Raw genomic sequence first — 70747 nt, 5'->3', positions numbered from 1 at the left:
GCCAAGGTGAACTAAAAGAGATGCCAGCTCTGAGGGCTCAGCCCAGGTAGAGTCCCAGGGCCAGGTGATTAGTCACACCACATGTCCCTGGAGCATGGGCAGTGGAAGGGGAGGAGGAGGGGAGAGAGGGAGGAGGGGGAGCGGAAATAGAAGAGGGAGAAGGTGAAGAGGGAGGGGAGGGAGGTGGGGGAAGAGGGAGAGAAGGACAAGAAAAAATGGGAAAGAGAAGGAGGAAGAGAAGAAGGAGGAGGGGAAGGGAGAGGAGGAGTAAAAATAGGAGGGAGAGGAGGAGTAGGGGCAATGAGGGAAGGGGGGGAGGCGGAGGAGAGGAAAGGGGGGGAGGAGGAGGAGAGGAAGGGGGGAGGAGGAGAGGAAACAGGGGGAGGAGAGGAAAGAGGGGAGGAGGAGGAGGAAGAGGGGGAGGAGGAGAGGAAAGAGGGGGAGGAGAGGAAAGGGGAGGAGAGGAAAGGGGAGGAGAAGAGGAAAGAGGGGGGGAGGAGAGGAAAGGGGGGAGGAGAGGAAAGGGGGGGAGGTGGCCTGGTTTCTCCTCCTTACAGTGGAGACTCTGAGAGTAAGGCGTACTACTTGCACAGGGAGAGAGAGCCTGAGGCTCCTTGGTCCTTCCAGACCTCGTAGAAAGAAAGACTGGTGTCCGCCAACACAGAAGTGACGGTAACTGAGACATGTTCCTGGGGGACGACCCTCTCCCAAACCCCATGGACTCAGGTCCAGGCAAGGGATGGCGTCCACCCTGCTACCCGCTTGCAAACCACTGCCTCTCTCTTTCCCAGTCCTGTGCCTTCGAGCGCTGCCCATCACTGCCCCACCTCCATCCTGTCCCGCTGCCCTCCCGGCGGACCTGCGGCCCCTCCCTCTCCCACTGAAGACTTTAGCCCCTGGAATGCCAGCTCCTTCCACCCAGAGGTGTAGCTACAGAAAATAACTCCTGAGGCAAGCACTGAGATTGCACTCGGGCCCCTGCCCAAACATCTGACACCCGTCTTTTCGATAACTGTATCATAACGTCAGCTCAAAAATACAAGTCAAGGTCATTAATCTTTCACTTAACACGTGGCACTACAAGAAAATTACAATTGCACTTTCCTTGCTTTCACTGGTGAATACCGGTCTACGATGTGCTCTAAGTCATTTTTATTTTTTCAGTTTCTTCTCTTTCTACACTCAGCAGAGCAAGATCACACAGTCTGCCTTGACCCATGGAAAACTCCAAAAACCAAACTCATTACTGTTGAGTTGATTCAGACTCATAGCGGTCCCATGGAGGCTCTCAAATACAAAAGTATTAGTTTTAACTTGCTAAATGATCTCTCACAGCTGGTGATGGAAACTGTAGTGGCTAATGGAAACCGCTCAGTGACGCCTCCCCTCCCCTTCAAGTGGCGCCCAGGGCACGTGCCATATCTGCCATGACTTAGATCCACCTCTGCCTCCACCCCAACTGTGTTCGCCACCCTCAGCTCCTTAAAAACTCGGGGGTGACTCATCCCCATAAAGCTGCCCAGTCCAGATTTCCTCCTGCCCCTGACCTTGTCCTCCGCTGAACCTTAGCCGCCACTCCCCAGGCCACACCTGGACCTTATCACCACGGAAGCATCTCCTCCAAATCCTTCGCTCTGCTGAGCGGCTGCTCTTTCACCTACCAGCTGTCCTCACTTCCCGTGTCCAGCTCAGAGTCCAGGGTGCACCATGCAACCTCGACTTGTAAGCACTCCTTGTAGCTTTGCCCCTCTCTCCGCTCAAACCCGCCCAAGGCCAGCCCCACCACTTGCCTTCTTCATGCTGAACTCAAAGCCAAATTTGTCGCCAAGTTGACCCCAACTCATGGCGACCTCACATGCATCAGAGTAGAACTCTGCTGCTCAGGGTTTTCAATGGCTGATTTTTCAGAAGCAGATCACCAGCCTTCCTTCTGAGGTGCCTCTGGGTGGACTCGAACTGCCAATCTTTCGGTTAGCAGTGAGTGTGTTACTCATTTGCACCACCCAAGGGGCTCCTCAGAAAATTAACCAGTTGCCATTGAGTTGATTCTAACTCAAAGAGTACTGGGTAGTAAATGCAAGAAGCCACATTCTCCTTCCCTACGGCCACCCCCTCCAAGCCCCTCCCAGGGCTCCAACCTGTCACTGGTAGGTGGTCCAGGAGCTGAGAATCCTTCAGGGACGTTGAGTTATTGTTCAGAAGAGCTTTTGTTCACCTCTCTTCTCTCGAAAGCCTCTCTGGGGTGCGATCATGCAGTCATCCCTTAAGGAAAGTTCCGGAGGCATCAATGAACACCCAGCCCTATTGTCCACTACCTGCCTAGGCCCACACATCAAGGCATATTGCCAGCCAAGCGGGAGGTTGTGGAAGGGCAGAAGACCACACAGGACCGTGGGGTCTGAGTTACGTAATTCATCAATAAGCATATTGAAACAATCCAAGTCACCTTTGTTCAGCTATGCACTGTTTATTAAAGAAAAACAAAGGAGGGTTAATTCATGGGTTCTGGACACATCCCACAGGCAGAAGGAAAAACCCCCACACCTGCCCTGCCATCCTCGGGGAGCCCCAACAGTGGGACATGGGGCAGAGGACTCCACACAGCACCCCCAGCCAGCCGCTGAGCGCTGGAGAGGGCAGGAGCTAAGCTGGCTGCAGGCGCTGGTCCCAGCTGGCCCCAGGGGGTCTTTGGACAGAGCTGGAAGGGTGAGGGCATGGGGTCTGAGAAACAGTGAGGGCCCCACAGAGCAAATGCTGAACAAGTCTTCTGGTGGGGGGGGGTGCTGCAAGGGGAGAGAAGGGAGAGTGAGTGGGGAGGAGGGCGGAGGGGAAGGGGAGGAGGAGGGGGAGAAAAAAGGGGAGGGGGAAGAATAAAAGGAGAGGGGAAGGAGGGGAGGAGGGAGAGGAAGACAAGGTAGGGAGGAGAAGGAGGGGAGACAGAGGAGGGAGAAAGGGAGGCATCACAGTCCTCTGTCCTCTGTCCTCCTTCCTCCGAGGTAGCAGACCTCTCAGGCGCGCACTATCTAATCTGTGTCTGCCGAAGATTTCCCCTGAAGCCGGGACTGGGCAGATGGTTACACAGGGAACCTGCTGCCTAGGACTGAGGAGTCTGGGCCGAAGAGTGGGGGCGGGCAGGTCAGGGGCTGGGGCCTCTGACAGGTGGGGGTTCACTCTGTGAAGCTGTGTGAGGGTTTTCAGGGAGGGGCAGATGTTTGGGGATGGAGAAGAGGGGGTGAGGTGCTGGAGTCTTCCACAAGAAACGTGAGGCTGGGGAGGGAAGCGGGCGTGGATGGAGGGGCAGCCCAGGGTGTTTGAGGTGAAGGGGCCTGGATGGGAAGGATGAGGTGCAGTTAAGCCTAGGGCCAGGAAGGCCTGCAGAGCAGGCTCACCCTGGGAGGTGCCCCCAGGTCAGGCCACCCTCAGGTCCAGGAGGCTTTTGGGTAGCCACCACGGGGCCAGACACCTGCTCTGCCTGGGGTTCCTGCCCACAGACGCTCAGAGGCCCCTCTTGGAAAAGTACTCAGCCCGTGAAGTCAGCTGAGAAGCAGTTTGGTTCAGTTGATGGTTGATCAAGTGCCATTCACTTAAAAACAGTTTTACAAGTTTCTAAAAATGGCCCAGGAGGAGCTTGGGTGATGACCCCGAGAGTAGGGGTGAGTGCCTTGTGACCTCTGACAACTCACCCTCTCAGTCAGAGCAAGGCTCTGCGGGTCCCTGAGCCACTGGCTTTTCTTCCTGTTAGCGTTGGGTCCCCTGTCGCCTCCTCCATGACTGGGGGAAATCCCGCCTTCCCTTTCAGTTATTTTCTCTCTAACTGACGAGTCTGTCCCTGAGGGTTGAACCAATTCTTAGAAGAAGCTCAGCACATTCACTTTGCTGGCAGTGCAGAGGGGCTTGGAGGTCATCCTATCTGCTTTGTGGGGTGCTGATTTTCTGGGGAGTCCCTGGTGGTGCAAACGGTGACATGCACGGCTGCTAACCGGAAGGTTGGCGGTCCAAGTCCACCCACAGGTGCCTCGGAAGAAAGGCCTACTTCCAAAAAAAGTCTACTTCCAAAAGATCAGCTATTGAAAACCCTATAGAGCACAGTTCTGCTCTGATGCACACGGGGTGGCCGTGAGTCGGAGTCAACTCGACAACAACTGGCTGCTGTTGGAAAATGGGATGCACAGGAAGGAGAGGGATCATTCCAAAACCTGACGGCAGAGTGCCCATTACCAGCCCACACTACACCCGAGAGAAAGCATGGTGGGGTGGCCATGTGCCTCGAGGGGTAAGTGCCTAGACAAAGGTAAGACCTGAAAACGGCTTAGATTCTGTCCCACCACAAAGCCCATCCCACCCTGCCAGGACAAAAAGGCAAAGACATAGCAATTTGCAGTGCGGAAACTAGAAACAGCTAAGAAACATGGAAATGTTTAGCTAGGAATCAAAGAGACGCAAACAGATACCGTAGGATGCCATCTCCTACCTGTTAAATTGGCAAAGATGAAATGATGCCCTGTGCTTCCAAAGGGGCAGTCCCGAAAGCCGGGCTCAGGTTCTATAACCTAAACCCACTTGCACCAAGCTCTGTCCCAGGGAACCAAAGCTAGGGAAAAGACTCTTGAACAAAGGTATTTATTGCAGCGATATTTGTAATAGTTAAAAATTAGAACAATACAACTGTGAAACAATAGGGAAATTGCCAAACCAATTCTAGCACATCCCTGCTGTGGAGTATGAACACCTGTCCCCTTTGAACACTATTTTATGACATGGGAAAATACAGTATGTTAAGTGAAACAAATGTAAAATGAGACCAGTGATGATTGTATATATCATATATGTTACGTTGTTGTTAGGTGCCATCGAGTCGGTTCTGACTCCTAGAGACCCCTTGTACCACAGAACGAAACACTGCCCGATCCTGCGCCATCCTCATGATCGTTGTTAAGCTTGAGCCCATTGTTGCAGTCACTGTATCAATCCGTCTTGTTGAGGGTCTTCCGCTTTTTCACTGACCCTCTACGTTACAAGCATGATGTCCTTCTACAGGCACTGCTCCCTCCTGATAACATGTCCAAAATATGTGAGACGAAGTCTCACCATCCTTGCTTCTAAGGAGGATTCTGGCTGTGCCTTAATTCTTTTTCCAAGACAGATTCGTTCGTTCTTCTGCCAGTCCATGGTATATTCAATATTCTTCACCAACCCCTTAATTCAAAGCCGTCAATTCTTCTGATAATACATAAGATATGCCAGAAGAAGACATTGATGGTTCAGTGGTAAAATCCTCACCTTCCATGCAGGAGACCTGGGTTCAATTCCTGACTAATGCACCTCATGTGCAGCCATTACCCATCTGTCATTGGAGGCTTGCGTGTTGCTATGAGGCTGAAAAGGTTTCAGCAGAGCTTCCAGACTAAGATGGATTAGGAAGAAAGTCCTGGCAATCTACATCCAGAAAATCCAGCCAAGGAAAACCCTATGGATCATAACAGTCTTACCTGCAACTGATCTTGGGGTGGCGCAGGACTGGGCAGCATTTTGCTTTGCTGTGCCTGGGTTGCCAACTTGACCGCAGCTAACTACGACATACATTATCAAAAGGAAAAACATGAAAGAAATGGCTTAAAGCTATCTATGCGTGGTGAACTCATAAATGCTTTTTACACATCCTTTTGTACTGTTTTTTTCTGTACTTTGCAAATACATACCAAAATATGTTGCTTTTATAATCTCAGAAGTTCTAAAATCTAAATTTGCACATAAGTCAGTACTCTATTATTAGTTATCAGAGAAGAACCATCTTACTACACTTTGCCTAATGGAAAGAGGCTGTCCTTGTCCTCTTGTTTCAGCTGTGCCAAAAAAGAGGCAGGGCAAGGGATGAATAGGTGAAACACAGAGCATTTTTAGGGCAGTGAAACTATTCTGTATGATACTGTGAAGGAGCCCTGGTGGCACCACATTTAAGCACTTAGCTGCTAACCAAAAGGTTGGCGGTTCGAACCCACCCAGCGGCTCCATGGGAGAAAGACCTGGCGATCTGCTTCCGTAAAGATGACAGCCTAGGAAACCCCATGGGCAGTTCTACTCTGTTACATGGGGTCACTATGAGTCGGAATCGACTTGATGCCACCCTATAACAACAACCGCGTGATACTGTAATGATGGACACATGGTATTATGGATTTGTGAAAACCGCTAGGACTGTACAACACAGAGTGAAGGCTGATGTAAACTACCGACTCTAGCTAATAATAATATCTCAATATTGGTTTATCCATTGTGACGAATGTACCACACCAAAGCAAGATGTCAGTAACAGCAGACAGTGCATGATGGGGGTGAGGGGGTATGTGAAACTCTGTATTTTCTGCACATTTTTGCTCTAAAAAATAAAATCTACTGGAAAAAAAATGGCAGAGGGGATTCTATGGGAGATAAAATCCTGGGGTCCCGAGCAAAGACCTTCGGGCCCCCTATCCCCAGCCCCTGAGACCTCCTGGTCACATGCTCTGAGGACACTAAGCAAGGTGGGGCATCAGGGTGGGTGGCCTGGATGCATGGGGTGGGGGCGGACCCTGGCCACTCTGTCTGCTCCCCCACCTTCCATTCGCGGGACCCTCAGACACAGCTGCTATCATAACTCAGGGGCAAAATCAAACCGCTCCCGGCCCAGCTTATCTCTGGGTTATTCCTCAAAGACCCACAGTTGGTGCTGACTGGCTCTCCTGACAATGTGGCTGTAAACAAACACACTCAGGAATGCGGCTCCTCGATCCTGGCCTCCCAAGGGGCGGGTGAGAGAGCAGAGTGGACAGCCCAGGACAAATAGGCCCTACAGCTCCAAATTCCAACTCCCAGCAAGCCTTCCATTCAGGAGAATGATGTCTTCTGGGAGTGGGAGGGCTGCCCCTTGGAGTCCCTGGTGCTGGCAGGTACCAACGGTGGGGCCACAGTGGGTCTTGTGGCCTGGCCACCCTCGTCCTCACCTGTGGGAGGACAAAGGCAGAGGAAGTATGAATCAATGACCAGAGACACTGATTCTCAGCTGGGAGGGTCCTAATTCCTGGGGGCTTAACCCTGGACGCAGAAGTAAACAAAGCCAGCTGGGGGAAGCAGGAAGAGTCTCGTGACTTCTGAGCCTCCTGCTCAGTAACCCCGACCTTCTAAACAAGCTGCTTTGTGAAAACAAACCGCCCGTTTCCAGACAAAGGTTAATCGTTCTAATGATCACGAGATCCTCCTCCAAGCCCTCTATTAGCCTGCTGGCATGCTGACCCCTTGTATTAGAGGAATTTAAAGGGCTCTGTGGCTGGGGTGACATGAATCCAATTTATGTCCTTGGTGCCTTCTGGTGGCCAGAGTGGGAGGTGGACTGTTGTCCAGCCCCCACTGCTCTCCCCCTCCAGGCCTAGTAGGGGTGCCTGCAACTGAGGAAGTGGCACTTTGGGGCTTCTTGAGGGATCCCTGCTCTTTCTGCATGGTTCCAAATGCCCGCTGGCCCTCAGGAGGGACACAAGCAGCCAACTTCGTGCAGTCTGGGGGAGGTCTGTGTTCTACCAGAATTATTCCCATAAAGGGCTACTCACAGCTGGCCGTGCCTTAATTCTGCACACTTAGTTTCATGCCCTCTGCCAGGGACACTACAGTTGAGGTTCTTCTGGTGGCAGACGGGAAAGCCAACAGCTGCTCCGTTCACAGGAGTGACTGCGGTAGGTGTACGTCCCACTCAGGTACAGCAGTTTGTCCTCCCATGAGAATAATCCCAGGGTCTTTTGGATGACATCTCAGCTGCTGGGCAGGGAGGTTAACGGAGGGGCTGGATGATTGACAGGGGGTAGTGGGGGAGTCCCTGGGTGGTGCAAATGATTAATGAACTCGGAGGTTCGAGTCCACCAGCAGCTAAGCGGGAGAAAGGTCTAGCAATCTCTTTCTGGAAAAGAAAGAAACTAGTCTACCGGCTGATAGTCTACATGAGCCATGGCCTCATCTACCCTGAGACCAGAAGAACTAGATGGTGCCCAGCTACCACTACCAACCATTCTGATCAGGGCCACAATAGATGGTCCCTGACAGAACGGGAGGAAAGCACAGAACAGAACTCAGATTCTGAAAAAGTCCAGACTTACTGGACCAGCTGGGACTAGCGGACTACCTGAGACTATCATGCTGAGATACTCTTTAAACCTTGAACCAAAACTATCCCTGGAGATCACCTTTTAGTGAAATACAGATTGGCACACCAAATAAATGATACTACCTGTGAGTATGCTACTCCATTAAAAAACCATCTCTATGAGACCAAAAGGTCAACAATTACTCTAATGTGAGGATGAGAAGATCAGGGAGTAGGGAAACTGGAGTATTGGAAATAGAACAACCAGAACGCAATTAAAGAGAACGTTGACATATTGTGAAAAATGTTTAACTAACGTCACTGAACAACTTGTGTGGAAATTGTCAAACGGGGACCTAATTGACTGTGTAAACTTTCACTGAAAACACAATAAAATATTATTTAAACACACACACACACATACGCACACAATAAAGAAGAAAGAAAACCAGAGTTGTACTCTGAGCTGCAGCCTTGGCTGTATGAGGCGAGGATGGGAGCAGGAGACTCCAGATGGTCACACCAGGGTGTCAAGGGTGGTGACAGAGTATGAGGGCCACCCATCTAGAGGAGAGGCTGTCGGCAGCCCCCACCCTCACTGGATGGCCTGTCCCTCAACAGCCTCGGCTCTCATACTGCCCACTGCTCCCCCCGGTGCCCTTGGGAGGACAGGAAAGAACCACAGGCTCAGAGGTAGCAGGGCAGCAGAGTGTGTGGGTATAGGCCAAGAGGCTGAGCCCAGCTTCCTGCTGTATTGGTCTTCTCTGTGAAGATGCCCAGAAGGTTCATCAGCCCTGGGCCCCATCCTTTGTCCTAAGGAGGACACAGCCTGAGTGGGGCCGTAGAGGCCAACACGCTGGCCTCACTGTGCTTGGCCATCTGTTGTCCCTCCTGGTCATTATTGGGTCATCTCACCACTGTTTCTAGTTCTCTTCCTTTCAGGCCACAACAGGATTGCACTTCCTTGCCTCTTAAAGTAACAGGTGGGCGTGTGAGTTGCTTTGGCCCATGGAACGGGAGCAGAAATGGCGTGTGTTGCCGTAAGGCAGAAGTGCTCTGGAGGTGATCCCCAAGTTTCCACCTCTCCCTCCTCAGCCTTAGCATCGTGGACACACAGGCGAATGTGGAGGTGCAGCTCCTCTGGAGGGTCACCCCAACCTGCGGGAACTTTACGTGAGCAAGAAACGAACCCCTGTCATCTTGAACCATGGAAATTTGGGGATGACTGTCACTGCAGCAGGAGCCCTGTAGGCACAGTGGTTAAGAGCTCAGCTGCTAACCAAGAGGTTGGCAGCTTGAATCCACCAGCCGCTCCTTGGAAACCCTATGGGGCAGTTCTACTCTATCCTATAGGGTTGCTATGAGTCGGAATTGACTCGAGGGCAACGGGTTTGGTTTTTGGTTTGGTTACTGCAGCATAACCCAGCTTATCCTAACTAATGTATCACCGTTTGCCGCTGATTTCAAAGGCTACTTCCTATAACACTAATGTGTAAAATATCTAAAACTGACCATGCGGCCCATATAAAAATCTGGCAGGCAAAAACACAAAATTGTTTGATTAAGGATGTAAGTCCCATTCATAAAACCAAAAATCCACTGCTGTCAAGTCGATTCTGACTCATAGCAACCCCATCGGGTTTCCAAGGCTGTAAATCTCTACGGAGCCAGACTGTCACTGGTGGTTTTGAACCGCCGACCTTTCAGTTAGCAGTCGATGGCTTTAATCACTGCAACTAATCCCCTTCATAGGAGGGTTCAATAATAACCTTTCTGGTACAATTTTTAATACCTTTTTTAACTTAACGAATTTAGCAATCTTGACAGCTACTTCACACTACGTATACAAAACAGCTCCAAGTGAATTGTTGATTTCTAAGTCTAAGGTAAAATCATAAGGCTTCTGGAAGAAACCATAAGAGAGATCTTCAGGACCTTGACTAAGCAAAAAAATTTTTTAAAGGACACAAAAAGCAATAACTATAAAGCAAACAATAGATGAACTGGACTACATTAAAATTAGGGGCTTCTGTCCATCAAGAGGCACCATGAAGAGAGTGGAAGCTATTACCTTGAGAGAATCTTTAAATCTTAAGCCAAAAATGTCCCCTGAAGTCTTCTTAACACCAAACAATAGCTTAACTTCACTAGTAAGAAATGTCTGCCTTGAGCATTGTGCTCTTTTAAGAACCATCTATATGGGATTGAATCAACAACAGCAACTCAAAAAATTAGCTAAGAACCTTAGGAGGCAGTGAGTTTACATTAACTGGGGGGAACAATTTGGGAAAGGAGGGTGAGAATGTTTGCACAACTCAAAGAATGTAATCAATGTCACTGAATTGTACATGTCGGCAATGTTGAATTGGTGTGTGCTCTGCGGTGCATATTCTCAACAACAACAACAAAATTAATAAAATTTAAAAGAGAGAGAGAGAGTGGAAAAGCAAGCTATTAAGTAGGAGATGTTTGTCCTTTGACTGCATTTCAGAATTTATTAACATGCCCTACAGATTAAGAAAGGGCATGTACTCACTTCAGTAGCACGTAGACTAAAATTGGAACGATACAGAAAAGATTAGCATGGCCCCTGAGCAAGGATGACACACAAATTCATAAAACTTTCCATATTTTTTCATGAAAAAAAAAAAAAAGCCAGCCATTACAATAGAAAAAGGCATTTAAACAGGCATTTCACCAGAGGAGAGCTGAATGGCTATTGAACATATGGATGGTTCTCATCAGCTTTGGTCATCAGGGAAATACAAACTAAAACAATGATGGGATTCCGCTATGCCCTGGCCACAAAGGCTAACATTTTAAACAGTAGATGACATCAAGTTTGGTGCAATGTAGTTCAACTCTGACAGTAACTACCTGGAGCTGTATTGGCTTTCACAGGTTAAGGGCAGAGTCACCCACAAGACTTCCCTCACCTCAAACACCAGTCACAAGCTTTTGGGTCCCCAGGGCCACCTGACTACAAATTTGGAGGGTCTGACTACTTTCTCAGGACACCAGCTGCAAGCTTGGGAGTCCCCAAGACACCTTCATTTCTGACCAATTAGTTACAAACTTGAGGGGTCCCACTATACCGTAGTATTCGATAATTCGCTAGAAGGATTCACAGAACTCAGGAAGCGCTATACTTATGATTTCAGTTGTATTACGGTGAAAAGGTCATGAAAGAAGAGCTGCACAGGGCGAGGTCTGGGGTGGAGTGCCCAAACACAGACCTTCTGTATCTCTCCCTGTGGAGTCAGGACATGTCATCCTCCAAACACATCGATAAATTGTCCATCAGGAAAGCTCACCTGAGCTTTAGTGTCCAGAGTTTTTATTGGGATTTCATTATGCAAGCATAATTGATTGAATCATTGGCCATGTGATTGACCTCAGTCTCCAGCCACTCCCTTCTCCTTTTCTGGAAGTCGAGTTGATCATATGGTGGGTCTTTCTGGAGTGGCCAGCCACCACCATGGGTCACCTAGCATAAACTATCAGGTATGGCCTGGAGCCCTCCATGGATAACAGACACTTCAATCACTTAGGAAACTCCCAGGATTTAGGGGTTACGTTCCAGAAACCGGGGACAAAGGCCAAATTCTTTGGGTAAAGTTAATTTTTCACCCTACAGTTGGTAAAGGTTTGGAGCAATTGGAACTCTCATACTTTGCTTGGGATGGAGGAGGGGAATAATTGGTTCAACTACTCTTGAAAGATGTTTTCAAGTTCAACATATGCATGCCCTGTTGTTGCTGTTGTTAGGTGCCATCAAGTCGGTTCTGACTCATAGCAACCCTATGTACCACTGAACGAAACACTGCCCAGTCCCGCACCATCCTCACAATTGTTGCTATGCTTGACCGCATTGTTGCAGCCACTGTGTCATTCCATCTCCTTGAGGGTCTTCCTCTTTTTTGTTGACTCCCTACTTTACCAAGCATGATGTCCTTCTCCAAGGACTAGTCCCTCCTGATAACATGTCCAAAGTATGCGAGATGTGGTCTTGCATCCTTGCTTCTAAGGAGCATTCTGGTTGTACATTTTCCAAGACAGATTTGTTCATTCTTTTAGCAGTCCATGGTATTCAATATTCTTCACCAACACAATTCAAATGTGTCAATTCTTCAGTCTTCCTTGTTTGTTGTCCAGCTTTCACTTGCATATAAGGCAAGTCCTAGGATCCAGCAATTCCACTCCTGGGTATGTATGTATCCAGCAGAAACACCGACTGATGTGTGCCAAGAAACAAGTACAGATGTTCGTAACAGCACTGGTTAAATGGCCACCAATTGGATGCTTGTCCTGCAACAGTAGAACAGATGAACAAATGGTGGCACAGCCATACCCCGGAATACTGCACAGTAATGGAAATATATGAACGAATGCTCATAAACCACCATGGTGTATCTTATAAACGTAATATTGAGTAAAGGAAGCTAGAAACAAAAGGTATAGACTGTATGCTTTAACTTTGTTCAAGAGTAGGGAAAACTAAGCTAGGATTTCAGACTTCTAGATAATGGTTTCTTTGGGGTAGGGAGCATAGGGCTTGGGAAAGAGCAGGGGATTCTGTGGTTCTGGAATGTTCTGTCTCATGACCTGGGTTATTGTTACATGGATGTGCTCACTTTGTGAAAATTCACCAAACTGTGAAACAATAACAAAAAGACGCATATTCAAATACGTTTACCACAGCGATATTTATAATGGGGAAAAATCAAAAACAGAAAGGCCAGCATTAGGGAAATTTTCTATAATAAATTATGGTATATCCAGTATGCTGAATACTTTTGCTGATAACATTAAAATGATATTTAAAGAAAATTTTTAATAAAAGAAAAATTCATTAAGTAACAATAATGCGCAGTCGGTATAATTTCAACTGATGAGTGTATATATCAGATAGATAAGCAGATGGATGGATGGATGGACGGATGGATGGATGGATGGATGGATGGATGGGTAGGTAGGTAGATAGGTAGGTGGTAGTTAGGTAAGTAGGTAGATTAGTAGATAGGTAGGTTGATAGGTAAGTAGGCAGGTAGGTAGGTAGCTAGCTACCTTCAAGTCGACTCCAACTCATGGAGACCTTAAGCACAAAAGAATGAAATGTTGCCCAATTCTGCATGATTTTCACAGTCACCAACATGTTCAAATTCATTGTCACAGTTGTTGTGCCAATTCATCTCACTGGGGATCTCCTTTGCCCTCAATGGCCCTTTACTTCACCAAACATGATGTTCTCCTCAGAGACTGATGATACTTCCTGAAGACATGTCCAAAGCAAGTGAGTCAGGCAATATTTGGTTGTGATCCATAAGGCTTTCATTGGCTGATTTTTGGAAGTAGATAACCAGGCCTTTCTTGCTAGTCTCTTAGTCTGGAAGCTCCTCTGAAACCTGTCCACCATGAATGACCCTGCTGGGATTTGAAATACCAGTGGCATAGCTTCCAGCATCAACTCCATTTTGCGTATTCACTATGAACGAATGAAACTTTTCAAAATTTGCCCGCAAGTTACCTCTCTCGCCTCCAGCGAGGCATAGTTGTCCCTGAACTTTGTAGACAGCTCAGCTACATTAAGTCTCAGGGCCCTTGACTCTGGGACAGGGGGATATGGTGGGTTTACCACGTTTTTACTGGCCTTACGCCTTCTCATTATTTTCAAATACAATTCTAGTAAGAACAAATGGCTAATCAAGTTAGTTCTTCTATTTCCCTGACTGTTCCTGCATTTTGGAGGGGAATTTGACATTTGCCAGGAAGATCACAGATGTGGTCCCTGGATAGCTGTCTGCGAAGGAAGGACCACGAGGGTGACTTTCCATTTCCCCCTGTTCCAGGAGGCCTACAATCCACTGCCCAGATGGTTTTCACATCTCAAAACTCAATCACTGGCTCCTTGTGCTGGGCATCTGAAAATCAGAAAACTGAGTGACAGACAGAAGAGGAAGGACATCACCAAGGTCTCGGAGACCTCTTTCAGCCAGCAAACGGAATGCCGTGGACAGCCTACGAGACCATTGATGCCCCAGACACGTGGTCCCGTGCCCCTAGTCCTGGCTCCCACACCTCCAGCCGAGCAAGCTGCATTGGTGAGGGCAGCCCCTCTACAGATTGTCCCGGATCTATGGATGGCATGACAGGTCTGCTAGCTCCTCCACTCATTCAACACCCACAAATATTGACTGAGAGCTTATGAGGCATCAGGCACTGTTCTCAGGGCTCAGATCTTATCAGTAAACAAAGGAACAAAGATGAATGTCCTGGTGGTTCTTACAGCCTAGAAGGGAAGAGAGAATATAAACAACTAAATAAAATGCATAGCCTGTTAGAGGGAAAGAATGGTACGAGAAAAGAAAAGTGGAGAGATGGATGGAGTGAAGAGCAAGGAGTAGAGAAGGGGGCAGGGAGAGCAGGCTGCAGTGTTAAGTGGGAGACCAGGTGATCAGGTAAAGTTTGGGCAAAGGCTGGGAGGCGGGAGGGAGCCAGTCAAGTGGACACTGTGAAAGAGAGCTCCGGGCAGAGGGCTCCAGGCCAAGCAAAGGCCCTAAAACAAGTGTGGGCCTGCAGTGTTCAAGGACTAGGAGGGGCTGGTGGGCTGGAGCAAGGGAGGGGAGGTCAGCCTTCTCCGTGGGTGACACTGGAGCCGAGGAAGGATTCTGAGCTGGAAGCGGGGATGCAAATCCATCACTTTGAGGCTGTGACAGTGTTTGCTCAGCTCCGTGGTCTCATGCTTGGCCTCCGTGCCCAGAGGCAGTCTCTCTCTACTCTGTACAGCGTGCAGCACTGTATCTGTTCCTACATCTGAGAGTCACCAAGGTCCCAGTGGCCTCCTTCAGCTAGCAAAGGGATGCTATGGACATCCCAGGAGATCATGGAAAGCCCAGGTGACCAGATGGCCCAGGAGACCACAGATGTCCCAGAAGAGCATGGACGGCCCAGGAGACCACGGATGGCCCATAACACCACAGATGGTCCATGAGACCATGGTTGCCTTATGAGACCATGGACAACCCAGAAGACCACAGACACCCCAGGAGACCACAGATGCCCCATGAGACCATGGGTGCCCCATGAGACCACGAAAGCCCCGTAAGACCACGGACGACTCAGGAGACCACAGACACCCCAGGAGATGACGGACATCCAAGAGACCACAGGTGGCCCAGGAAACCACGGATGGCCCAGGAGACCACGGACAGCCTAGGAGACTGTGGCCTCATAGAAGCAGTGACAGAATCTCAGAGTTAGTTCATTGTGCCACCAGGCAGTGAGACCAGAACTGACAGGAGATAGAGGACCCCAGCTTCAATCTCACTGTCCTCTGCTCCGTGCCTGGCTGGCAGCCACGCTCAGCTGTAGTTCTGTAGCAGGAAGGAATGGTACTAGCATTTCACCCGAACCCCCTCTCTCAGCAGGCTAGTAAATTGGCAGCCAAGTCCAGGGCGTCCTTGAGTTTTCAACCTACTTGGGGCTGTCACCCACTGATATCACTTCTTCATCCAGCATTTCTGCTAGCTTTTGCACTGAGCCCTTTTTCTAGCTGACGTGAGGGTATTGGTTTGGGTTGGAATTCCTGGGTGGTGCAAACAGTTTACATGCTTGGCTGCTAACTGAAAGACTGGAGGTTTGAATCTACCCAGAGATGCCTCAGAAGAAAGGCCTGGTATCTACTTCTGAAAAATCAGCCGTTGAAAACCTTATGGAACTTGGTTCTGTTCTGAAACACATGGGCTCGGCCTGCCCTTCTCCAAACTTCCCTGTCTCTCCCCTCAGTACCCCCGCTCCCCCACCCCCACGGCTAGCCTCGTCTCTCTTGGGTCTCCTGTCCTTGCCTCATCTTCCCTCCAATCCGACCCAGAGCCGGATAGATGTTCCTTAATGCAAAGCCCACCACGCTTCCTTTCTGCCTCTACCCTTTCCCAGCTCCCCACAGTCCTGGGGCAAAGGTCAGGCTCCTTAACCTCCTTATCCCTGATTTCCCCCCTTCACCTCGATTATTCAAATGAACATCAGTGTGAACCAACCCTGACCTCTGGCTGGACAGCGCTGGGCCCCCGGGGGCTGACAGTCCAGCCTGTGGCCAGTATCCTCCATCCCCACTGCTGCAGACCGCTAATGAGACAGATAAGCCACAGACATCACAAAGCTGATCTATTCTAGGGGGGCCAAGGGCTTGGAAGGGACCCAGTGCAGGAGGGGGCTGGGGGTCGCTCACAAGAGCTGACCCCTGATGGCTGGATGGCGGCCCTAGGGAGAGAGCTCCTGGAGGGGAGACTTCTTGGGAATGGGGGTGCACAGTCCTGCTGGGTGGCCAGCTGATCATGTGGAAGGCGTGGGGGCAGCTGGGACAGATGGCACAGAGGCCAGATAGGGGGGACCCCCATCCCAACCACTGCACCAAAAGCTCAGTGCATGAAAGCCCTCTCTGCTTCTGGTCTGGGGATGGGCCCACTGTCTCTGTCGACCTCTCCCCGGCCCCGTGGTCACCCCCAGAGAGGACGCACTGCTCTCTGACTGTACAGCTGGCTTCCAGTGTGTCTCCCTGGCTGTCCTCTCCACTCAGTGGGGTCAGGACCCCAGTCTCCTATTGTGTGTCCCAGTGCCCAGCTAGGGGCAGCCCCATCAGGGTGCTCCGTCACCCAGGGTCACCCTGAGAGGCAGCAGGTCCCAATGAGTCCTCGGACAGTGTCTAGTGCTCCCGGAAAAGCCAATGGGAACAGTCTGGGCTGGCCATCTGGGTTCCCATGATGAACTAAGGTGCTGTAGGCCCAGCCTGAGGTCCCACTTGGGGTGCTTTCAGGTGGGATCTGAAGTGGCCCTGGGTGTCCCTGGACACTGGCGGGAACCAGGGCTGTCTGAGGAGCTCTTCAGAGCCCAGCACTCAGGCCGGAAGGGGCTAGGCCAAGCCGGTTCCCTGTGAACAGCAGGGCTGCTCACAGGGGTCAGGGCTCCAATCCTTCCCTTGGTCTGGGGACAGGAGTAGGGAGTCTCCCCACCCAGCCCTCCAGGGCAGCCTCTCTCTCTGGGCAGGTGGAGGTGTGGCCGGGACTGCAGGGGAGGCTCCAAGGGGCTGGGGGCGGGTGGAGGAGCCAGCGTCCCGCTGAGCCCAGCAGCCATGCAGACTGCAAACTGGCTTGCCAGAGGGCCAGCAGATATGGTCTGTTTGCCTTGATCTCTCTCCTGCGACTGGAGCGGCCTCCCTGTGGCCTAAATGGTGGGGGGATGGGGGGCTGCACACCTGTGAGTGCATCCAGACAGGGAGGGGCTGCCCTTCCTGCTAGTGGCCTTTCATGACAGCTGGTGGCTCCTTGGCCCCGTGGGTGGGCGTGGGCACCTTGCAGATAAGGCATAAACAGTCCTGCAGACTTGCCCCTGCAGATCTGCTGACGCTTTCTTTCGGCCCAGGTGCTGGGGTGAGGTGCCAAAGGTTGTCTATAAAGGACCAGGGAGCCGGGCAGCAGACATTTGCCCCTGCTCATTGCTGCCCTGCCTGCACTGTGAGCCAGCCAGAGACCACCATGGTGAGGCTCGTGCTGCCCAACCCCGGCCTGGAGGACCGCATCCCGTCCCTGGCTGAGCTGGAGACCATCGAGGCGCAGGATGCCTCTTCCCGGCCCAAGTGGGACAATAAGGCGCAGTACATGCTCACCTGCGTGGGCTTCTGCGTGGGGCTCGGCAATGTGTGGCGCTTCCCCTACCTCTGCCAGAGCCACGGAGGAGGTAGGGCCGGGGCCACGGGGCGAGGGGGGCAGGCCCACCGGAGGGCAGACCCCAGGATCCACAGGGCAAGGGGGGCAGGCCCACTGGAAGGCAGACCCGGGGTCCATGGGCCTTGGGGGGCAGGCCCACTGGAGGGCAGACCGGGGGTCCATGGAGAGGAGACATGTCCACAGCAGGGTAAGGGACGGTAGACCCCAGGGTCCACTGGGCAAGCGGGGCAGGCCCACAGCAGGGCGGGGGAGGGCAGACCCCAGAGTCCATGGGGCAAGGGGGGCAGGCCCAAGGCAGGGTGGGGGAGGGCAGGCTGGGGTGCTCCAGTACCCCTGGGTATAAACAACAGAGTCACACCCAGGTCCCAAGTGGGCACTCCCCACTGGGCTCCCACCCCATTCACAGCAGTAGAGGAGACATCTGGGGGGCAGGGGCTGGTGAAGGCCACCCAGCAGGCGGCCGTGGGCAGGACAGGCACACGCTGCACAGGGCACCGCCGCCAGCTTCTCCTTGACCCCCTGTGGGAGAGAGTGGGGGCGCAGATGGTGCAGGGGCCTGGCCGGAGGGTGGGGATGGCCAACGGCCACACACACTCCTGGGGTCCTGGTGGTTGGAGTGAGAGGCTCAGGCTCTGCCTCGTCTGACCAGCTCCAGAGAGGCACCTACCGTCCAAGACTCAGGCGTCCTGTCCCTGTGCTGGGAGTCTCCCCAAGGATGAAACTGACTGGGGGCAGGGCAGAGCAGACAGTCCTCCTCAAGGTGGAGCTCCCTTCTCTGAGTGTGAGAAGGCGCTGGGAAAAGTACCAGCCAGCCCTCCCTGCGTCCATCTCGACCTGGTCCCACTGAACCCTCCGAGGGTGATGGCGTCCATCCTACAGAGTGGGAGCTGCCGGGCCGGGGCGGGTGACCACAGACCCCTCTGCTGGACCAGTGTGCAGCCCAGCCCCCAAAGGCCACCTCCAGAGGCCTCCGAACGCCCTGGCCTGGGAGCCCAAGGATGTAGGCTATGGCTGGGCCTGAGGCCTGGGGCCATGGAAGGGAACTCAAAGTGCGTGTCCGAAGTCAACCTGAGGTTGCGTTGGTCAGTGAGCTGCTGGCTTAGGGCTCGCTCGCTGCTGGCTTAGGGCTCACTCGCTGCTCGGTACATTTGTGGCGGAAGGGCTTGTGGCTTTTAATCATCTCTTTTTGAGTGACACGTGCTCTCCAGCCACGTGATTTAGTAGAAGTCACTGATTTTTCTAACTTGGAAGAACACCGGCTTTGTGATATAAAAGAGTCCTAAAGAAGAGCTGACAGGGCTGTTCCTGGGTGACCACACCTCCACCCTCCTGGGCTACCAAGAAGGTGAGATTTGGAGCGTCTGGGATGCATACTTTATAAATGCCTGGTCCAGACAGGCGGAGCGACAGTGGCCACCTGGGCTTCATCTCCACGTGGCTCGGTGGTACCAGGAAGACGTGCACAGGTGCTTCCAGCCACAGCCCCCAGAGCGTACATGGTTATGAAACTGTGTGGACCCTCAGGGACCCACTGGTCAGTCCAGAGCCGCAGATCCAGCTGGAAGCCTCCACGTCTGACCTCACGGCTCACCTTAGTGAAGCCTTTATACCTTACTGCCTCCCTTTGCAGTAGCCAGCCCCTGCCCGCTCCTTCTTACTGGAATTTTCTGTGACTGCAAACCCAGCCCTATGGGGGGTCCCAGACTGCCCTGCACACAGCATCCACATAGTTCTAATTAGAAGCTGAGCAGAGGGAACAGTCCAGGGAATTCCTCCCCCAGTGGGTGGAGGAGGGCCAGGTAGGGTCCCACTGCACCTCAGGGACTCTAGAAGGCTGCAGAGGCCCTGGGAGACAGCGACGGGCCTCATGCTGGAAGAGGAGGGCCTGCTTTGTGGATGGAGGCAAATGCTTGTTCTCCCTGCTTCCCCACCCAAGAGAGAAGGGCTGATGCCCAGAAACGAATGTCATTTAAATTCTTCTGACTTCAAGACGACTAAAGAAAACAATCCCCAAGAATAGGGCCCCAGGGACCTGCGAGATGGCTCTGCACCTTGCATTGGGAAGAATTCGCCCATGGGAGATGGAGGGCTTTTGGGGTGCTAATAATGTACCTCCTGGGTGGCAGCATCAAAATGTTGCCTTCGGACATCTCAGAGGAGACCATCCTTGCCCTCACTCCATGCAAAAGGGGTGTTGAGGCCGGGCTCACCCAGGATTCTCACTGCCCACCACAGAGCATTGCCAACGCCCAGTCACGGTCACCCCTGCCCATTGCTGCTGGCACAGATGCAGGCTTCTGGGCTTCTTCCACAGGCCTCAGGCCACCAACACCGACGGCCCCCAATGCAGCCATGTCTCCTCTCATAGGCGCACACCAGATGTCAGCTCCATGGGGCACTTGGGAAGAAACTGTAGTCAGAGAGGGTGTCAGAGAGTCTGAGAAGCCCCAGTGGGTAGGAGTAGTCCTCAGAGTGACTCCACAGTGGGCATGACCCACCTCCCTCTGCACCCTGAGCTCAGAGATGCATTCGGCCCTTCCAAGGGTCCCCACAAGTTGCAGGAATGTGGCCAGAGCACCTCACAGCCCCACAGGGCTGGGGGTGCCCGGTAACCCTCCCTGGGGTATGGGCCAGGCGAGGGTGCAGATTCAAGGCCCCCAGTGGGCCACTTGTGGGATCCTTGACGATCTCCTTCTGGGGACCCGGCTTTTCCTTCCTGGGTCCCAGGCCTGCCCCAGCCAGGCAGAGCCTCTGGCAGCTTCTAGCACCTGGAGAGATGGTGCTTCCTACCTCTGTCCCAGGTCACCCACACTGGGCTGAGATCACCCAGATGCCCAGCAGACCCTAGTTCTACACGTAGCCACATCTGCTCAGACTTGGTCTGGACCTCCAGGCTTAGCTCCGTCAGCCTGCCTCAGGGCCCCCTCCGTCAGCCTGGCTCAGAGCCCCCATTTCATCAGCATAGCTCAGGGTCCCCATTTCATCAACCCAGCTCAGGGTCCCCATTTTGTCAGCCCATCTCAGGGTCCCCATTTCATCAGCCCAGCTTGGGGGTCCTCATTTCCTCACTCTTGCTCAGGGTCTTCATTCCATCTGTCTGGCTCATGGAGTCCCATGTGTTCCAGCCCCAGATGCCCTGTCCTTGGCGAGGCTGCCTCCCTTCTATTCTCTCCACTGTCTCTACCCTCGAGAGCTTGTCTTCTGCTCATGTCAAGCAGACGCCCTGCACACTCCTGTTGCCTGAGGCTAGGAGCTCCCTTCACTGAAAATGAGGGGACTCTGTGAGCACCCCCGCTGCCTCTTTCCCCTGCTCTCCCCCCACCAGGACCTGCCATCGTCCGTCTTCTTGGGGACATGTTCCTGGGTCAGAGGTGGCTATCTAGTCCTGGCAAGCCCAGGAGACTCCTTCTAAGGACATGATGTGGACGGCTGGGTTTACCGCCCTCAGGAGAGCACCTTTGGGTGGGGCAGTGCTGGGCTGGCGGGAACTTCAGGCTGTCTCCACTCTGCCAGTCAGCAACATCCACAGTGCCCTCTTCTGCCCCTGCAGCCACTCCCCAACAGACATCACCCTGTAGCCCCATCTATAGAAAAAACTGCAGTGGTCCTTACAGGGAGGAGTGTGGTTTTGCAGCCTGAAGAGAAAGTAACAGATTGGAGGATCCTTAAGGATGTCCAACCCTGACTACTGATCCTCGTTTGGTAAAAACTTAATTTGCCTCCAATTATCTCCAGGGTAATTTGGGGGTCATTCAAAAAATAAAGCAAATGATCATTTATTTTATCTTTAACTTTATATTATGAAAAAATTTAAAATACAGGAAAGTAGAAGGTAGATTGCAATGAAGACTCTCACGCCACTTAGATGAAACAGTTTTTGAAATTTTGCCGTATTTACCATTAGTGTACAGATGTACACACATAACTACGCACGCGCACACATGAATGGCTGACCCATTTCAAACTAAATTACAGCCATCGTGTACCAAAGGCTTTGGTCTCTTTCTACAGAAAATAAGCACAATACCATTTTTGTAAGAATGGTTTGATAAAATTTACAATAAATTCCTAATAGCATAGAAAAGCCAATTATTAAAATATCTTTACAGGTGATTTTTTAAATAACTAGAATCAAATTAAGGCTCCATATTACACTTGTCTGAGTTTCTTGTAGGCTAGAAAAGGACCTTCTCCCTTTTCGGTTGCATGATATTAATTTTTTTAAGAGATCTTGTTGTCACGTAGAACGTTCCATGTTCGGGGTTTGTTTGATGGATTCCTTGGGGCATCCTTTAATTGTCCTCTGTACTTCTGAGATCAGGAAGTGGGCGTAGGTAAACACCCGTGAGCGTGGGCGCACTTCCCAGGGGAGGCCGTGCCCTGCACCCAGCATCAGCTCAGGTGAAACATGATTCTGCTTGTTCCAGATTAGTGATGCTTCCGTTAACTTGCGTGGGTTTGCCTTCAGCAAACTACAAACGGCTGATTACTGAGTGAGCAGTGTGCGCTTGGAGCCTGTTCATTCTTATCACCATACTACAAAATAATTGATGCAACAAATTACCCTAACCCAGGGGAAGCCTTGGTGGCGCAGTAGTTAATAGCTTGGCTGCTAACGAAAAGCTACGCAGTTCGAATCCACCAGCCGCTCCTTGGAAAGCCTATGAGGCAGTTCTACTCTGTCCTACAGGGCCGCTATGAGTGGGAATCGACTCGATGGCAATGGGTTTGGTTTGGTTTTCTTCTAACCCAGAGCAAGCACATATAACAACCACTCCCTAGAGGTGGAAGTTCCACTGTAGCAGTAATATTGAAGTACTGCTAGTTTTTTCATTCACTTGGGTTTTAAAAATCGATGCATAGTATTGTGCTTCTTCTGGGGGGCATGGGTGGAGGCAGAGGGATTGCAATTGCAAACAAGAGAAGCAACACCTGGAGTTAGCAGGGCCACTGCCTTGGGGTAAGAATTCCTTCCCTGTGTCTTCACTATCCTTCACTTCTCCAAACTCTGCCCCCTGCCCCTGTCTTTCCCATAGCGGATCACCCATAAATGCCCCTCCTCTCGCTCCCCAGTCACCCCCTCCTTGTGCCCACTCCTAGGGCTGTGCTTGACTTCAAAGAGTTGCTTCTGTTTCTCAATCAAACAGCACACCATCCCCCAGCCCTCAGGAATTGTGATTCAACTCTCCGCCATCCCATTTATTTCTGTCTCCCGCGTGCTTCCCAACACGACCTTGTCCCTCCTGCAGTCCCTCCTGAAATAAGCAGTTAATTTCAGTCTTGCCACAAGAGTCCTGACATCCAGTCTTTGGTGGAAATCTGATGTGAGAGATCCAAGCATCTGGACGGTCTCTGCCCAGGACACAGTGAAGCTCGGAGCCTGGGAACTGGAGTGTTCAATTCACACGGCAGCCGCTGCTGACCTCCGGGATCTGCGGATGTCACCTGGTTGAAGGCATCGCCGCTGCAGGCTTTGCACAGGACCACTTTCCTGTGGCCCCTGCGGCAGAGAGCAGGAAGACGAGCCCGTTTAGATGGCAGTCTTTGGACGCTTCCTGAGACAGTTTGCCAGAAGCCACATCCCACCTGAAGGGCCTTGAATGAGTGACTCCCAGGGCGGCACCTACCCACGCCTCTGCCCCCCTGGCCACGCCTCTAGAGAGGAGTTAGGCTGTCTCTTAAGTAGGCCCCTTGGAGGCTCAGGAAAGAGGCTTGAACTTGAAACTGGAAGTGGAGGTTCTAATCCCAGCTCCGCCACTGGCCAGCCCGAGAAGAACAACCAGGTGCTTCCTGGGGCTGGTTCCCACGATCGAGGAAAATGAGAGGAGCCTTCCCACCCTGCAGGCTGTGAGCAAGCTGCAAAACGCAAACGCTCAGATAAAAACAATGGTTTCCATGGAGTTGACTCTGACTCCTGGCAGCTCCACGCACATCAGAGTAGAACTGTGCTCCATAGGGTTTTCAATGGCTGATTTTTTGGAAGTAAATTGCCAGGCTTTTCTTCCAAGGTGCCTCTGGGTGGACTTAAACCTCCAACCTTTTACTTAGCAACTGCGCCATTAACCATTTGTGCCACCCAGGGACTCCAGATGTGTTATTGTTGTTAGGTGCCATCAAGTCGGTTCTGACTCCTAGTGACCCTATCTATGTGCCATCAAGTTGGTTCTGACTCCTAGTGACCCTATCTATGTACAACAGAAGGAAACACTGCCCAGGCCTGTGCCGTCCTCACAATTGTTACGCTTGAGCCCATTTTGCAGCCACTGTGTCAACCCATCTCGTTGAGGGTCTTCCTCTTTTTTGCTGACCCTCTACTTTACCAAGCACGGTGTCCTCCTCTAGGGATTGATCCCTCTTGATAAGCTGTCCAAAGTATGTGAGACAAAGTCTCGCCACCCTCGCTTCTAAGGAGCATTCTGGCTGTACTTTTTCCAAAACAGATTTGTTCATTCTTCTGGAAGTCCGTGGTATATTCCATATTCTTCAGCAACACCATAATTCAAGTGCATAGATAAACCAAACCCAAGACAAAACCAAACAAACCCACTGCCGTCAAGTCAATTCCTACTCATGACAACCCCACTTGTTACAGAGAGAACTGCTCCATGGGGGTTCCTTGGCTGTAATCTTTACAGAAGTATATTACCAGGTCCCACCAGTTGGGTTTGAACCACCAACCTTGAGGTTAGTAGTCAAGTTCAAACCATTTGCACCACCCAGGGGCCATGAGGCACAGACAGGTTGTTTTAAAATAGCGTGTCTGGCTCCTCTTATGCGCCAGGCGTGAACAGGCCTTATCTCAGACGGAGTGCTCTTCCGTCCACCCACATTGAGCTCCGTTTTTATCTCAGTTATCCTGATGCCATGCGAGAGAATGCTGAGGACCCCCTACATAGGCAAGTCCGTCACTGTCGTGACCCGGGCACCACCCTCGTCACACAGTGGGGTGGCCCCATCTGCTCTTCCTCTCCAGTCCCCTGGGCCTTTTTTAGGTTCAAATTCAGGAGCTGTGGCTCTTTGGTGCCCCACCCTGAGAGAGGGTGCAAACAGGCCACCTGCCATAGAAGCTACAGATCAAGCCAGCCAACTCTGCAATGTATGCTTGATCCTCGATTTCCACAAAGACCCCTCCACGATCTGGGGGAACACGCCTGGCCACAGCCCTCTCCTTCTCTGACCTTGGCCTCCTGGCTCCATCTGCCTTGTGAGAGGATGTACATACCTGTGCATACCTCGCATCCAAGCTCTGTACGGCCCGCCCACCGCACACCTAACCCTCAGGCCATTGCACATTGGAGTTTGGTCCAAGACCTGTCCTTGCCCCGCATGACTCACCTGGGCCACCTCAATCTCGTCACTGCATGTGCTGGGCTTCAGTGTTCTCACCTGTGAAAAGGATGTGATGGTGGAGCCCTGTCTCAAGGGGCCTGGCTCCAAAGGGGCAGTGTTCGAGCCCTGCCAACTGAGACAAGGCCAGCGTGCCTGTGTGGAAGAGCGGAGACAGAAAATCCTGAGACTCCGGTCAGGGTTACGATTTGCCTCCACGCTGCTCACCCCAGCCGGGAACCCCCAAGCCTGCTCTGTGGGCCACACCTCACGTCCACACAACTGGACTGTCACAGTTGAGACCTTCCTGAAGACAGAGCACCTAACGCCCAGGAAAGCCACGCACAGGTCAAAATTACGTTCACAACCACGTTTGTCTGAAACTGCGATTCTCCAAGCGTGTTGTCCTGTAACTGCCCCCATTCCTCCTGTCACTAAAAAACCCACCGCCCCACGATCTGTCCACAAGTGCCCAATGACCCCGTGTCCTCCCACTTCATAGCAGCCGTTTGCATAGGAGGGAGAGTGTGCAGGAGCCTGAGGAAGGCTGGGTCACCTCCTTTCCCGGAGCATGGTGGTCCCTTCCCTCCACACGGCTGGAGGGCCGCAACCGCCTCCAGACCCTCTCCAAACCCGCCAGCAAGCCCCGGGGTGCACAGCGCTCGGGTCTAGTGGCTTCACTGCTTATTCAGCAAATATTCCCCAAGCATTTGCTCTGTGCCAGGCACACCCTGGGCTGGAGGAGAAAAAGGGGAAGGCTCAGCCCCTGTGCTCAGAAGCTGCACCTCCCTCCCCTCCCTCTCCTCCTCCCCCCTCTTCTTCTTCTGTCCTCATCCTCTTCCTCCTCCTCCTCCTCCTCCTTCGCTCCTTTCCCCTCCTCCTCCTTCTCTTTCTCCTCCTCCTCCTCCTCCACCCCTTCCTCCTCCTCCTCCTTCTCTTCCTCCTCCTCCCCCTCCTCCTCCTTCTATCTTAATTTCTCAAAGAAAACAAAGAGCTCCATTTCTGTGCCATGCATGTCTCTTTCCTGTGGGGGACTTTCCATTTCGTCACATACCTACCTCATGTTTATCTGGGCCATTTGCTCCCATCTGTGCTAAAAAGCAAATTCTAAACACTGCGTCTACTCAGGGAAATGTATGTCTCCCTGGACCTTTGGAACCGTGACCAGTCACCCAGCAAGGCCCCATCTGGCCAGAGGCACATGGCTTTCTCTGCCGCTTACACTCCGCAGCCCTCTCCTTTCTTTCTCTCCCTCCTCCCCGTCTCCACCCCACTTCAGAAGTAGCCAGGGTTAAAAAAGAAAAGCTAATATTCCCAGAGGCTTACTTTTTAGAGTATTGGTATTCCTTGAAATCCTTGAGAGAAAGACTCTGAGGAGTTAAGAACCTGCTCGTTCCTTGAAAGAACAAGGTGCTTCAGTGTCTGCCCCATACTGGGTGCTGCCCTGAGTTAGGATGACAAGTGGGTGAGTGGGTCCTGCCTCCAGGGGTGCTCCTGTAGGACAGGCTGCAACATGGGGAGCACAGACCAGGCCCACCCTCCTGTCCTCTCCATTCACTGGCCGAGCACCTGCTGAGCACCTGAGGGTCTGAATGCCTGCATACCTGAGTACTTGAGTGCCTGCTGAGCACCTGAATGCCTGAACACCTGAGCACCTGCTGGACACCTGGGTGCCTGACCACCTGAGCACCTGCTGAACACCTGAGTGCCTGAGCACCTGCTGAGCACCTGAGCACCTGCTGAACACCTGAGCACCTGAGTGCCTGAGCACTTGCTGAACACCTGAGTACCTGAGCTCCTGCTAAACACCCGAGTGCCTGTGCACCTGCTGAACCCTGAGCACCTGAGCACCTGAGTGCCTGAGTGTCTGAGCACCTGAGCGCCTGCTGAGCAGCTGAGCACCAGAACCCCTGCTAAGCACACCTACTCCATACAAAGACCCACACCTGCTGCACAACAGGGGTTCACGGGCCTCTTGCCCTGGAGAAGCTCGAAGGAGGAGTGCCAGGTGTACGGATATCAGTGGAGGGTGCACCCACACTGGACCAACAATGGAGGCTGCAGAAGAGGGAACATCTAGGTGGGCTTTCCAAGGATGAGTAGAAGTTCCCCAGTGGAGATGGAGAGACAGACAGGAGGGTAAAGGCATCATGAATAATGCATGTTGTCGTTCTCATTGTTGTTAGGTGCCATCAAGTCCGTTCTAACTCACAGCAACCCCATGTACAACAGAATGAAACACTGCATGGGCCCGTGCCACCCTCATGATCTTTGTTATGTATTAGCCCATTGTTGCAGCCACTGTGTCAGTCCATCTTGTGGAGGGTCTTCCTCTTTTTCGCTGATCCTCTACTTTACCAAGCATGGTGTCCTTCTCCAGGGAATGATCCTTCCTGAGAACTTGTCCAAAGTACTTGAGACGAAGTCTCGCCATCCTCGCTTCTAATGAGCGTTCTGGCTATACTTCTTCCAAGACAGATTTGTTCGTTCTTCTGGCAGTCCATGGTATAGTCAACATTCTTCGACAACACTATAACTCAAATGCATCAATTCTCATTTGATCTTCCTTATTCATTGCCCAGCTTTCGCATGCATATGAGGCAATTGAAAACATCATGGCTTGGGTCAGGCTCACATTAGTCCTCAAACTGACATCTTTGCTTTCGAACACTTTAAAGAGGTCTTTTGCACAGATTTGCCCAATGCAATGCGTCATTTGATTTCTTGACTGCTGCTTCCGTGAGTGTTGAATGTAGACTGAAGTAAAACAAAGTCCTTGACAACTTCTATCTTTTCTCCGTTTATCATGATGTTGCTTATTGGTCCAGTTTTGAGGATTTTTGTTTTCTTTATGTTGAGGTGTAATCCATACTGAAGGCTGCAGTCCTTGATCTTCATCAGTAAGTGCTTCAAGTCGTCTTTACTTTTAGTAAGCAAGGTTGTCATCTGCACAATGCAGGTTGTTAATGCGTCTTCTTCCAATCCTGATGCCGCGTTCTTCCTCATATAGTCCAGCTTCTCGGGTTGTTTGCTCAGCATACAGACTGAATAAGTATGGTGAAAGGATACAACCCTGAAGCACATGTTTCTTGACTTTAAACCAGGCAATATCTCCTTGTTCTGTTCAAACGACTGCCTCTTGGTCTATGTACAGGTTCCTCATGAGCACAGTTAAGTGTTCTGGAGTTCCCATTCTTTGCAATGTTATCCATAATTTGTTATGATCCACACAGTCGAATGCCTTGGGTGCATGAGGGGTGGCTTAAGGACATTTGGGAACTATCTACTTGTTTTTCTTCTTGGTAATTCTGCCCAAGAGAGTTTCAAATCAAGCCCCTGAAAAACAATCAGAGAGAACAATTTTCTTGTTTTAACTTTACCCTCACTGGTTCCATGACCTAGTGAGTGGACTCTACTGGGGTCAAAGCCATCCTTGGAGGTGAGCCCGAAGCCTGGCTGCCAGGGACCAGCTTGGGGCAGATGGAAGTATGTGCGCTGAGTAGCCTCAGGCTAGGTAGCTCTCAACCTCTCACCCACCAGTGGGGGTCTGGCTCCACCGTCTTCATTCCCTTGGACCTCTGTCCTTGCTCTCTGCTTTTCATTTCACTGGCACACTGAGTTCAACATCCCGCTGACAGTGACCCACATCCTTTACTCTCTGGGGTCCCTGATCTTTTAGCCCTGAGCCTCAGCCCTCACAGCAGCCCCCAGCATTTAAGGGAAGCTGTCCCTGGAGCCCCAGAGGGGCCACAGGGTGAGGCCTGCAGGTTGCTGGCGACTTGGGTCACCCCCTATATGGAGACTGGCCAGCCTATCTGAGAAGGAAGGGGTGCTGCTGGGATCCAGAGCCTTTATTCTTCCAAACAGGCAGGCACTAGGGGGGAGGGAGTGGGGAGAAAGAAAAGGAGGAGCAGAGGCCAAAGGGTTAAACAAGGAGTGATGGGGCGAGAAAGCTGAGAAGTTTTCAGGAGTTTCGATCTCTCTCCCCCCACCCCCACAATTTGATTCTGCTATGGAATTAGAGGAGCCCTGGTAGCTAAGTGGTTAAGAGCTCAGTTGGCTAACCAAAAGGTCAGCAGTTCAAATCCACCAACCACTCCTTGGAAACCATGTGGGGCAGTTCTACTCTGTCCTATAGGGTCACTGTGACTGAGTCAGAATCAACTCCAGAGTACACAGTAACAACAACATGGATTTAGAGTCTGACTCCATTGGGAGGAGGAGACCAGCAGGGGGAGATGGAGGGCAGGGACACACAGGGTGAAGAGGAAGTCAGCAGATAAGGGTAGAGTCCACGGGTGGCCTGAGTCAGCACCATGATAAGTCTAGGGCTCCTGGGTTCCCTGACAGCGTTAGTCAGGGACTGGAAAGTGCTTATAGTGAGAAAGCTGTCCCAGGGCAGTAATTACATCTCCTGGGAAATGCCCAGCTAACAAATTCCCCGTCAGGATTTGTCGTTGTTAGGTGTCATCGACTAGATTCCAACTCATAGCGACCCTATGTACAACAGAACAAAGCACTGCCTGATCCTGCGCCATCCTCACAATCATTGTTATACGTGAGCCCATTGTTGCAGACACTGTGTCAATCCATCTCGTAGAGCGTCTTCCTCTTTTTTGCTGACCCTCTACTCTACCAAGCGTGATGTCCTTCTCCAGAGAATTATCCTTCCTGATGACATGTCCAAAGTACGTGAGATGTAGTCTTGCCATCCTTGCTTCTAAGGGGCATTCTGGCTGTATTTCTTGCAAGACAGATTTGTTGGTTCTTTTGCAGTCCGTGGTATATTCAATATTCTTTGCCAACACCATGATTTAAATGCATTAATTCTTCTTCAGTGTTCCTTATTCATTGCCCAGCTTTCACACGCATATGAGGCAATTGAAAACATCATGGCTTGGGTCAGGCATACCTTAGTCTTCAAGGTGACATCTTTACTTTTCAATACTTTAAAGAGGCCTTTTGCAGCAGATTTGCCCAATGCAATGCATCTTTTGATTTCTTGACTGCTGCTTCCATGGGTGTTGACTGTGGATCCAAGTAAAATGAAATCCTTGACAACTTCAGTCTTTTCTCTGTTTATCGTGATGTTGCTTATTGGTCCAGTAGTGAGGATTTTTGTCTTCTTTATGTTGAGGTGGAATCCATACTGAAGACTGTGGTCCTTGATTGTCATCAGTACGTGCTTCAAGTTCTCTTCACTTTCAGCAAGCAAGGTTGTGTCATTTCTATAACGTTGGTTGTTAATGAGTCTTCCTCCAATCCTGATGCCACGTTCTTCTCCATATAGTATAGCTTCTCAGATTATTTGCTCAGCATACAGATTGAACAAGTATGGTGAAAGGATACAACCCTGACGCACACCTTTCCTGATTTTAAACCATCCAGTATCCCCTTGTTCTGTTCCAACGACTGCCTCTTGATCCATGTACAGGTCCCACATGAGCACAGTTAAGTGTTCTGGAATTCCCATTCTTCACAATGTTATCCGTAATTTATTTTGACCCACACAGTCAAATGCCTTTTCATAGTCAATAAAACACAGGTAAACATCTTTCTGGTATTCTCTGCTTTCAGCCAAGATCCATCTGACATCAGCAGTGAAATCCCTGGTTCCACATTGTCTTCTGTATCCAGCTTGAATTTCTGGCAGTTTTCTGTCAATATACTGCTGGAACCGCTTTTGAATGATCTTCAGCAAAATTTTACTTGCGTGTGACATTAATGATATTGTTTGATAATTTCCGCATTTGGTTGGATCACCTTTCTTTGGAATGGGCATAAATATATATCTCTTCCAGTCAGTTGACCAGGTAACTTTCTCCCAAATTTCTTGGCATAGAGGAGAGAGCACTTTCGGTTCTGCATCCCTCTGATGAAATAACTGAATTGGCATTCTGTCAATTCCTGCAGGCTTGTTTTTGCCCAATGACTTCAGTGCAGTTTGGACCTCTTCCTTCAGTACCATTGGTTCCTGATCATATGCTACCTCCTGAAATGGTTGAATGTTGACCAATTCTTTTTGGTATAGTGACTCTGTGTATTCCTTCCATCTGTTTTTGATAGTTCCTGTCGTTTAATATTTTCCGTGAAGAATCCTTCAATATTGCAACTTGAGGCTTGAATTTTTTCTTCAGTTCTTTCAGCTTGAGAAATGCTGAGTGTATTCTTCCCTTTTGGTTTTCTACCTCCAGATCTTTGCACATGTCATTATGATACTTTACTTCGTCTTCTTGAGCAGCCCTTTGAAATCTTCCATTCTGCTCTTTTACTTCATCATTTCTTCCTTTCAGTTTAGCTACTCGACTTCAAGAGCAACTTTGAAAAGACCAAAATGGATGTCAGAAGAGACTCTAAAAGTTGCTCATCAGGGATTAGGACTTAACATAAACACTAAACAATAAAAGTCTTTTGACCTCTTATCTCTCTGTCACTGATTGCATCTTGATTGCATTTTAACGACCTTTGGAAACCACAAAACTTCTAATCTTTGCTAGACTGTACTCAAAAGATTACCTGGACTCTGTGTACTTAAAGAATGTTGCTTTGTTTTTCCATCTGGGCCTGATTCACGGGGGATGCTTAGCCACTCTGAGACAAGAGAAACACGAGCCCCAGGACTACCATGACCTTGAACTTGGGCTTTTCACTATCCCTTACGAAGTCTCATCTAGCTCCACCAAAAAGTTGAGGTGGTTTGTAAATATTATATATTAATATAAATTAATTACATAATCTGTAATTAGTATACGTAGGTAGTCCCCGACTTCTGATGTATTTGATTTACAAGCCACACTTACGACCATCCTTTTTTATGATTTGTGTATTTTTTATGTATGTGTGTATTAAAATATCTGTAAGTTTATATGTAATGTTTCCAACCCCAGAAAACAAATAAAGATTGGATTTATAAAGATACTGATAATAAAAGGCAATAATCATGAAAAATACAAAAAATAAGGTATTCGACTTGTATTCTGAACTGCATAAAGAAGGTGGAGTCAGGATCAGAGGAAGGCCATTAACAAACGGTGATATGCAGATGACACCACCTTGCTGACTGAAAGCCGGTACTGATGAAGATCACAGACCACAGCCTTCAGTATGGATCACACTTCAACATAAAGAAAGCAAAAATCCTCACAACTGGACCAATAAGCAACATCATGAGGGTACCTTGTATGTGAAGTGGCACCTTGTGAACGGAAGGATGGCTAAGGAGGGAGCTATTGAAATGGTAAATCCACCTGACTGTGCTGTTGCTTTTTTCCCTCTCTAGGAGCCTTTATGATCCCGTTCCTCATCCTGCTGGTGTTGGAGGGGATCCCGCTGCTGCACCTGGAGTTCGCTATCGGACAAAGGCTGCGGAAGGGGAGCGTGGGCGTCTGGAGCTCCATCCACCCAGCCCTGAAGGGCGTAGGTGAGTGCCTACAGCCACCCGGGCCCCGGAGTTGACCACAGGCATGGGTTTCCTTCCTGGTTCCTTGCCCTGTGCATTTTCAGGGAGAGGACACTCTCAGGGTTGGTGCTCCCTTGCCACCTGAGGCCTTTGGAAAACTCTTTCTAGAATGTTCTGGAGTGTAAATTGCAGTGTCCAGCCAGGGCCACTCCTGGTTGCCAGTAAGTGAGGCTACTGGGAGCAGCCTGGTCTGCAGAGGCTATCTGGGTCCTCTGGAGGCCTAGGGCATGGGGGTGTTGACACAGAGGGGCCCAAGTGGCCACACTCTCCTCCAGACAGGATGCAGCAAGGGCCGTGGAGGTCACATGGGGGCACTGGCCTCTGAGGGAGGCTCCTCTGCTTCCCTCAGCGGATGGCTGAGAACTGACCCACCACACGTAGTCACTCTTTTACAAACTTGGTGAACCAGTAGGGACCTCAGACATGAACTCCCCAAGAGGACAAGGTTGGTGAGAACTCCGAGGAGGGGCACACAGGGAAATACCCCAGAGGTGGCGGGGGGGAGAGTCCGTTCAAAAGGGATTCGCTTCCAGCCAAGGTGTCTGCCCACTTTCCCAGCTGAGGTCTGGGCCACAGCCAGAACCACTGCTGCTCACAATGACCCTCTCTTGTCAGTTTTCAAGGTCTCCTCTCTCTGACCGTGTCTGTCTGTCTCTCTTGCCTCTGTCTCTTTCTGTCTCTCTGTCTACCTCTCTGTCTCCTTTCTTTCTCTCTGCCTGTCTCTTCTGTCTCTGTTTCTTTTCCCTGTGTCTCTGTCTCTATCACTCTGTGTCTTTTCTCTCTGTCTCTGTCTATCTCTGTCACTCTATCTCTCTGTCTCTGTCTCTCTACCTCTGTTTCTGTCTGTCACTGTCTCTCTCTATCTCCCTGTCTCCTTTCTTTCTCTCTGCCTCTGTCTCTTTCTGTCTCTCTGTCTCTGTCTATCACTGTCTCTGTCTCTCTCACTCTCTGTCTCTCTCTCTGGCTGGATGCCATGGCCACGGTGACCTCCCAGGCCTATCATGCCCCATGTTCTCAAAGCTTCAGTTTCCCCAACTGCAAAGTGGTGTAAGTCACTCCACCCACATGTGTAGCTGCTCTCGGGGTGAACCTGGAGGGTGATCCCCCATGTCTGCTCTGTGCACTTTCCTAAATCCCGCTGCCCTCCTGCCCCACGTGTCCCAACAGGGGGCAATCCCATTCAGCTGTTGTCCGCTCCCTTTGCTGGGAGCAGAGCCACTCCTCCCAGGGACCGTGACGCGAGCAGCATGAGCAGCACTGAGGTGGGGACAGGGCAGGTAACATGTTGGGGCAGCAGCCCACGTGACCTCTATCCCCCAGGCATCGCCTCCATGTTCGTGTCCTTCATGGTGGGCCTCTACTACAACACCATCATTGCCTGGATCATGTGGTACTTCTTCAACTCCTTCCAGGACCCCCTGCCATGGAGCCAATGTCCTGTCAGCGGGAACATGACAGGTGAGCCCGGCCCGGAGGAGTCACCACACACCTTCCACTCCACCTCACCTGCTGGGTATCACATGTCAACACATATGATCAACACATGTCATGAATAAAACCAAAACCAAACCCATTGCCATCAAGTTGATTCTGGCTCATAGAGACTGTCCCATAGGAATTTCTTGGCTGTAATCTTTATGGAAGTAGATAACCAGATATTTCTTCTGTGGCACCATTGGGTGTGTTTGAACTGCCAACCTTTTGATTAATAGTTGAGCACAAACCATTCGTACCACCCAAGGACCTATATCAGGAATAGTTACCCTAAGGAGCCCTGGTGGTGCAATGGTTAAGCGCTCGGCTGCTAACCGGAAGATCAGGAGTTCGAACTCACCAGCTGCTTCACAGGAGAAGAGACCTGGCAGCCTGTTCCCATAAAGATTTCAGCCTAGGAAACCCTATGGGGCAGCCCTACTCTGTCCCATAGGATCACTATGAGTCGGGATTGACTTGACAACACACACGACAACAATTTTTTTTTTTTTTAATTAAGATTGCTATAGATCAGTTTTGGCAAAGACCAGGGCACCTCTAGGGCCAACAGAGCTTTTATAAAAAATTACAGTGCAAGAAAAAAAAATGGTGGGCTTCCTAGCTCAAGGTGGAATGGTGGCTTGAAGGAGGTCACTCCAAATGGAAACGGGTAGGAACTTCTCTGCCAGGTGCCCACCTGCTTGGGGCAGAGGCAGGCCCAGGGTCCTACAGGTTCCACCAAGACCCTTCCCTCCATGGGCCCTGGCAGCAAAGAAGATTTGCTACCAGCATTGGGTATGGGCATCCTGGGGGTGTCCATACCTGCTCCAGGTGGACAGTGTTGCTACATGCCCTCAAGGCAGGTGATGTGATCATCCACCACCTGCTGCTTCCTTCTGGAGCCACTTTCTTTGCACAGTGGGCTCGTGCCCCTCACCATCCTGGCCTTTCCAGGACTCCCTACCCAGGAGGGGGTGGCAGATACTTTGCTGGGGCCAGGAGAGGGGGCAGTGGACCTGAGCTGTCTTGGCAGTTCTCCACGTTTGCATCAGGATTTGAATGGCCTATTTTGTAACCATTGATCCAGTAAGCAGAGAGTGAATAATACATTTTTTTTTTTCACTGCTCAGGTCCCTTTATGACTTAACTGAGGCTCAGGGTCGCCAAAATTGGCCCCTTTGGGGAAACGCACAACAAAATTTTACATTCTAATGGACTGCAGACTTTCTGGAGCCATTGAGGCTAGATGAACCCCTGAAACTATTGTCCTGAAATAATCTTTAAACCTTCAACCAAAAATATCCCCTGAAGTTGTCCCGAAACCAAGTAAGTGTTGTTGTTGTTGTTAGGTGCCATTGAATTGGTACAGAACAAAACACTGCCTGGTCCTGCACCATTCTCACAATTGTTGCTATGTTCAAGCCCGTAGGTGTAGCCACTGTGTCAATCTATCTCGTCAAGGGTCTTCCTCTTTTTCACTAACCTTCTACTTTACCAAACATGATGTCCTTCTCCAGGGACTGATCCCTCCTGATAACATGTCCAAAGTATGTGAGATATAGTCTTGCCATCTTTGCTTCTAAGGAACATTCTGTTTGTACTGCTTCCAAGACAGATTTGTTTGTTCTTCTGGCAGTTCATGGTATATTCAATATTCTTCTCCAACACCATAATTCAAATGCATCAATTCTTCTTAGGTCTTCCCTATTCATTACCAGGCTTTCGCATGCATACGAGGCAGTCGAAAACACCATGGCTTGGGTCAGGCTCACCTTAGTCCTCAGACTGACATCTTTGCTTTTGAACACTTTAAAGAGGTCTTTTGCAGCAGATTTGCCTAATGCAATGCGTCTTTGGATTTCCTGACAGCTGCTTCCATGGGCGTTCCGTTGACAAAGTCAGTCTTTTCTCCATTTATCGTGATGTTGCTTATTGGTCCATTTGTGAGGATTTTTGTTTTCTTTATGTTGAGGAGTAATCCATACTGAAGGCTGTGGTCTTTGATCTTCATCAGTAAGTTCTTCAAGTTCTCTTAGCTTTCAGCCAGCAAGATTGTGTCATCTGTATATTGCAGGTTGTTAATGAGTCTTCCTCCAATCCTGATGCCTCATTCTTCTTCACATAGTCCAGCTTCTCGATTTGCTCAGCATACAGATTGAATAAATATGGTGAACAAGTACAACCCTGACTCACACCTTTCCTGACTTTAAACCACGTAGTATCTCATTGTTCTGTTCAAATGACTGCCTCTTGGTCTACGTACAGGTTCCTCATGAGCACAATTAAGTGTTCTGGAATTCCCATTCTTTGCAATGTTATCCATAATTTGCTATGATCCACACAGTCGAACGCCTTTGCATAGTCAATAAAACACAGGTAAACATCTTTCCGGCATTCTCTGCTTTCAGTCAAGATACATCTGACATCAGCAATGATATCCCTGGTTCCACGTCCTCTTCTGAATTGGGCTTGAATTTCTGGCAGTTCCCTGTTGAAGTACTGCTGCAATTACTTTTGAATGACCTTCAGCAAAACTTTATTTACCTGTGATATTATGATACTGTTTGATAATTTCCACATTCTGTTGAATCACCTTTCTTGTGAATAGACATAAATATGGATCTCTTCCAGTCAGTTGGCCAGGTAGTTTTCTTCCAGATTTCTTGGCATAGACAAATGAGTTCTTGCAGCACTGCATCCATTTGTTGAAACATCACAATTGTTATTCCATCAATTCCTGAAGCCTTGTTTCTCGCCAGTGCTTTCAGTGCAGCTTAGACTTCTTCCTTCAGTACCATCAGTTCCTGATTATATGCTTCTCCTGAAATGACTGAATGTGTACCAGCTCTTTTTGGTACAGTGACTGTGTATTCCTTCCATTTTCTTTTGATACTTCCTGCATCGTTTAATATTTTCCCCATAGAATCCTTCAATATTGCAACTCGAGGCTTGAATTTTCTCTTCATTTCTTTCAGCTTGAGAATTGCCAAGTGTGTTCTTCCTTTTTAGTTTCCTAACTCCAAGCCTTTGCACATTTCTTTATAATACTTCGTCTTCTTGAGCTGCCTTTGAAATCTTCTGTTCAGCTCTTTTACTTCATCATTTCTTCCATTCGCTTTAGCTGCTCTACTTCCAAAAGCAAGTTTCAGAGTCTCTTTTGATATTTATTTGGGTCTTTTCTTTCCTGTCTTTTTAATGATCTTTTGCTTTCTTCATACATGATGTCCTTGATGTCATTCCACAAATCGTCTGTTCTTCAATCATCAGTGTTCAGTGAGTCAAATCTGTTCTTGAGATGATCTCTAAGTTCAGGTCAGATATACTCAAGGTGGTATTTTGGCTCTCGTAGACTTGCTCTAATTGTCTTCAGCTTCAACTTCAACTTGCATATGAGCAATTGATGGTCTGTTCCGCAGTTGGCCCCTGGCCTTGTTCTAACTGATGATATTTGGCTTCTCTTTCATCTCTTTCCACAGATGTAGTTCCCTTGATTCCTGTGTATTCCTTTCAGTGAAGTCCCCATGTATAGTCACCATTTATGTTGTTGAAAAAGGTATTTGCAGTGAAGCAGTTGTTGGTCTTGCAAAATTCTATAAAGAGTTCTCCCTGGCTTCCAGCATCACTGTAAAATGAAAGCCACCACAGTTCAACAGACAGATGATTAGTCAAAATGATCTGCCTTGAGCACTGTGCTCTTTTAAAGATCTATCTATATGGGATCAAACCGACAAGAGCAACTGGAAAGGTTAGATAGGAAACTTAGCGGGCAGTGAGTTTATGTTAATGTGAGAGGAGCAATTCTGAAAAGACGGCTGAAAATGGTCACACAATTGCAAGAATGTAATCAATATCACTGAATTGTACATGCAGAAACTGTTGAATTAGTGTACGTCTTGCTGTGTATATTTTCAACAACAACAAATAAAATAAAATTTTTTACACAGTTGGCCCCTTTGGGTCAGAAAAAGACAAGTCCTAACCTCCCCCCACCCTCGTGATATCTCTCCTCCACTCTGGGACTGCTCAGGGCATTTCTCCGTCTCTGAAGTGGGGTGGGGGCATCCTGGATTAGACTGATCCCCTCTTAGAAAGGTTATAATGCAGTCCCATGAGTCTGCCCCATGGGATGGGTCGTCCACTCTCCTGTGCCCCAGGTGACTGCCTCAGCCCTGGGACTGGCCGGGAGCAGGCGGCACTCAACTACAGACAGAGCCAGTCATGAGGAGGAGGGCACAGGGGAGCCCCAAGGAGCCTAGTCCTTCAGTGCCGGGCCCCCATCTCGGCAGAGTTCGGCACCCCGGAACAGATGAAGGGGACTCACGTTTGGGGTGAAGAGGAAGACGATGCCCAGGGACCTGTGTGGTGGGAATGAGGGCAGCTGAACAGAATGGCCCAGTGCAGACCCTGGCAAGGGAACACTAAGGTCTCTAGTGATCTCCCACATTGCTGAGCATCTTGTCTGTGGACTGCCTCCTAGATACACCTGTGTGGGGCTCCCCATGGCCTGGACTCAGAGGGAGAAGGGAGGTCATCAGGGGCCCAGTGAGTGCACCTCACACTTGGAACTGATGTCTTTTCACAACGATGTGTGTGGGTGTGTGTACATGTGTGTGCACAAGCATGTTTGTGTGCACACAGATGTGAGTGTGAGCATGTGTGAACACGTAAGCATGCATGTGCACACACAATGTGCACAGGTCATTTTGCACGTGTACAAACATGCATGCATGCTGTACATTCATGTGCCTACATGTGCACAAACTTCATGTGCATGTGTGTGCATAAACTGTGTGCACGTGTGCATTCGTGTGCACACAAGTGTGCATGCATGCTTGTGAATGGGTGTCCATGTGTGTGTACATATGTCCCTGGTGTTATGGCCTCAAGGAGGTGGGCCGCTGTCTCCTCCAGCTCAGAGGCCCACCATCCTCCTTCCATCATTCACATTCTTTGTAACCAGTAACTAAAGTGAGCCAATGCCTGCATCTTCTGCCAGGCTACGTGGAGGAGTGTGTCCGGAGCTCCCCTGTGGACTACTTCTGGTACCGAGAGACACTCAACATCTCCACATCCATCAACGACTCAGGTTCCATCCAGTGGTGGATCCTGCTCTGCCTGACGTCCGCCTGGAGCGTGCTCTACGTGTGCACCATCCGTGGCATCGAGACCACAGGGAAGGTATGGCTGGGTACTGTGCTTAGGCGGCCCTCCCCGTCACATCAGAGCGCTTGGGTGTTGACTCTGAGCCAGGCTGCAGGGGTTCTGAATGCAGGGGGATGGTGCAGAGGGGGCCCACACCTGGGACGCTCTCAGTGGATGCTCCAGACGCCAGCTGTACCACTGAACCTGGCTCTGCAGTCACAGACCCTGCCCACCACCAGGGCCCTCCCTGCTGCCTCTGTCCTCAGGCTGCCACATGGCCTTTGTCTGGAAGGAGCCAACCCGCTAACCTTCCCCAGGACTGGATCACCCAGTCTGGAGGCCCAGGGACCTGGCCAAGGCTGCTTTCAACCACAATGCTTTGAATGCCATGCACAACAATGATCCAGAATAGCTATCTGATTGGAAAGAGTTAAATTTAAAAAAGGAAAGGGTGGAAAATGGAAGAAGTTAAATCTTCTTTATTTGGGAAGCTCAAGCCCCAGTCATTCAGGAGAGGCACAGAGGGCAGAGTCCTCATGGTCAAGGCCTTTCCCTGGGTTGGGCTGATTTGAGGAGAGGCCTGGGGCTCTGGACTCCCCTCCCCCTCGTTAAGCCTCCCCCACACGGCCTTCCCTCCTCCACAGGCTGTGTACGTCACGTCCACGCTGCCCTACATTGTCTTGACCATCTTCCTCATCCGAGGCTTGACCCTGAAGGGAGCCAGCAAGGGCATCGTCTTCCTCTTCACCCCAAACGTGAGTCCCCTTCATCTGTTCCGGGGTGCCGAACTCTGCCGAGATGGGGGCCCGGCACTGAAGGACTAGGCTCCTTGGGGCTCCCCTGCGCCCTCCTCCTCATGACTGGCTCTGTCCGTAGTTGAGTGCCGCCTGCTCCCGGCCAGTCCCAGGGCTGAGGCGGTCACCTGGGGCACAGGAGAGGGGACGACCCATCCCATGGGGCAGGCAGGACCACCTATCCTTGGACACATCAAGCTGCAGCATGACTTTGCTGCTTGGTGCACAGACAGCAGCCCACCCCATATGGGGAAGGAATCCCTTCCATCCTTAGGGGGCACTCTTGGTCAGGACCACTCGCACATTAGCCTTGGCTTTGCTTCCCGGTGGGCAGGCCCTGCTCCCCCAACCCACCCTGTGGCCTGCTCTTCTTCATGTGGCCACAACTGCCTCCTCTGGAAAGAAGCCGGAGCGTGGACCACCCCTCCGTGGTTTTCCCGTGGCTCCGAGATACACGGCCCAGCGAGGTGGCGCACTGAGCTTCCAGGTCTGAGTGTCTGCTTGGCCCGCAGGTCACGGAACTGGCCAACCCAGTCACCTGGCTGGACGCAGGAGCCCAGGTGTTCTATTCCTTCTCCCTGGCCTTCGGGGGCCTCATCTCCTTCTCCAGCTACAACTCTGTGCAGTGAGTATGTGGGACAGAGCCCTGGGGGTAGCCTTGTCTGGCGGGGTCTGGGGCAGGCCCGGGGTCAGGTGCCTTGGTTTCTCTACAAGCACAAAGAGAGTGACCAGGCCTCGTGGAATTCTGCTGTGAGGATGAAAAGCAGCACAGCGAATTCTGCAAATGCTCATTATCATTGTCACTGCCTGCCAGTCAGTCCCATGACTTGGTCTCCTAAACTAGAGAGCGCAGTGCTTGGAAGGAAGTGTCAGAACTGGCATCAGTTAAAGCATACTGTGGCAGCTAGAGGGACCCGTTAACAACCCGGTGCCCCTTCTCCCTTGGGGCCAGATGGAAGCGGGTCCCTCTCCTTTCCTTCCTCATCTCCTCCTTGATTCCCAGGAACACCCCGCTGGCCCCCAATGCCCAGCGCCCTGCAGTCCACCTGAAGACCATGGCCCCCTTCCTCAGCTCCTCCCCTGGTTCCCAGCAACACCCTGATGGCCCCCAAAGTCCAGCATCCTGCAGTCCACCTGCAGACCAGGGCCCCAATACTGTACGGCTGTGTCACTGCCCTGCTCACCAACCTCCTCTGCTTCCCAACACCACCTGAGGAAGGGCCCAGAACCTCGATAGCTCCCAGGGGCCTCTAGGAGAGACGCAGTTCGAGTCAGTTCATTTCACAAGTATTTTTTGAACACCTACTGTGTGCCAAGCCTGGTCATCAGGGACGCAGACAAGGAAGGCTCCATCCTCAGATGGCTCGCTGTTTCAAAGGGAGATGAACAAGCACGAGGAATAAGCAAATATCATGTCTGAGGTAGATAGAATGAGGGGACTTGGAAGGGAGCAGGGTCATCAGTATGATCTGAGCAGAGACTCAGACGAGGAAGGGAACAGCCAGTGAGACCCCGCAGGCCAGAGAGGACTGTGTGAACGGTGTGGCTGTGGCAGTGAGCAGAGGTGAGGCTGTGAAGGCGGGCTATGACCAGGGAGTGAGCAGGGGGGAAGCTGTGAGGGTGAGTGTGAGGTGAGCTAGGACCCCAGGTGGTGAGTAAGGAACCATCCAGAGTGCTGAAGACCAGACTCCTCATGAGGTGGGGGCCGAGGAGAAACCTGATCAGATTTGGTGCTTTGTTGTTTTTTTTTCAAATTGTGCTTTAGGTGAAAGTTTACAGCTCAAGTCAGTTTCTCATACAAAAATTTATACATACACTGTTATGTGACCCTGCTTGTTCTCCCTATACTGTGACAGCACACTCTTCCTTTCCACCCCAGATTTCCCGTGTCCATTCAACCAGCTCCTGACCCTCTCTGCCTTCCCATCTCGCTTCAGGACAGAAGCTGCGCAATTAGTCTCAAGTATCTACTGGAGCTAAGAAGCACACTCTTCATGAGTATCATTTTATGTCCCATAGTCCAGTCTAATCTTTGTCTGAAGAGTTGGCTTCGAGAATGGCTTTAATTCTGGGTTGACTGAGAGTCCGGGGCCATGTCTTCTGGGGTTTCTCCAGTCTGTCAGACCATTACACACCATTACAGACTTGGTGCTTTAAAAGATCCCCCTGGCTGCCGTGGGGGAAGATGCCAGAGGCAAGCCCATCAGGAGCTTGCTGCAGAGACCTGATCTACAGGGTAGTGACCATAGCAGTGGCCGTGTGAAGTCCTGGTCCTCTGATTTTCTAGTGCATTGGACGAGACAAAGCCAAGGGTGTCTGGCTTTTTTTTGTTGTTGTTTATTGTTGTAGTTTAAATGAAGTTCACATTTCAAGTTAATCTCCCATACAAAGATTTATACATACATTGTTATGTGACCCTAATTGCTCACCCCATTCTGCGACAGCACACTCCTCCTTTCCACCCCTGATTCCCCATGTCCATTCAACCAGCTCCTAACCCTCTCTGCCTGCCCATCTCACCTCCAGACAGAAGCTGCCCATTTAGTCTCTTGTATCTACTTGAACTAAGAGGCACACTCCTCACGAGTATCACTTTATGTCCCACAGTCCAGTCCAATCCCTGTCTGAAGAGTTGGCCTCAGAAATTGTTTTAGTTCTGGGCTACTAGAGAATCCAGGGGCCATGCTTTCCGGGGTTCCTCCAGTCTCAGTCAGACCAAGGGTGACTGGCTTTTTTTTTTAAATTGTACTTTAGGTGACGGTTTACAGAACAAATATCTTCTCATTAAACAGTCAGTACAAATATTGTTTTATGACATTGGCTAACAACCCCACGACATGTCAACACGCTCCCTTCTCGGCCTCGGAGGACCTTTTTTTTTTTGGTGAAAATATACATAGCCAAAGATACACCATTTCAAAAATTTCTACATGTACAATTCAGTTACATCAATTACATTCTTCAGTTGTGCTGATATCCTCACTTTAGATGAAGGTTTACAGAACAAAATACTTTCTCATTAAACAGTTAGTGCGCATATTGCCCTATGACAATGGTTAACAACCCCACTACATGTCAACACTGTCCTTACTCAATCTTGGGTTCTCTATCACCAGCTTTCCTGTCCCCTTCTGCCTTCTAGTCTTTGTCCCTGAACTGCTGTGCCTCATTAGTCCCGTTATGTTTTATGGGGCTGTCCTATCCCCGGCTGAATGGTGAACCTCGGGAATGACTTCACCAGTGAGCTAAATGGGAGTCTGGGGGCCATACCCTCGGGGTTTCTCCAGTCTCTGCCAGGCCAGTAAATCTGGTCTTTTCTTTGTGAGTGTGACTGGCGTTTGATGGAAGCAGCCAGAAGGATGGAGTTAGCATCAGCTGGTATGGGGAGAGCTGGGTGGGGTCGGACTGTCAGGGGTTGTGCTCAGAAGGCACCGAGCTGGGGATGCCGTTAGTGGCCGGGAGGAGAGCAGGGTCAGCCACAGCATCGAGACTGGGGCTCCAGGGAGGGTGGGGCAGGAGTTTCCCCGTGGAGTCTCCAGAAGGTAGCTGTTCCCAGAAGCCCGAGTCTGCACGCGGCCACCATGAGGGGGTAAGGGGGTGAAAAACCAGAGCAGCGAAGGAGGCAGAACCGGCATGGCATTGAAGTGGGGGACCCAGAAAGTGGGTTCCTGGAAGCCACAAGCCCGCAGACCAGAAGGGAGGAACGTGGCTAGAGAGGAACCCAAAGACAGATCAGGAAGATGCTGCACAGAAGGGTCAGGGTGACCTTGCTGAGAGTGTCTGTTGGGAGGCGGGAGTAGAGGCTGAGAAAATGAGGCCGAGCCCCAAGACTGTATTCCGTGGGTAGTGGGGGCCACGGAACCAGCATGAGCCCTGGGTTTCGGCCCCGCTGTACTGCACACCAGCTCACGGCCCAGACGGAGATTTTGGCGCTGGTGGTTTATCGGGGTGCTCTCAGTCACATCACCTGGGCAGCGTGGGACTCAGGATGCTCCCAAGCTGAAGCGAGGGGCCAGGCTTTGATGCCCCATCATGAATATACCGCTCTGGCTGTGTGCCTTTGCCTCCGTGAAACTCCCGCCTGAGGCCAGCACAAACCTGCGGTCATTTCAAGGAGCAAGAGCTTGACCTCGCTGTCTCCTCGTTAGGAAGGAGTCCCCGGGTGTCGCAAACAGTTAAAGCTCTTGGCTGCTAACTGAAAGCTTGGAGGTTTGAGTCCACCCGGAGGTGCCTTGGAAGAAAGGACTGGTGATCTACTCCCAAAAAATCAGTCATTGAAAACCCCATGGAGCACATGGGTCGCCGTGAGTCAGAGTCAACTCAATGGCAACTTATTTTTTTAGTTTTGTGTTTTGCCTTTTAGTTTGGGAGAACGCCCGTGCCTGGTAAAACCCTCAGGGCCCGTGTGCCCATAAGGCCGTCTTTTGCTTTCAGTGACTTTCCCGCAGCAGGCACGGCGTTGGGAGGTGCCCGTGACATTGGAACAGCCTGTAGGCTCTGGCACAGAGGACCACCCTGGGAGGGGGGGTCAGTGGAAGAACCTTGAGAAGGAGGGTGAGCTGAAAGGCTAGGAGACCCTCAGTCTGGCCCTCCCTGTCACTGAGGAGCATGTCCCAGCCAGAACTTTCCCTCTTCTGTGCCTCCAAGGCAATGACCCAGCCACCCGCTGGGGCCACCTGGTCCTTGGGCTCTGTGGGTTAAATTACTCTCCCTGCTTCTCCAAACCAACAAAACCAGCGCCTTGTCTCCAGAGCTAACTGAGGGGTACAGAGACCTGGGATGGGGGATACGAAAGGGTGTCAGCCCTGATGAACGGCGGTCAGCGCAGCCATAAGCAGATCCTGGCCCAACTGGGAGGCCCAGGCTCTCCAGCTGCAAAGCCTGTGGATAAGAGCTGCTCCAGGAGCCGCCGGGGCTCTTCCAAGGGGTCTCCAGACCCACAGGCTGCAGGGTCTGGCATTGTAAGGAGGCAAGAAGGGAAAAAGCGAGGGGTCACTGGTTGTAGGCGCCAGGGCTTAGGGACACGCCCCCTGGTCCCCTCAGGGTGCCTGGTGCCCAGTCAATGTTACAGAAGGGACAGACTCGGCCCTCCTTGCTTGCACACCAGCAGCTCAGCCTCCAACTATTGCCTCTGCGCAGAGACTAGCTCTGAGCCTAGACTCACCTGGTGACGCAGTGACCTGGTGTCAGGCCCATATCTCGTCCTCACCCTTGGATCAGCCTCGTGGGGCTGCAGTAACACTGCTCTTGTCTGCAGTAACAACTGCGAGATGGACGCGGTGATTGTGTCCATCATCAATGGCTTCACGTCCGTCTACGCAGCCACCGTGGTGTATTCCATCATTGGGTTCCGAGCCACAGAGCATTATGATGAGTGCTTCAACACGTAAGCCACCCCATTGGGGTCCCGGGGCCGGGAAGGGCCTGGGGGCCGCCCACAGAACACGGACTCGTGGACAGGGAGGGAAGTCAGCCTTGCTCTTGCTCCCAGGAACATCCTGACCCTCATGAATGGGTTCGACTTACCTGAAGGTAACGTGACGCAGGAGAACTTCGCAGAGATGCAGCAATGGTGCAATGCCACTGACCCCGTGGCCTACGGAAAGCTGTCATTCCAGACCTGCGACATCAACTCCTTCCTCTCAGAAGTAAGTCCCACGAGGGGCTCTCCCACGTGACACAGGCCACAACAAAGGGATACCCTTTGCCGGAGCCTTCTAGAGTCAGGCCACTGGTTGGAGCCTTTGCTGAGGCCAGTGCTCCTGAGTAAGGGGTGTCTCAGTTACCTAGCGCTGCAGTATCAGAAACACCACAAGTGGGTGTCTTTAAAGGAGCCCTGGTGGCACAAAAATAATCAAAATGTCGGGGTGTGTTTATGTAACTGGTGCAATTCCACAAATAAACAGAATGTCCTAAAGGCAGATGCAATGACCCTTGGTGGCACAAATGGTTGACCGAAAGGTCAGCAGTTCAAACCCACTGGCCACTCCGAGGGAAAGATGTGGCAGTCTGCTTGCGTAAAGATGACAGCCTTGGAAACCCTATGGAGAAGTTCTACTCTGTCCTACAGGGTCATTATGAGTCAGAGTCAATTCGACGGCAGTGGGTAATGGGCAGCTGGCTTTAATGCACAGGAATTTATTTTCTCACAGTTCAAGAGGCTAGACGTCCAAATTCAGGGCACCAACTCTAGGGTAAGGCTCTCTGCTGTTAGCTCTGGGGAAAATCCTTGTCTCAGCTTCTCTGGCCGGCCATTCTTGGAGTCCCTGGGCTTGTAGACTGGTCTGCCTCCACCATCTTCAGATAGTGTTGGTCTTCCCCCGTGTCTGTCTTCTTCTGTGCTTAATCTGCTCTTTTATACCTCAAAAGGGATTGGCTTAAGACACACCCTACGCTGATATGGCCTCATTAACATAATAAAGAAAACCCTATTCCCAAATGGGATTGCATCTATAGGTATAAAAAAACACCAAATCCGTTGCCTTTGAGTCAATTCCAACTCATAGCAACTCTATAGGACAGAGTAGAACTACCCCATAAGGTTTCCATGGAGCAGCTGGTGGATTTCAACTGACAACCTTTTTGATTAGCAGCTGAGCTCTTAACCACTATGCCACCAGGGCTCCAGAAACAACTTTATGGGGGTATAATTATGTGCCATTAAATTCTCCCGTTTTCAGTGTAGAGTTTGCTGAGTCTTTGTACGTATGTACGGCAGGGTCACCATCATCACCATCCATCACCCCAAAGGTCACTCCCACTCTCCCTAAGCACCAGGCAACCACTGAACAGCTTTCTGCCTCTATCACTTCACCTTTTCTAGAAATTTCATAGGAATCAAAGGGAGTTCAGTAGTGGAATTATCATCTTCCATGCAGGAGACCAGGTTCCATTCCTGGCCAATGCAACCCATGCACAGCTACCACCCATTTGTCAATGGAGGCTTGCATGTTCCTATGATGCTGAGCAGGTTTCAGTGGAGCTTCCAGAATAAGACAGACTAGGAAGAAAGGCCTGGAGATGTACTTCTGAAAATTAGCCAATGAAAACCCTGTGGATCTCAACGGTTCCATCCACAACCAATCACACAGGGGGGTGCAGGACCCGGCAGCATTTTGTTCCATTGTGTATGGGGTTGCCATGAGTTGGGGCCAATTCAATGACAGCTAACAACAACATAAATTTCATGGAAACAGAATCATGTATTTTATGGTCTGGTTTCTCTCAGCATTCTCATTTGAGACTCATCCCATTGTTGTGTGCATCCATACTTCATTCCCTCTTTGATGAGTACTGTTCCTTCATAGGAAGGCACCACTGTTGGTTTCCTACACCTTCTTTATAAACTCTTCAGTAGCCTTTCCATAAGCTCCCACAGAGGTGTGTCCATGTGGAGAAGGGATCGATATATTATTGTTCCTGGAACTCAAGCAAATGCTGTTACATTGCCTTCGGAGACCTGGGTTTGTGATAAAATTCCCAAGGCCTCCCATATCCTAATCTTGAGCTGATTCCCTGGAGGGCATTCTGAGAGGCAGGACAGCTCCCCATTAGTCTCTCAGCCCTCCTGAGGCAGCGTTTCTCTCCAGAGACTCTACTGCCATGACCACTGACCACGGGGTGTGGGGGTGGGAAGAGCCGGTACCCCAAGTACTCAGCTGACCGTTTGGGGCTGGAACGCAGCGAAGGGGAGAGCAGCCATGGGGCCTCCAACTACAATACCTGCTTTGCCTCTGCACCGTGAGGCCCCCGGTGCACCTGGCCTGCCCCACAGGCCTGTGGCCGTCCGTGCCAAGGGGCCACCTGAGTTCCCAGCACAGCACCCCATTCAGTGAGTGTTTGCCTCACTCTTGAAAGGTCACCTTAAATCACGGAGCCTTTCTGCCCTCAGGCTGTGTGAGTTGTAAGAGTTTAGAAAGCACCTGTGAGTGAAGAGCCCCTGCAGTGAACAGAAGACTTTCTTGTCTGTGGGTCTGTCATTGTGTAGATGCCAACGTGAGTCTGCGTATCTGTCCTGGGCAGCAGGGGGCTCTGGATGCTGCTGGACAGCTGGAGCCATGTATTGGTTATAAAATGTAGCTCCGCTTTTTAAAATACACTCTGCAGCCTGTTGTTGCTAACTGCTATCAAATTGGCTCTGCCACACGGTGACCCCAGGCACAGTGGCACAAAAAGTCGCCTGGTCTTGCACCACCTTCACCATCCTTGTTATGCTCCAGTCCATTGTGCCTTCTAACTTAGGAGGAAATCCTGGTGGCGTAGTGGTTAAGAGCTACAGCTGTTAAACAAAAGGTCAGCAGTTCAAATCCACCAGGTGCTCCTTGGAAACTCTATGGGGCAGTTCTTCTCTGTCCTATAGGGTCGCTGTGAGTCAGAATCGACTCAACGGCAATGGGTTTTTTTTCTAACTTAGGGGCTCATCTTCCAGCACTGTATCAGATAGTGTTCTGTTGTGATCCATAGGGTTTTCACTGGCTAGTTTTCAAAAGTAGATCTCCAGGCCTTTCTTCTTAGTCTCTCTTAGTCTGGAAGCGCTGCTGAATCCTGTCCACCAAAGGTGACCCTGCTGGTATTTGAAATACCAGTGGCATAGCGTCCAGCATCATAGCAACACGCAATCCACCACAGTATGACAAGCTGACAGATGAGTGGTGGCTCTGGAACTTAGAAAACAATATTGAAAGACTCAAATTAACCAGCAGCACGCACCAACATTGCAAGTGTGGCGGTTGATTACTGACCGGAACTCACGGGGAGAGAAGGAAGGCATGCACACACTGGCGCCCGGCAGATGGAAACCTCGTGGGACATTTCTAGGTGCCTAACGGGACCGGGGGCACATGTTGGTGGTGACGCTGTGTGTCTGTCTGTCTGCTCCCCCTCAGGGCGTGGAGGGCACGGGGCTGGCGTTCATTGTCTTCACCGAGGCCATCACCAAGATGCCGGTGGCCCCACTGTGGTCTGTGCTCTTCTTCATCATGCTCTTCTGCCTGGGCCTGTCGTCCATGTTCGGGAACATGGAGGGTGTGGTCGTGCCCCTGCAGGACCTCAAGATCATCCCTCCCAAGTGGCCCAAGGAGCTGCTCACAGGTTCGTGTGGTGGGTCTCAGGCAGCAAGCTCGGCTGCTGGGCCTGGGGTCCCTCAGCCCGTGCTGAGCTGCATGGACACACCTCAGGGGCAGCAGTGAAGTCCGAGAAGAGGATATGGTCAACCTGGCCACAGGGGAGAGTGGCCAGAGAAGGCTTCTTCCCAACAGAGGGTTACAAAGAGAAGTCCAAGGAGGACCCCAGAGGGCATTACGGGCAGAAGGACCCCAGGAAACAAAGGCATGGGGGTCCTGGGAGTGGCAAATGTCTGGGGTTTGCAGAGTGTGGACAGTGGGGGGACTGTGTGCCGGGCCCAGGCATGCGGACCTTATCATCCTGTGGGTGTAGACCCCACCATCCTGTGGGTTCTAAGGGGGGCATTCTGGAGCATTCCAACAGGGAGCCACATGGGCAGGGCTTGGAACTATGGGCATTAATGGAGAGGCTCAGTGGGGGTCATCAGACCACCGTTACCACCAATAGAGGCAATAGCTAAGCCAGGGCCACCCACACATCAGTGGGCTGGCGAGGGCAGGGGGCCTAGAGAGCCATGGCAGGGAGTCAGCATCACTCTGTCCAATCCGAGGCAGATGCAGCCGCAGGGGACAAGCAACGGCCAGTAGAGAGGACGGATGTCGGGGCAGGGAGAGCCACAGAAGCTGGGTCGGAGGTAGAGTGGGCTTTAGGGGGAGATTGTGTTGGCAGCGCAGCCCTGTAGAGAGGCCGGCACACAGGCAAGGACAGGGACGTTATCTAGGAGGCCAGCAGGACTTTGGACGCGGTTTGAGTGGGGCGGGGCGAGGTGGGGCGGGGCAGGGTGTGGATAGGCTGTGCAGTCAGGGAGGATGGTGACAGGCAGCAGCTGGGGGCTGCGAGGGAAAGGGGGGGTGCTTGCTTGTTTGGGGGGTGGGGAGATCTGGTCAGACAAGTCCTGACAAGGATGGAAGAGATGATATGGTGACTCCGCTGTGGGTGGGAGCTGGCTCGGGAAGCAGACGGGGCACTGGGGGTAGGACCTTCTGACTCCATCTGGCCCCCGGTCCTCGGGTTCTCCCAGGCTACACATCAGCCCCCAGGAACACTCTCTTTAAGGGACACCAGACACTTGGACCTCAGAGACGTTGTTGTTTGGATAGAAAACCAATTCCATTACTCAAGTGCTGGCCACACTGCTGGGAACGTGATTTGATTTCCTGAAATCCCATTTGTGGGCCACACACATGGAGAACACGAACTGAAGTTTGCAGAAAGGCTTCAGCACAGACTCCTTAGAGCAGGACAGGTTAGCCTTGCAGCTGGAGGCTGAACTTTAAGACTTTTAAACAGTTATTTTTATGGGAAAAAAAAAAATTCTTCCCAAACACCGTTTGTTCTTCTGTTTACTGTTCCATGAATTGGAATTTTTAAGTCCAAAGTTTAATGCAACAACATGAAAGCAGGATTCATTATGGCCTTGGGACGTGTCTATAGAAAGTTTCTCAGATGTGCAAATCCCCAAGGCTCGTGGGCAGGGGTGTTTCCCAGCCAGACCATAGCCTGGGACCTGCACTGGGACCCCCTCAGGTAACACCCTCCCTGTCTGCCCGCAGGCCTGATCTGCCTGGGGACCTACCTCATCGCCTTCGTCTTCACCCTGGAATCAGGCCAGTACTGGCTCTCCCTGCTGGACAGCTACGCAGGCTCCATCCCACTGCTCATCATCGCCTTCTTCGAGATGTTCTCTGTCGTCTACGTGTACGGCGTGGACAGGTAGGTGGGGAGAGCGACACCTGATGGTGGTGAAGAGCCAGGTCACAGGAGAGCTCCTTCCAGGGGTGGTGGAGACTGCTGACTCATGGGGCTTTCGGGGGTTTGCAGCACGGGGAAAGAGAACCATGTACAGATGCAGGGCCTCAGCAGGTCGTTAAAACCAAGCGTGAATTTACTTCCATCAGAACAGCATGGGATTGGCACTGGGCCGGTGAGATGGGGAAGAGAACCCCGAATATGTGGGACTTAATGTCTGGCTGAGGTGGCACCTCCAGTCCCGGCCAGCGTAACTTGATTTCCAGAAGCAATCCAGACTGTCCTCTCCAGCTTCCAGGGGTTCTCTAGATCGAACTGTAAGCAGACAAGAAATTAACACTAATATTAGGAGACTATGTTTAGTAACCTGGGGTGTAGGAAGGAGTCCCTGGGTGGTGCAAATGGTTAATGTGCTCAGCTACTAATTGAAAGGTTGGAGTTGCGAGTCACCCCAGAGGCACCTTGGAAGAAAGACCTGCCGATCTACATTCAAAATTTCAGCCTTTGAAAACCCTGTGGAACACAGTTCTACTCTGACACACATGGGTCATCATGAGTTGGAATGGACCCAATGGCAACTTGTTACACCCCTCCTCACACTTTCAGTGATTCAGCATGGAGTCCCCAAAGCAGGAACCTTGGTCAAAGGGCTTGTCCTTTGTATATTTAATAGATACTGTCAGATTATTTTCTAAAGGTGTAGGGATTCCAACTCCTACGAAGAATAAAAACCAGTTGCCATCAAGTTGACACTGACTCATGATGACGCCATGTGTGTCAGAGTAGAACTGTGCTCCATGAAGTTTTCGGTGACTGTTTATCTGAAGTAGATCTCCAGGCTTGTCTTCCCAGGCACCCCTGGGTGGACTCAAACCTCCAACCTTTCTTTTAGCAGTTGAGTACGCTAACCGTTTTCACCACCAAGGGACTCCTAAGGATATATGTATAGGAGCTTATTTCAGCATTAAGTGAGTGACAAAAAAACTTGAACCCACCTAGCTGGTAACAATAAAGGAAGATTGAGTAGCACAGGCCCACTGTACTATGCTGTAATAGTATGCAAATATTAACAAAGCATGCCTTTGAATTATGGTGTTGGCGAAGAATACTGAATATACCATGCCAAAAGAACAAACAAATCTGTCTTGGAAGAAGTTCAACCAGAATGCTCCTTAAAAGCAAGGATGGTTAGGCTTCATCTCACATACTTTGGACATGTTATCAGGAGAGACCAGTGCCTGGAGAAAGACCTCATACTTCGTAAAGTAGAGGGTCAGCAAAAAAGAGGACTACCCTCAGAGAGAGATGAATTGACACAGTGGCAGTAACAATGGGCTCAAGCATAAAAAAGATTGTGAGGATGGTGCAGGACCAAGCATTGTTTATTCTGTTGTACATAGTCAGAACTGACTCGATGGCACCTAAGAACAACAGCAAAACATATTGAGGTGGAAATGCACGGGTTTGTCAAAAGACAAATAATAAGTCAGAAGAAATAGTTGCAGCTCACGTAGCAGATAAAGCACTGCAGGCCCATGTCACCTGGTGGGAAGTAAGGAGTATAGCATTCTAAAGGTGATGCACATGTGTCTGATTGAATCCAGACACTTAGGGCCCAAGGGTAACAAGCAATGCTGTCTCAAAGACACAATGAGAGAGGGGAGTGAACTAAGTGATGGGCACCTAGAGAGAAGATCAGTCACCGCACCAATCCCCAAAGCACCCTTCTGGGGCCGTCCTGGGTTCCAGACCTGGGCTTGCGCCTACTTCTCCAGAAAGGTCCTCTTGCTTCTGTTGAGGGCCAGTTTTGTCTGTTGCATTCTGGCTTCTCCAGACAGTAAATTTGTTTGTGCAGAAGAGGTTTCTGCATAGGAGGGGCATTGTCTTAGTCATCTAGTGCTGCTATAACAGAAATACAACAAGTGGATGGCTTTAACAAAGAGAAATTTATTCTCTCACAGTCTAGGAGGCTAGAAGTCTGAATTCAGGGTGATAGTTCCAGGGAAGGCTTTCTCTCTCTGTTGGCTCTGGGGGAAGGTCCTTGTCATCAATCTTCCTCTGGTCTAGGAGCTTCTCAGTGCAGGGACCCTGGGTCCAAAAGATGTGCTCTGCTCCTGACTATTCTTGCTTGATGGTACTGATATCCCTCCCCTCTCTGCTCACTTCTCTCTTTTATATCTCAAAAAAGATTGACTCAAGATACAACCTAATCCTATAGATTGTGTCCTGCCACATTAACGTAAGGGACAGCTCACTTCCAAACAGGATCATAACTATGGGTATAGAGGCTAGGATTTACAACACATAAGATAATCACATCAGATCACAAAATGGAGGACAACCACGCAATACTGGGAATCATGGCCTAGCCACGTTGACACACATTTTGGGGGAACACAATTCAATCCATAACAGGCATCAAGCACTAGGGTAGGAAATAGGGGGCTTCAGGGACCCCCACACAGCCAAGGGCTGTTAGGTCTCTTTTGGAAAGAGAGGATGAGAAGGAGTGTTTCGGTGGCTTTGTCTCCTCATTTTCCCCAGAATCTTTGACCCTCTATTTTGCATTAAAAATGGGGATGCCAGAACACTTAACTGTGCTCATGAGAACCTGTACACAGAAAAAGAGGCAGTTGTCCACACAGAACAAGGGAATACTGCGTGGTTTCAAGTCAGGAAAGGTGTGCGTCAGGGTTGCATCCTTTCACCATACCTATTCAATCTGTATGCTGAGCAAATAATCGGAGAAACTGGACTATTTGAAGAAGAATGGGGCATCAGGATTGGAGGAAGACTCATTAACAACCTGCAATATGCAGATGACACAACTTTGCTTGCCGAAAGTGAAGAGGACTTGAAGCACTTACTGGTGAAGATCAAAGACCACAGCCTTCAGTATGGATTACTCCTCAACATAAAGAAAACAAAAATCCTCACAACTGGACCAATAAGTAACATCATGATAAACGGAGAAAAGATTGAAGTTGTCCAGGATTTCATTTTACTTGGATTCACAATCAACATCCATGGAAGCAGCAGTCAGGAAATCAAAAGATTCATTGCACTGGGCAAATCTGCTGCAAAAGACCTCTTTAAAGTGTTGAAAAGCAAAGATATCACCTTGAAGACTAAGGTGAGCCTGACCCAAGCCATGGTATTTTCAATCACATCATATGCATGCGAAAGCTGGACAGTGAATAAGGAAGACCGAAGAAAAATTGATGCCTTTGAATTGTGGTGTTGGCAAAGAATATTGAATATACCATGGACTGCCAAAAGAACAAACAAATCTGTCTTGGAAGAAGTACAACCAGAATGTTCCTCAGAAGGAAGGATGGCAAGACTATGACTTACATACTTTGGACATGTTATCAGGAGGAATCAGTCCCTGGAGAAGGACATCATGCTTGGTAAAGTACAGCGTCAGTGAAAAAGAGGAAGACCCTCAATGAGATGAATTGACACAGTGGCTGCAATAATGCGCTCAAGCATAACAACGATTGTGAGCACGGCTCAGGACTAGGCAGTGTTTCGTTCTGTGGTGTGTAGGATCGCTACGAGTCAGAACCAACTTGACGGCACCTAACAACAACAATTTTGCATAAAGAGTTCCTGGGTGGCGAGATAGGTCAGGTGCTCACTGTTAAAGGTTGAAGGTTCAAGTCCACCCAGAGGCACCTCAGACGAAAGTCCTGAGGATCTATGTCTGAAAAATCAGCCTTTGAAAATGCTATGGAGCACAGTACTACTCTGAAACACATGGGGTTGCCATGAATCAGAGTCAACTCAATAGCAACTGATTTTCTAAATTTTGCTTAAGGTACTAAGCCAGAAGTTTGATGAGGATGATGAGGTCTCTAACAATGTATTTACAAGTCCAAGGTCTGGGTGGTGGTCCCTTAGGACACCCAGGGTTTCTACAGATGTCCAGGGAAAGAGATGGCTTCTGGCTGTAGCTTCAGAGGAAGGCTTCTCAGGGCTGACAGCATCTTTACCTGCAAGGATGGTTAGGATTTGGACCAGGGGAGATCGGGGCATGGTGCTCCAGCACCACAGCTTTGTGTCCAGGTGCCGGAGACAGTGGACTCTCTTTTGTCTTGATGAGTAGTGGTCTGCCCACCAGGTGACTGCTCTCCTTTCTGGCTTTGGCTTCCAGGTTTAATAAGGACATTGAGTTCATGATCGGCCACAAGCCCAACATCTTCTGGCAAGTCATGTGGAGAGTGATCAGCCCGCTACTCATGCTGGTCATCTTCCTGTTCTTCTTCGTGGTCAAGGTTAACGAGGAGTTGATATACAGCGTCTGGAACCCGGAGTCTGTGAGTGCCAGATCGTCAACCTGGGGTCAGGGTGGGGAGAGGCAGCAGGTCAGGTTCCCCTGTGAGGAGGGTGGGGAAAGGGGGCGTGGGACTGGGAAAGCAGGGAGAGGCACGTGGGGGGAAGAGGGAGGGCTGGGAAAGGCAGGAGGTGGTGCATGGGAGACGGGGAGGCACGTGGGGGTGGGAGGAGGGTGTGGGATAGGGCACAGGGCGTGTGGCAGTCATGGGGTTAAGGCAGCATTTTGCCCTTCTCCCTGTGGCCCACCTGAAGGAGACCTCCACTTGCTCCCCATGTGTCACTCACCCAGTTGTGACTTTCTCCCCAGCCGGAATTTCCCAAATCAGAGAAAACCCCATACCCCGGCTGGGTCTATGCCGTGGTGGTCATCGTGGCAGGGGTGCCTTGCCTCGTCATCCCTGGCTTCGCCATCTACAAGTTCATCCAGAACCGCTGCCAGAGGCGCGGGGACCAGCAAGGGCTGGTCAGCACCCTGTCGTCATCGGTGAACGGAGACCTCAAGTACTGAGTGGAGCATGCAGTCCACGGGCAGGTGCACACCTGGACTGGTATGCGAGAGGAAGTGCCGCCAGCAGGGCCCGCAGAGCAGCAGCCAGGCTGTACGTGTGTCTGTGCATATGTGTGCATACGTGTGTGTGTATTTGTGCATGTATGTGTGTGTTAAATGTGTGTGGTGTGTGTGTACATTTGTGTATACATGTACGTACATGTGTGTATATGTGTGTAGTATGTGTATGCATGTATGTGTATGTGATGTGTGTGCGTATGTGTACACATGTGTGCACACATGCATGTGTGGCTGTTGTCCTGCGGCACACACACCTCTTGCCTGCATCGCGGACGCAGTGGGGACATGCACTGCTGCCCCTTGAGACGAACTTCTGCTGTGCCCTGCATGTCCTCCATGGGAAAGGCAAAACCTAAGGCGTGGAGAGGTCGCACCTACAGTGTTTCACATGCAACACAAGACCACGAGAGACAGGAGCAAGTGTTGCCATCTCAGCTCCCCAGAAAGACTCTCGTTGCCCCTCCCCTGCACCCCTTCCCCTTGCTGGTGACCCCTGGATCTAAGAACTCCCGCAGTAACGGTCTGGCCTTTCCTCTCGCGATGAGGACGAGCCCTCGGCCGGAGCTGCTCTCATGCCATCTAGATCAGCCTGAGCAGGTCAGCTGGCCGGTGGCCAGTTTGGGAAGTGTGGCTGCTGCGTCTCATCCTGCCGCTGAGCCAGGTCTCCCAGAGGTCTCGAGTCCTTGGCCACATCCTGGCTTAATGAATGCTCACAAATTTAATCATTGCTTCTGGCCACCACAGATAGATGAACAGTTAAATAAAACAAACGTTGCATAATTTAAAGAAGATGCCACCCTTTGGGTTTTGTTAAGAGAATATTAACTGCATGAATTTCGAGCCTGACGTTGGAAAAGACGGGTTATATGGTAACTTGGCCCTGGCCACTATCGCCCGGGGTGCTCGATGGCTTCTTGGCAACTTCAGCGATGAAGCCAGTGTCAGCTTCTTGCCTTTTCTTTCATGGATGAATTGTTTTCTGGGATTTGACGTCCAACCTTAGCCAAAGTTGCTTAGTATTTTGGGTGTTTGCTTCAATGAACTGGTCATCTCCTCTTTCTGTGGAAAATTCTAGAAGTTTAACTTAAACTGGACTTCCTGGAAATCCTTACGCACAGGGGTAAGTGATTCTGTCGGAGAGTGACTGCCTGGACCCTGGTGGTCCCTCGGTGCCATGTCCCTTCCGCTTGGTGACACCCCAGTAATGCTCTCACCTTTTCCAGCACCTTTCATCCAATCGTGGCCAAATACTGAAGCCCCCCAGCTCCAGCTGTCTGGACCTTTCAGATGTCCAGTGGTGTCCCCGAGTCCAACTACCAGATGCTTCCATCAGACAGTGGCTGGTCACCTGGACATCGTGGTTGATAAGCCCTGTGGAGACAGAGGCAAGCTGCTGAACCCCACGACTATGTCCCAAACGTACCTGCGGGGACAGGGAATGAGGTTCTTCAGCCATCTTTCTGGCCTCCCAACCCTGTCTACAGATGGACTCAGTGGGATCGCTATCTTAGTTTCTTCCCAAAGTCCTTTGACCACCCATTAGAAAAACACAGATCAGTGCCCTGTCCCTATACTTGCCCGTGTGACATCTGCCCCACAGCAAACCTGAGACCCCCACCCAGCTGTGCACCTGAAGGGAGACCCCTTATGATCAGTCTGCCCGGCAGCGGGAGGGGAGAGCCCCTGTACACAGTGTGCCTGGGCAGGGGGAGGGGAGAGCCCCAGTGTGCCCTGGTATGCCCTGGTGTGCCCGGGCAGGGGGAGGGGAAGGCCCTGGTGTGCCTGGTGTCCTGGTGTGCCCGGGCAGGGTGATGGGAGAGCTCTGGTGTGCCCTGGTGTGCCGGGGCAGAGGGAGGGGAGAGCCCTGGTGCCCTGGTGTGCCTCGGTGTGCCCGGGCAGGGGGAGCGAGTGGCCACGCTTGCGTATTTACTAACCAGGCACTATTTTACGTGCTTCTGTGTCTATGTCGACATGTTAGCTGTGTATGGTGTGTGGCACAGAGTACACTGCGGAAATAAATCACCTCTGTTTAATGCTCCTGCCTGCACAGTGTGTTGTCTGAATTCAGAGTGAAGTGGCACAGACCTCGGAGGCCACACCCAGGGCTCAAGGGAAACCACAGAGGAGGAAACTGGCCCAGAACGTGGGTGCTGTTCAAGCTCCCGCTGTCCGGTCTGGTTTCAGGAGGTTTCTCTGAAGAAGCCACAGCGCCGGGTCCACGTGACTCCGCACACAGTGGGACATAGGTGCCCTGGGGGCTGTGGTGCCTACTCGCCTACTGAGGTCCCACGTGGCCCTGCCTGGCTGGGTGGGAGCCAGTTGGCATCGGGTGACCCTGGGCCTCTGGACTAGGAGGCTGCTGGCTGAGACCAGATAGGTGTCTGGTGGGTCAGAGAAAGGGAAGGAGGAGTGACTTCAAAACACGTGGAAAAGTGCAGGCCAGGTAAGCCCCGCTTGGAACACCTCTCCAGGCCTCTCAGGGACCTCACCACCTCTCTCTCCCCTCCCCTCCTGTCCATCGTATTTGACGCTCCCTATTCTCATGTTTTCCTCTCATACAAAAGAGGATCTTTCGAAAAAGCGCCCACATGGGTCCCACACTCCTAGGACTCACAAATTTGGAACTGAGAGGTGTAGCATCCATGGGGACATGAGATGCAAAGAGGCAGGGGCCCCAGCCTGAATCTGGTAGAAGATTCTGAAAGGCATTAGTTCCATGCCTCCCGGGATGCAAGCCCCTTAGCACTGATTCATCAGGTGGAAACATGCCACCTCTAGGGCAGAGAGGGCACCAGGACCCTCTCAGGGCCCTGCACCCGGGACCACTCCTCCCATTGGCCCTGGGGTGGGGGTTGCCACTGCCCACCCATAGACAAGGAGGCAGCAAGGCCCCCAGGCAGGAGGAGGGCTAAGAATGGGGTGCAGGCAGCCAACCTCAGAACCCCCATGCCATGGGGTGTGGGTTGCCCCCAGGAGAGAGCAGAGGACTCCCATTCCCCCACTGCCCGGGTGCTCCCACTACCCTCTTCCTCCCCCCAAATACACAGAAAGAGTCGCCCGAGAGTGGCAGCAGAAGCAGTTGGGGAGTGGGTGCTGAGGGTGGGGGAGAGCAGCAGGGCCATCATGAGGCGGTCTCTCAACCTAGGAGCCACCCTCAGCTCCTCTGTGGTAGCAGGGTCCCATCCATGGTGCTAGGGTGGGGGTTAAACTGGGCGAGGGCTCCAGGCACCAGGCTGGGGACCCTGGATCCAATGCACCCCCTGTGATGGTTGCATCAGCATGTCTGTGTGTGGTGGGGGGCAGCCCTATCAAGCAAGATAGCTCTTCCAGGACATCTTTAAAAGAGGAACATTTAGAATCAGCTGGAGATTTCAGGATTCAGACCATTTGAGAACTCAGGAAATCCCTTTTAAAAATAAATGTGGCTTGAAATCTAAGAAGCCACTTCCACTCGACCCAGCAATCTCACTCCTCAACATTTATCCCAGAGAATGAAGACCTGTGTCCACACGCACACCCACACAGGGGTGTGCATAGCAGCTTTAGTCCCAACAGCAAGAAACTGGAGACGACCCAATGTCCTTCAGCAGGTGAGTAGTTAGTCCAGCTGTGGTACACCTGGGGATACTCAGCAATAAAAGGAAAAAGCTATTGATACATGCAACCACCTGGAGGAGTCTCCGGGAATGATGTGGAATTAAAAAGCCAATCCCAAGAGGTCACATTCTCTGTGAATCTACTTACATGATTGTCTTAGTCTGCTAGTGCTGCTATAACAGAAATGTCACAAGTGGGTGGCTTTAAAGAACACATGTTTATTCTCTCACAGTTCTGGAGGCTAAAAGTCCAAATCAGGGTCTCAGCAGTGTGATCCCTTCTGCAAGCCTCTCTCCTAGTTCTGGTGTCTGCTAGTGATCTTTGGTGTTCCTTTGCTTGTAGATTTTCTTCACACGTGGTCTGTCTTCTCCCATGTGTGACTCTGTGTCAAATCTACTTTCATAACTCAGAAGTGATTAGATTTATAACCCTCCCTACTCAGGTATGACCTGTTAACCTAACAAAGAAAACCCTATTTCCAAACAGGGTTACACCCACAGGTATAAATCAAAACAAAATCCATTGCTATGGAGTTGACTTTGACTCATGGTGACCCCATGTGTGCAAAGTAGAACTGCACTCAGTAAGGTTTTCATGGCTGTGACTTTTCAGAACAAGATTGCCAAGTCTTTCTTCCAAGGCACCTCTGGGTGGGTTGGAATTGCAAACCTTTCAGTTACTAGTTGAACACTCAACCGATTGCACTACCCAGGGACTCCTCCACAGATATAACCCGCCACCACCAAGCGATTCTGACTGATAACAACCCTATTGGACAGAATAGAACTGCCCCATAGGGTTTTCCAAGGAGTGCCTGGTGGATTCAAACTGCCAACCTTTTGCTTAGCAGCTGAGTTTTCAACCACTGCACAACCAGGGCTCCCCTCCGCAGATATAGGGGTTAGAACTCCAGCACATATTTTGGGGGAACACAATTCAATCCATAACAATAGCATTCTTGAAATGACAAAATTATGGAACTACAGATTTGTAGTTGCCAGGGGTTGAGGAAGGAAAGAGGGAGTCCTGGTGGCTCAGTGGTTGAGCTTTTGGCTGCTAATCGAAAGGTCAGTGGTTTGAACCCATCAGCTGCTCTGTGGGAGGAAGATGTGACAGTCCGCTTCCCTAAAGATTACAGCCTTGGAAACCCTATGGAACAATTCTACTCTGTCCTACAGGGTAGCTATGAGCCAGAATCCACTCAATGGCAACTGATTTTGTTTGGTTTTTTGGTAAGGAAGAAGAGGGTATAGGGGCAAAGTGGTTGTGGCTATAAAAGGGCAGCAGGAGGGATCCTGGTTGGATGGAATGGTCTGTATCTTGACCGTGTCAATGTCGGTATCCTGGTTGTGAAATTGTTCTACAGTTTTGCAGAATGTTACCATTGGGGGAAGCTGGATAAAGGGTACGGTGCATCTCTTTGTATAGTTTCTTACCACTACATGTGAATCTACAATTATGTCAAAATAAAATGTTTCACTAAAATGTTAATTACTTTTCCAACAAAGAGAACTTTGAAAAGGAAATCAAGAAAACAATACCATTTATAACAGGCTCTGAAAAGATAAAATACTTAAGAATAAATCTAACCAGGAATGTAACCATTCCCTGAAGAAGGACATCATGCTTGGTAGAGTAGAGGGCCATTGAAAAAGAGGAAGACCCTCAATGAGATGGACTGTCACAGCGGCTGCAACAGTGGAATCAAGCATAACAATGATTGTGAGGATGGCACAGGACCGGCCGGTGTTTCATTCTGTTATACGTAGGATCACTATTAGTCGGAACCAACTTGACAGCACCTAACAACAACAACATGGATGTAAAAGACATATACAAAGAAAACTACAAAACACTATTGCAAGAAACCAAAAGAGACCTACATAAATGGGAAAACATACCACACTTATGGATAGGAAGACTCAACATAGTGTCAATCTACCCAAGGCAATCTACAGATACAATGCAATCCCGATCCAAATACCATCAACACTTTTTAATGAGATGGAAAAACTAATCATCAACTTTACATGGAAAGGGAAGAGGCCCCAAATAAGCAAAGCATTATTGAAGAACAAGAACAAAGTAGGAGGCCTCACACTACCTGATCTCAGAACCTACTATATAGCCACGGTAGTCAAAACAACCTAGTAGTGGTATAACAACAGACACACAGACCAATGGAAAAGAATGGAGAACCCAGACATAAATCCATCCACCTATGGTCAGCTGATCTTTGACAAAGGACCAAAGTTCATTAAATAGGGAAGAGACAGTCTTTTTAACAAACAGTGCTGGCAAAACTGGATATCCATCTGTAAAAAAAAAAAAAAGAACTGAAACAGGATACATACCTCCCACCATGCAAAAAAAAACTAACTCAAAATGGATCAAAGACCTAAATATAAAACCTAAAATGATAATGATCATGAAAGAAAAAATTATGGACAAAGCTAGGGGTCCTAATACATGGCATAAATACAATACAAACCATAACTAACAATGCACAAACACCAGAAGAGAAACTAGATAACCGGGAGTTTCTAAAAATTAAATACTGATGCTCATCAAAAGACTTCACCAAAAGAGTAAGAAGAGAACCTACAGACTGGGAAAAAAAAATTTAGCTATGACATATCTGACAAGGGTCTAATCTCTAAACTCTATAGAATACTTCAACCCCCCAACAACAAAAAGACATATAATCCAATTAAAAAATGGGCAAAGGATATGAACAGACACTTCACCAAAGAAGACATTCAGGTGGCTAACAGACACATGAGGAAATTCTCGAGATCGTTAGCCATTAGAGAAATACAAACCAAAACTACTACGAGATACCGTCTCACCCTGACATTACTGGCACTAACAACAACAACAAAAAGAAAATAACAAATGTTGGAGAGATTACGAGGAGACTGGAACTCTTATGCACTGCTGGTGGGAGTGTAAAATCGTATAATCACTATGGAAAATGATATGGTGCCTCCTTAAAAAGCTAGAAATAGAAATACCATATGGTCCAGCAAACCCACTCCTAAGAATATATCCTAGAGAAAGAAAAGCCATCATACGAATAGATATATGCACACCCATGTTCATTGCTGCATGATTCACAATAGCAAAAAGATGAAGACAACGTAAGTGACCACCAACAGATGAATGGATAAACAAATTATGGTACATACACACATGGAATACTACACAACAATAAAGAACAAAGATTAATCTGCAAAACATCTCACAACATGGATAAATCTAGATGGCATTATGCTGGGTGAAATAAGTAAATCACAAAAGGACGAATACTGTATGAGACCACTATTATGAAAATCCAAGAAAAGTATTACACACAGGAAAAAAAGAAAAACAATCTTTGATGGTTACAAGGGAGGGGAGGGGTGGGGAGAAGAAATCACACTAACTAGACAGTAGGCAAGTGTTAACTTTGGTGAAGGGAATGACAACACACAATATAGGGGAAGTCAGCACAACTTGACCAAGGCAAAGTCATAGAAGCTTCCTAGACACATCCAGACAACTAAAGGGACCAAGTTACTGGAGCTGAGGGCTGGGGGCCATGATCTCAGGGGTCATCTAGCTCAACTGGCGTAACATAGTTTATAAAGAAAATGTTCTACATCCTACTTTGGTGAGTAGCATCTGGGGTCTTAAAAGCTTTCAAGTGGCCATCCAAGATATATCTATTGACCCCATCACGTTCGGAGCAAAGGAGAATGAAGAAAACCAAAGACACAGGAAAATACTAGTGCAAAGGACCAATGGACCACATGAACCATAGCCTCCACCAGCCTGAGCCCAGAAGAACTAGATGGTGCCCGGCTACCACACTGACTGATCTGACAGGGATCACAATAGAGGGTCCCGGACGGAGCGGAAGAAAAATGTAGAACAAAATTCAAATTCAAAAAATGACCAGACTTGCTGGTCTGATAGAGACTGGAGGAACCTCGAAACCATGGTCCCTGGACGCCCTGCTAACTCAAAACTGAAACCACTCCCGAAGTTCAGCCTTCAGCCAAAGGTTAGACAAGCCTGTAAAACAAACAATAACACGTGAGGAACGTGCCACTTAGAACAAGCAAGTATATGAGACCAAAGGGACAACACCTGCCCAAAAGCAAGGACAGAAGGCAGGAAGGGACAGGAAAACTGGACAAATGGACGGGGAACCTTGGATGGAAAAGAAAAGGGGGAGAGTGCTGACACATTGTAGGGATTGCAACCAGTGTCACAAAACAATTTGTGTATAAATTTTTTAATGAATAGTAGTTTGTGCTGTAAACTTTCACCTAAAGCACAATTTAATTAAAAAAATTAATTTTTAAAAGTAACTAAAGGTGCCCCATCTGAGGAATCCCTGAATGTCCACAATAACGAAGACAAGGTGGCACTATGGCCACCAGGAGACATGACGGCAGGGGCTGGAGGACTCAGAGGTCAGAGAGGGACTGCCCGAATAAGCACAAGAACTTAGCCACGAGTTACCAATTAACTGAGCTCGACTAGTTTTCCTTTAAATAAATGGGCCTTGCAGTGCTGGGCACAGTGGGAGGGCACGCCCTGCCCCCAAGTGCCAGGGCCCCGCAGTCACCGCATTCAGTCTGCACTTGGTGGGGACGAGAAGCATGGCCTGCGCCCTGGAACCAGAGCCGCTTGCAGAGGACAGCGGGGACGAGAGGCCCAAGTGGGACAACAAGTTACAGTACCTCCTGAGCTGCATTGGGTTTGCCGTGGGGCTGGGGAACATATGGAGGTTCCCATACCTGTGCCAGACCTACGGAGGAGGTAAGCGGCCCACCTGCGCCCTACGCGATGGCAGTCCCACTCGCAGATGGTCCACTCCTGTCCTGTGCGTCCTCCAGGTGGGAGGAGGATGCCAACAGCACCTCCACCTGTTTGGTGCTGGCTGCTGGCTTGCCCTTCCTGGGGCAGTAGCTGTTCCCAGGAACGATCAACATGCCATTACCCAAAGACCAACCCCAGCCCTTTGCATCCATCTGATGGTGTCTGTGCCTTTCAGAATTTCAGAGGAACCCTTCCCAACAGGTGCCAGAGAGTAGAATTAGTGACACCGCTCATTACTTGTTACTCACTGCTTCTAGGAGCAATGGCCAGTCTATAAATCTGGAATGTGCCAATGCTTCTAGGAAAACATACATTGTGGCAATTGTAAACACCATCACTTTAGATTTCCAGATGCATACTCACGAAAGGAGTCCCTGGGTGGTGAAATGGTTAAGCGCTAGACTACTAGACAAAATTAGTGGTTCGAGTCCTCCCAGAGGAGTCTCAGGAGACAAGTCTGGTGATGTGCTTCCAAAAGGTCACAGCCTTGAAAACCCTCTGGAGCAGTTCTACTCTACACACATGGGGTGATCGTGCGTCAGTGTTGACGGCAAACAACAACAACATTCTCGTGGAGCTATTTATTTCCTCCTGGTTCTTGCATGAAGGCATTTTTGGAAGCAGGAACACCAGACAACAGCAGGGCAAAAGAGCCCCCACCCCTCCCAGAGGCCCCCTCACTGTCCCATAAGTCTTGCCCTGAATCACCAAAGAGTGTGTCATGTAGAACATGATTAAAGCAACCCTCAGTATAGTGGTCATGCTAGTAAATGGCCATAAATGTCTGAGCAGTCATAATCAAGTTAAAAAACTAGCTGCCATCGAGTCGATTCTGACTCACGGCAATCTCATATATGTCAGAGTAGAACTGTGCTCCATAGGGTTTTCAGTGGCTGATTTATCGGAAAAAGATCAACAGGCCTTCCTTCTGAGGCACCTCTGGGTGGACTCGAATGTTCAACCTTTCAGTTAAGTGGCCAAGTGTGTTAACTTTTTGCACCACCCAGCGACTCGATAATCAACTTACCAAAAAAAAACAAGCCAGTTACCGTCGAGTCAATTCCAACTCATCGTGACCCTATAGTGCAGAGTAGAACTGCCCCATAGTGTTTCCAAGGAGTGGCTGGTGGATTTTGAACTGCTGACCTTTTGGTTAGCAGCCAATCTCTTAATCACTGCACCACCAGGACTCCGTAATCAACTTAGCAATTGTTAAATGCCTACTGCATGCCTGGAAGTTGTTCTAGAAACTTTCCTTCTTTGATCCTCATAACCCACCAGGTGAGCACAATCAGTCCAGCTTCACATACCAAAACCAAACCCGTTGCCATCGAGTCAATTCCGACTCATAGTCGGACCCTGTAGGACAAAGTAGAACTGCCCCATAGGGTTTCCAAGTAGAAGCTGGTGGATTTGAACTCCTGACCTTTTGGTTAGCTGCAGAACACTTAACCACTGCGCCACCAGGGCTCCCCAGCTTCACATGGAGGATGTTAAATAAGCACTGAGACTGTGTCACTGCGGTGCCCTGTGTGTCTCCTGTCCTCCCCCCTCCAATGGGCACTACAGAAGGTGAAGAACAGCCATTCTTATCAACAGCTGTACTCACAGACGTTTGTGGAGGTTTTCTCTGTTTTTGAAAAACTTGTTTAGGATCTACTTCCAGGTGTGAAATCACTCATCAAATGCCATGAAATATTTGAATTCCTTTAACTCATACTTCTCCTAAAGACTGTACTGATTCGCACTCTGCTTTCCGTGTGGGAGTGCCCATTTTTGTCTCATTTTTACCAGCATTGATATTTTGAAAATAATCTAAAATTTGATATGCACATAATGTATCAAATGCTTTAATTTGCATAAAGTCATTATGACTGAAAGTGAACATTATTTTCTCTCCGATTCATAATTATTCAGCTTTGTAAATTTTCAATTCAAGGATAACACTTTTAAAGCAACATTGTTAACAGAATTCAGTAAAATATTTCAATAAAGATTTACAGTAGTTTTATGACATAAATACTGTTTTAGGGTGAGCTGATTTATTATGTATTGAAAAAAAAAGTTGCCATCGAGTCAATTCTGACTCATAGTGACCCTATAGGAAGAAGAGAATCGCCCTATAGGGTTTCTAAGGAGCAGCTAGTGGATTCAAACTGCCGACCTTTCAGTTAGCAGCCGTAGCTCTTAACCCCTGTGCCACCAGGGCCCCTTTGTGTAATTAGCACCTTCATATCAAAGGAATGAGCGTTCATAAAATCCAAGATGGTTGATTTAGGTTAGCTAGCTGAAATACTTTTTAAATCTTTGCTGGGTTTCAGGCAAAGGAGCTCCGGTGGCGCAGTGGTTAAGTGCTTGGCTGCTAACTGAAAGGTCAGTGGTTCAAACTCACCCGCAGCTCCATGGGAGAAAGATGTGGCAGTCTGCTTCTGTAAAGATTACAGCTTTGGAAACTGTATAGGACAGTTCTACTCTGTTGTACAGAGTCCCTGTGAGTCGAAATCGACTTGACGGCAAAGGGTTTTTTTATAGTACTGGAAGATGAGCTTTCTGAGTTGTCTCTTATAAAAAGGGAAAAGAGATAGATTGAGATGCACAGAGACACCATTTGAAGATACATCTGCAAGCAACCAAGTAAGCAAAGAATACTGAGGACTATAAAAGCTGAAAGAGACAAGGGTCTTCCCCCAGAGCTGACAGAAAGAGAACCAAGCCTCCAAAACTGTAAGGCAATAAATTCCTGTTCTTTAAAGCCACCCACTTGTGGTATTTTTTGTTATGGCAGCCTTAGGACGCTAAGATAGAGAGGAAAAGGGAGTGAGAGCAAGAGAGAAGAGAGAGAGAGCACCCAAGATGGAAGCCGCAGTGTATTTTATGACCTAATCTTAGAAGCGGCAAACCATTACTCCTGCCCTCTGCTATTGGTTGCATAGACCAACTCTGGTACAGTGTGGGAGGGGATACATGAAGGTGTGGACACCAGGAGGCAGGGATCCCTGGGTGCCATCTTGGAGGCTGGCTACTATGGTTTGTGTCTTGATACATTTGTCTGTAGGACATTGTTTTTATTTGTGGAATTGTGACCATTATATGAACACATCTCCATCATTTTGATTATTTTTTGTCCCATTGATGAATCGGAATTAACTTGATGGCAATGGGTTTATAGATGAACATGTAGGCATTGTTTCTACTTTTTTTGTTATTAGAAAGAATGATTCCTTGACCATCCTTCTGCCCATATCCTACTGCTTATGTGCAAGAGTTTCTTGGGGGCATATACACAGAAATAGAATGGCTGAATCATAGGGTGTACCCATTTTCAGTTTGACTAGGTATTTCCAGTGAGCACACCCACCAATACCATGAGCATTTCTGTTGCTCTATGTCCTCTCCAATGTGTGGTCTTTAGACTTTAAGTGTGTACCAATCTAATCATGTGGAAAAGGTATTTCTCTGCTGTTTTAATTTGCAATTCTCTAATCACAAGGAGGTTGGGCCCCTTTCTGATATCGACTGCCTGTTCAGATTGCCTTTTTCATGGCCTCATAGGGCGTGGCCAAGGACAGCATCCCAGCTCCGGTGAGCACATGGCCACGGCCTGCACAGACTGAAGCAAAGATGGGCACCAGGGTCTGGCAACCAGGCGGCGTCTTTCGGGATGTCTCGGCTGCTCTGAGCCTGTGCCGCTGACATTCAGGGCCCATCACCCTCTGTCGGGGAGGCCATAGATAGTTCTCCTTTGAGCCATGCTGCTGCCCTCTGGCCTGAGGTCTCGCTGGCACAGGTGGTGACTGGTGCTGACCCCTGTGTCTCTCCCAGGTGCCTTCCTCATCCCCTACTTCATCGCACTGGTCTTTGAGGGGATCCCACTCTTCCACATTGAGCTTGGCATCGGCCAGCGCCTGCGCAGGGGCAGTGTCAAGGTGTGGCAGATTATCTCCCCCTACCTTGGTGGAGTAGGTATGCCCCATCCCTCTGGGCCCCTGGTGCACCTGCTTGGGAACAGGTTGGGGGGTTCTCAGGTGGACGGTGGGACAGAGCTGGGATTCTATGAGCCTGAGCAAGGCCAGCCTGGGCAGCTGAGACGCCCACATCAAAGCTGTCCACCAAGCATGGCGGGGTGGGGGCTGCAATGTTCCAGGGGTAGAGGCAAGCCTTGTGGTCCTCCACTGATTTACCTGACCCACTGTGTGCATGTGGCAGTCTCAAACATGCAGATAACAAGACACCCCTTCTGTGTGAACATGGATATCCATGCAGCACGCCACTGTAGGAAGAGCCTCTGTGGTCACATCCTCGAGAAGTTTGCACTGAGGTCTTAGTCGGTGGCCCTGAAAGCAAAGCCTGGGACAAGGATTTTGGTGAGGGGTGTTATCTGGGGGCCTTGGAACACAGAAACAAGGGAACAGGTACCCCAGGCAAGAGGAGGAGGAGCTAACAGAAGGAGCCCCCTACCTGGGCAACAGGGCTTGGCTCCCCAGGGCAGCACACAGGATGGTCTGAATCGCCCCTGGCTCCTGTGTGTACATGGGTCGCTGAGCTCCACACTTCCGACACTCACAGCATCAGAGGAAGCCTGGGGCAGAGCGCAGACCCACACACGCCCTGGGAACAGGTGCTACAGTGGGGGGGTCCCAGTGTCACAGTCCAGGGGTCTGATGTGCTGCACTGAGGTGACTGCTAAGAGGACAATCCCTGGTGCACTGCCCGGGGCAGCTCCACCTGGGCCCACCTAGAAAACCAGTGGTCGAATGAACAGAGGGACCTAGCAGAGCTGTAGGATGACATGTGGATTGCGGTGCTGATGTGGCCATGGGAGCCCACTGAGGTGCGTTTAAAAGCAGATGGAGGATCTAGAGAGAGTCAGAAACAGAGACTGAGCATGCAGGCACTTTCGGGAAGGGCACCCAGGTTTACACGTGGAAGGGAAATTGGCCGGGCGACATGACTTTCACCCTGCACCTCTTGCGGTGGTTTGGCTTCTTCACTGTTATTTTATTTGCTGGTTTTCAGCAGACAGTGTGGGGAGGAGGTGGCCTGCAGGCTGGCCGAGCACGGCAGCCAGCACGAGCTGACCCTTTGGTGGCATGTCCACAGGTCTGGGCTGCTTCACCATGTCCTTCCTGGTCAGCCTGTACTACAACTCCATCCTGATGTGGGTGCTCTGGTACTTCCTCAACTCCTTCCAGCACCCACTGCCCTGGAGCACCTGTCCCCTGGACCTCAACAGAACAGGTGAGGGCGTTGTCAAGGGTCAGTGCTTAGTTGAGGTGACCAATCTATTGTACAGAGTACACAGACTTTAGGAAAATCTCAGATAGAAGCCTCACATAACTTGAGGAAGACCCGGAAATTAGATCTTCACACACTGGCATCCCAGGGGTGTCCCTAAATAGAACACTTGAAATACTTTCATTGATGTCTTCATGAAGACCCCATGTGTTACAGAATATAACTGGGTTCCAAAGGGTTTTCTTGGCTGTAATCTTTTTTTTTCTAATTGTGATTTAGGTGAAAGTTTACAGCCCAAGTTAGTTTCTTGTACAAAATTTTATACACACGTTGTTATGTGACCCTAGCTGCTCTCCCTATAATGTGACCACACACTCCTCCTTTCCACCCTGGATTTCTGGTGTCCATTCAACCAGTTCCTGTCCCTTTCTGCTTTCTCATCTCGCCTCCAGACAGGAGCTGCCCATTTAGTCTCATGTGTCTACTTGAACTAAGAAGCATACTCTTCCTTCACGAGTATCATTTTATGTCTTATAGTCCAGTCTATTCTTTGTCTGAAGAGTCGGCTTCAGGAATGGTTTTAGTTCTGGGTTAACAGAGAGTCCGGGGGACATGTCTTCTGGGGTTCCTTCAGTCTCAGTCAGACCCTTAAGTCTGGCCTTTTTACTAGAATTTGAGTTCTGCACCCACTTTTCTCCTGCACCGTCAGGGACTCTCTCTGTTGTGCTGTGTTGTGTTCCCTGTCAAGGCGGTCATTGGTGGTAGCCAGGCACCATCTAGTTCTGGTCTCAGGTTGATGGAGTCTCTGGTTTATGTGGTCCCTTTTGTCTCTTGGGCTAATATTTTCCTTGTGTCTTTGGTGTTCTTCATTCTTCTTTGCTCCACGTGGGTTGGGACCAATTGACACATCTTAGAGGACCACTCGCTAGATTTTAAGACCCCAGACATCTTGGCTGTAATCTTTATGGAAGCAGATTACCAGGCCTTTCTTCCCCAGTGCCACTGGGTGGGTTCAAACCACCAATATTTCTTAGTAGCCAACAGCAAACCATTTGAGCCACTCAGGGACCTTGCTATGTGGGGGACTTGGACTGAACAGCAACAGATTTGTTTTTCTCGTTGTTTGTTGACGTCTTGTTTATCTACTGAATAAACAGTGGGGTCCTCGTGAGTTTGGTGGATGAATCTTTGCAGAGGTCTCATGGGCTGAAGCCCCACCTCCCAAGCTTCCATGCCTTGTGTCTT

The 70747-nt window shown here is 50.1% G+C and overlaps 2 protein-coding genes and 1 non-coding gene across 4 annotated transcripts in view; all 3 read left to right on the top strand.

Moving 5' to 3' along the window:
* Nucleotides 1–10635: 10635 nt before the first annotated feature.
* Nucleotides 10636–10742, top strand: LOC111821241 (U6 spliceosomal RNA). Its single transcript, XR_002824679.1, has one exon. It is a non-coding gene; the product is annotated as a U6 spliceosomal RNA (small nuclear RNA).
* A 6862-nt stretch (nucleotides 10743–17604) lies between these two features.
* SLC6A19 (solute carrier family 6 member 19) lies at nucleotides 17605–55741 on the top strand. 2 transcript variants are annotated; one of them, XM_012556646.1, is made up of 12 exons: nucleotides 17605–17839; nucleotides 32435–32575; nucleotides 33935–34072; nucleotides 39084–39265; nucleotides 39874–39984; nucleotides 40536–40648; nucleotides 45281–45409; nucleotides 45515–45671; nucleotides 48909–49113; nucleotides 50700–50859; nucleotides 55052–55210; nucleotides 55541–55741. In XM_012556646.1, the coding sequence occupies exons 1-12, from the start codon at nucleotides 17638–17640 to the stop codon at nucleotides 55719–55721; spliced, it is 1878 nt and encodes a 625-aa protein (XP_012412100.1). In that variant the 5' UTR covers nucleotides 17605–17637; the 3' UTR covers nucleotides 55722–55741. The 2 variants fall into 2 exon arrangements, with proteins under 2 accessions (XP_012412100.1, XP_004380341.1); XM_004380284.1 differs by having other exon boundaries at nucleotides 55052–55214.
* An 8306-nt stretch (nucleotides 55742–64047) lies between these two features.
* The window catches only part of SLC6A18 (solute carrier family 6 member 18), a 22863-nt gene continuing 16163 nt past the window's right edge, over nucleotides 64048–70747 (top strand). Inside the window, exons 1-3 of the mRNA XM_004380307.1 lie at nucleotides 64048–64207; nucleotides 68090–68230; nucleotides 69368–69505. Coding sequence (XP_004380364.1) covers nucleotides 64048–64207; nucleotides 68090–68230; nucleotides 69368–69505 — 439 coding nt within the window. The remainder of the gene's footprint in view (nucleotides 64208–68089; nucleotides 68231–69367; nucleotides 69506–70747) is intronic.

Source organism: Trichechus manatus, unplaced genomic scaffold (genome assembly GCF_000243295.1).
Source record: "Trichechus manatus latirostris isolate Lorelei unplaced genomic scaffold, TriManLat1.0 scaffold00072, whole genome shotgun sequence".
NCBI classification, from domain to species: Eukaryota; Metazoa; Chordata; class Mammalia; order Sirenia; family Trichechidae; genus Trichechus; species Trichechus manatus.
The sequence above is the reverse complement of the archived record's forward strand: the minus strand, read 5'-3'. Positions and strand labels throughout refer to the sequence as shown.

Excerpts from the sequence above, each read along its gene's own strand:
- SLC6A19 (XM_004380284.1), top strand. The coding sequence starts at position 17,638 with ATGGTGAGGCTCGTGCTGCCCAACCCCGGCCTGGAGGACCGCATCCCG. Across the intron at positions 17,840-32,434 it reads CTGCCAGAGCCACGGAGGAG|GAGCCTTTATGATCCCGTTC; the intron begins GTAGGGCCGGGG and ends TTCCCTCTCTAG. Across the intron at positions 45,672-48,908 it reads TCAACTCCTTCCTCTCAGAA|GGCGTGGAGGGCACGGGGCT; the intron begins GTAAGTCCCACG and ends GCTCCCCCTCAG.